The sequence below is a fragment of the Phoxinus phoxinus genome, assembly GCF_949152265.1.
Source record: "Phoxinus phoxinus genome assembly, chromosome: 18".
Lineage (NCBI taxonomy): Eukaryota > Metazoa > Chordata > Actinopteri > Cypriniformes > Leuciscidae > Phoxinus > Phoxinus phoxinus.
Window position 1 is genome coordinate 18,082,742 of NC_136893.1, and position 72,089 is coordinate 18,154,830.

At 39.8% G+C, this 72,089-nt stretch overlaps 1 protein-coding gene across 1 annotated transcript; it reads right to left on the reverse strand.

The window, feature by feature from the left end:
• Window positions 1-21,999: 21,999 nt before the first annotated feature.
• Window positions 22,000-60,606, reverse strand: ntsr1 (neurotensin receptor 1 (high affinity)). Its single transcript, XM_079587444.1, has 4 exons — window positions 59,784-60,606; window positions 41,319-41,520; window positions 31,129-31,213; window positions 22,000-25,999 (listed from the first exon to the last, which is right to left on the reverse strand). The coding sequence occupies exons 1-4, from the start codon at window positions 60,450-60,452 to the stop codon at window positions 25,750-25,752; spliced, it is 1,206 nt and encodes a 401-aa protein (XP_079443570.1). The 5' UTR covers window positions 60,453-60,606; the 3' UTR covers window positions 22,000-25,749.
• Between the last annotated feature and the right edge of the window lie 11,483 nt (window positions 60,607-72,089).

Here is a 72,089-nt window from a genome sequence, read left to right on the forward strand (position 1 = left end):
ACTTGAGCTAATGGTTTGTTTTTGAAAAAGGAGAGCTTTATAAAATTAGCCACATTAGCGACATTAACTCTTGTTTTCTGTAATCTACGGTCACGTTTGCTTTTACGTTCTATTTTTGACTTTTTTGGCGACGATGTTTTTTTCTCCTGTGGCGCGGCATATGTATGGTCCATAATAACAATGCAATCCAGACTTTTAAACTTGCCGGTGCAGTTTCAAGCGCCTCTCACTGCTCTGCACCTGCGTTTCTGCTGGTTTCAGTCACGTCACGTGACTGGCTGGCTCTGAACGAAAACGCATTGTGGAAACGCGTTGGCTTAGTACTTTTTGTCCCTCTCTGCTATTATAGTTTTGCAAGATGGCGGAACTACATGGAAGCCTCCGTGGACCTACCCGTCCCATGTATATAAAGATAATAAATTCTTCATTTATAAGGATAAGTCAGATAATTGGCCGAGGTATTTGTACACCATTGAGGACATATTTATGAATAAAAATATTGATTTTAGATAATAAAATACCTAAAAAGATATATATTGTCCCTTTAAAACACAAGACTAACAAGGGGAACTAATGGGAACAGAGCTGAACTTAATGACTAATCATAATCAGTAACCATAGTAACTAAAGAGTAGTGGGACACTAGAACAAAGGCAACATGTGGCTGAAAATACACAAACTAAATAACGGCAGACGCAGTTTCTTTCAGTTTTCCCCTATGATTGGCATAAAACACTGTGTTCATATTCATTCAGTTTAAAATTGAGAATACAAACACAGACGATTTTTAGATTTTCCATAGTGGTGTTTTCTCCAAATTTAGGATTGTTTGCAACTTTTAGCCACTGTCTACAATACTATGGATCCTGCACTGGAAACCGAAAATAACTTCCTTTCCACACTTGACTAAGCAGCCTCATCGAGTCAGAACACAATTTTAATAATTAAAAATATTAATTGACTGGATTGTATGGTGTAGGTGGTTAATATTTATTTTTTTTTCACAATGTGGCTGCTGTAAATAGGAAGTAATTTACAGTGTCATTAAAAAAAAAAAAAATGATTGAAAGCCCATTTTGCCAGCGGTGAATTGCCCCATTAAGTAACTATTTTGCTCAAGCCGTGTTGTTCTGTGGTTTTCGTAGAGAGTGGAGAATGGACTTCTGAGAAGAGCTCATCAAATGTTGTATTCCCAGAATCAATCTTCCAACACGTACAAATTGTTGTTCTTTTCCACCTATATCTCAGTGCTTTCTAGCTTTGGAACTTTGCATTACAGCTTTTTCTGTTTTACATTTTACTTATGAATAGATTATGTTGAAATAGTGGCTAAATTAACGAGAAATAAAGCTTCAACCCCAGCCGTTTCCAAATAGCAAAGCAGTAATGACTTTATGAACTAATTTACTTACAAGATTGATAATATTAGGGAGTAGGGACAAAATGATAACTATGCAACCGTCTACTAAAGTATCGCATCAGACAGTGTATTGTAGTCTCCCTGAGGAAAAAGTCGATTTATTCATTGCTATAGGAGAGGAAGAATTTTCTAAACTTGTTAAATCATCTAAATCGACAAAATATATGTTAGACCCTATTCCGACTAAGCGATTGAAAGAGAGGTCATAGATCTTCTTCTTAACATCATTCATTAATCTTTGTCAGTAGGATACGTACCAAAAACGTTTAAGCTGTCTATTATTAAACCGCTTGTTAAAAAACTCAACTTGATCCTACAGAATTAGTAAATTACAGGCTGATCTCGAATCTACCTTTTCTGTCAAAGATACTAGAAAAGACAGTATCATCACAACGATGTTCCTTTTTTTTAGAAAGAAATGATATATGAAAGGATTTCCAGTCAGGATTTAGACTGTACAGGATTTAGACTGTACATTAGTCAGTACCACGGGCTGAATCTGTGACACAATCATATTAGCGTAAGCATACTTTGAACTTGAGATTCTGAAACCTGCTGTTTAATTGTCGCAGGTCTAGAATAGGACGCAACCCTTCATCCTCTTTCGGAACAATGAAGTAACGGCCTCGGAGGATCGTATGGGGATGCTGACATCTCGGTGCCCTGAACGGCGAACCGGCAGCGAACAACCGAACTGGCAGCGCTGCGACCCTCCTCAGAGAGTCGCACCCCAGAGGGCGCCGAGGAGAAACGATTTCTCAAAACTGTCCCTGCCCCGAAGGAACCTTCAGATAGCCTCAGCGTCAGATCTTCTTATCTAAGTTTCATTAGAGAATACGACAGTCCTCAGATCTTGCCTACCTCTAACCAGGCCCACCCACAGAAATGACTGGGCCCCTGAAAAGGTCCAGTGAAAGGGCCCTCCCCATATCGGCTAGATCATATCATGCGAGTGCTCTCTCTCTCTCTCTCTCTCTCTCTCTCTCTCTCTCTCTCTCTCTCTCTCTCTCTCTCTCATTAACACATACATTTAACTGAGAGAGACTCAGGGTCGCAACTACCCAGTGTCAGGAGGGTACCCAGTGGCCCCCCCCCCCCTCCCAAAAAAAAAAATTAAAAAAAATAAATAATAATAAGTGTGCCATGTAATGAGCGAGTAGGAACGAGTGAGAGGTTTTTGTGCTTTTTAATGTTAAATTCATCAATCTGGTGCACTTTGAGAGTTCAAAATGAAAAACTCCAAATTCAGTGTGCAAATTAAAAATTAAAACCTCTTTTAGTTACAGTGTCTGTCTACATTACACTACTACATAACAATAGTTATAATATTAATCCCATGATAGTAATAGCCATATATTGTAAAACAAATGCACTGAAAAATAAAGGAAACTTTCATAATTAGTTTTGTAGCCTAATTTCTATACTTGAAAGAGTATAGCCTATTTACTTCACATTAAAGATGTGATTGGGCCAGGCCAGTGACCATCAAGAAAACAACCAATGGGCCGCTGATCTCAATGTTTCATGGGCCGGTGTTTCAGAAAAAAAACTATTGGTCAAACTTTTTTTGACCAATGCATTACACCGGCACCGCCGCCGATTCAGCAAAACAAAACAAATGTACGAGTTTTATGGGCCGTTAAGAAAAAAAGGAAAAAGAAAAAGAGATGTATCGGCCCAAAAAGCACGTCGGCCAACTGGGAATCTCCCAGTAGTCCCGATGGCCAGTAGCCTACATGCCTGGTCGTCACACTTTAAATCCTACCTGTTGCCTTTCACCATCCACTTATTTAGAGCGTCGCATCACTAGACATGCCATCTCCTTTTCCCTTTTTATTTTTTTATTTTTAGCCCCCACCAGCTTTTTTGCTTTATCCATCTTTTTCAACGACAACTCACTACTCGTACTGCTCGCTCAGCGCTCACGGCGCCCGCGCCCACTCGCGATATTAAGTAGCCTACAAAAAATAGCCTACTCAGACCATTTTCAGGAAAGGGGTGTTTGATTATGACACAGGCTACATTTTACTCAAGCAACATTAAATAAAATGCATTTTTTTCTCACTTTCAACAATTAATGGTGCTATTTTTTTTCAAAATAAAATATGGCAACCTTTGCTTATATTTAGGATGAACATAATTATTGCTGGACTGCATGGGCCCCCCCTGGCGGCTGGGCCCCAGAAAACGTTCCCCTTTATCCCCCCTTATGGACGGCCTTGCCTCTAACTAGCTTAGTTCCTACGACCATCCTCGGAGGATCGTTGGAAAAAGCAGGCCGGCGCCCTGAAACGGCGAACCAGCAGGGAAACCGAACTGACTGCTCTACGACCCTCCTCGGAGGATCATTTGGGGACGGTGACACCTCGGTGTCTTGAAATGGAGAACCGGCAGGAAAACCAAACTGGCAGCGTTGCGACCCTCCTCAGAGAGTTCAACCACTCTTAGCAACTTAAACACATGTTTTTTACAGTCTATGGTTTGATCTCATTGATATTGTTCATTGAAGTTATAGTAGAGTATTGTGAGAGATCAAGTAAGCGAGTGTACCTGCATTTACAGTAGACATAGCCTCTCGTACCTTATTGCTTAAATAACACACAGTTCACTGCTTCAATAGATGGGAATTTGTGCTCATAATTGCATAATACAAGTGGTTGAAATAGAAAGGAATAAATTAATCAATTAATTAATTATAGGTAGGCATTAGGTCAGTGTTAGAGTCACATCACAGTTTCATGAATCATTTAATTATCAGTAAACAAATGATGAGATCTGCTATAGAAATGGAATTAACTGCTGTTATTTCAAATAAAAAATGGTGCATTCCGAGATAAATCCATTTCTTTGCTATAGTGTTAAATTAAGAATGTGTGTCGGTCTTGTTGTTGAAGGGCTTTGACAGAACCATTGTGATGCAGGTGGGAAGCTAAGAGCAAATATTGATCCGAGCTGACAGATTTCTTCCTTGTGACACATTGTTGCATCCTATCACCCTTAAGGAGAGGAGTGCGAACACACACACACACACACGCAGGCTAAGACAATGAAATGGCCTGCTTACAGCTCTACATATGGCACACTCTATGAATAGAGTACAAATGAAGGCCTGAAAATCCTTACACTCTCTCTTTCACTTAGGATGAGTGTGTCTGGGTGATTTTAGTACTGCCTCCGAGTATACAATTACTCTGCCTCAGCAGCTGTAAAGTCATTCTATTAAACGATAATGTAGAACTAAAATAATTTAAAAACAGCTCATAATTGACTGAGCAAAAACAAAACAAAACACTCAAACTTTAAACATCAAATAGAAAGAACCACATGTCATTTCTGAAAACAAAATTAAGTCATTAGTATTATGTACATAATTTGTTTTATAAACTAAAATGCACCACACATATTTCTCAACCATGACAAATGCAAACCACACACACACACACACACACACACACACACACACACACACACACACACACACACACACACACACACACACACACACACACACACACACACACACACACACACACACACACACACACACACACACACACACACACACACACACACACACACACACACACACACACACACACACACACACATAACAGAAGAAAGTGGAACAAACCATTTTTCAAAAATACAGTAATACAATCAAAACATACAGTTACTTAAAGCCCAAGTTACACAAAGCCCAGTGTAATCAAATTGTCCACAGAAAAAAAAATATCTCTATACAATAAATCATGACAACAAATTTAATCTTCAATAATAAAATAAGATGTGCACGTGGCATGATAAACAATTAAAATATTAATTATAACGCTAGCAAAAGAATGACTGAATGCATCTTTAAAAATAAACTAAACAAATAAACGTATACCCACATTTATTAAAAGTGTACCCTATATCGTAACTAATCTTAGTTGTCAGTAATGAAAAAGACCAGGGGAAATCTAGATCAAGGTGAGTAGTTTTATATCATCATTCTTCACCAACAGTATTGGAAAATGTAACCTGCTCACTCAGCTTTCAAAAAATAAATAAAAATCCTATGGGATTTGATACAGCAACACACTTCGGTTGTCATCTTCTGGTCATGAATTTGTTATTTATTCATTCATATCCTTTCCCCTCTTTCTCTGTCTTTTTAACCTTTTGGGGATGCCAGCTGGGAGAGTTTGCTGCCAAAGCATCACAATCCCAAAGGAATTAGTGCTCAAGCAAAGCCAGGGTGCATTTTGATTTGACTAGTGTGTGTGCTCAAAATACCAGAAGTCTAGTACACACACACACACACACACACACACGGAAATGCGCAAAATGACATCTGACCTGACAAACTTTATTGAAATACATAAACTGCCATGAAAGAACAACCACAATGAAAAAGGTTAAACCATTGTTTTGCTTAATCGAATCTTTTGCTCAAGGCAGGCTAATATCACTAAAAGTGACTTTGATTCATAGTTTCACACTGAATAATATTTTTTATTTATTTGTTTTAAATATGAGAAATATCATAGTAGTAAAATATCACAATCCACAACATATCTGTGTTAAAAATATATATTATTATATACTATTTTATAGCTTTACTGACAAAAAAACAAAAACAATTATGAAACAAAAAAAACATGGAATATTAAAAAGGTAATCTAATCTCCCCTATTACGTAAAGTTAAGTTCAAAACAATAACATAATACAAAACTGAATAAGACAGCATTTTGCCACATTTCTACAGTAAGATTGTAAGGAAATATATTTAGAATCTAAAAATTCAATGGTATAAAAACAATTGGACCAACCACAGCTGATTCCTATTGTATCTGTATCAGTGGATGGTGTGTAGACAATTATTTGTACTTTGGAATTACTCAGTGCAAAATAAAAAGACATAACTATATAGAGTATTATTGAAGCATTCTGCATCATGTCTGATTCATTTTACAGTAACATATATTGCAGTGGTAGAAGAGGTAGAAGAAAGAAAGCATTTACAGAGGAAAACATTGTATAAAGTTACCTGTTGTTAGTGTTTTTTAGATCATTGTTTTGTGGGTGATAAAGTGTGTTTTTTGGCTGTCAACCTTTGCTAGTGTTATGGAAGAATGTGTTGATTTGAGACATGTATGAAGGGATTTGGTAGTTTTAGTGCATTTTGAATGTGAAATGAACTGCTGTTACCGAGCTGAAAGTTAGTTAGGAGAACTGTGTGAAGAGTTTTGAAAAATGGACCTAAGTATTGAGAAATGTGTCCTACCACCTGTAAAAAACTGTAAGTGTACAGAGAAAGTTGTGTTGAAATGCTTATGAGCAAGCTAGCATTGAATTATTTTTAGATTATAATTGCCTATACCTTACATCCAGTGCACACATTAGTTGCCCATATAAACTCATTAAAGCATTTCCACATTTGCTTTCTGCAAATCTCTCTGGCCGCTTCTTTCGAGATGCTCATTTCCACTTTCCCTTCACGAAGCTGGAAGGGTCACAAGCTCATTGCCCTTACAGAATGTGTAATTAAGCACATGTGCAAAAGTAAAGATATGATGATGGCTTTTTGTTTGGGCAGAGATTGGAAAATGCAGTGGGGTGTGAGTTATCTGCACTGGCCCGCGTTCCCGATAACAATGCATCTTAGCTTTTAAGAGCTTGATCGTGTGATCGTTCGCAACTTTTAACGTGTATTCACCAAAAATGCACTTATCAGAAGGTGAATTTGACATGAATGTGTGAATATGAGATTTAAGTGCTACTTAAGAGTCGCTGTCCGCTCATGAAGAGCTGAAATGTCAATCCATCTGCCTATAGCTTTTTTGCATAATGTTATAAATATTTGTAATTTATTTAATGGGAAAGGTTAAAAGTTATTATTCTTTTTTTATGTCTACCCAATTTTCTACATAAATATCATTTGTTTTTGTTTTGTGAGGAACAATCTATTACTTAGCAGTTTTTTGTCAGTAAAATTTAAGATTTTTATGATTTCATTTCAGGCCTCCAGTTTAAGGGAATGCAAGAGATATAGTCCAGAGTTTTGGATGATCCAAAATACATATTTAGGCTGCATCAAAATAATCCACATGACTCCAGGCGACAAATAATTAAGTCTTCTGAACCCAAACCATTGATCATTTTTAAAAACAAAACAATAGTTATGTGTCTATGTGACGCATGCAGCTTATGTACAGTGCTCCTCTTGTAAACAGGAACTTGCAAAAGTGTAACGTGATGCAATTATGACACGTGGCCGAGTGCATATCACAGAGCGAGGGAAAAAGTGAGCGTTTGTAGTTAAAAACTACACAAGTATTGTTTTGTTTGTAAAAATGATCAATCATTTCAGTTCAGAAGACTTTTATTTGTCGACTGGAGTCGTGTGGATTATTTTGATGCAGCCTAAATATGTATTTTGAACCAGCTAAATTTTTAAGCTGCAGATAAATAGTCACAAATGCACAAATGTTAAAATGTAATTCACAGATATACAATGACAGACACAAACTTGTATTCTTTCATTCACATTCGCAGTACAACCTCAATAAGGCAACTTCTCAAATCTGCCATTTCAAATTGCCCTGCCTTTCTCTCTCACTGTCACTGAGTTTGTAAGTGCACAAGTTAGTTACCCATCTAATATATCGCAAAAATAGTTGCAGAAGTCAATGTGTGAAGATTTGAAATTGCACTGGATGATTTGAGAAGTTGCAAGTGCCTAATTGAGGTTGTACTGCAAATGTAAATGAAAGAATACAAGATTGTGTCTGTCATTGTATTTCTGTGAATGGCTTTAACATGTATCTATCAGCAGCTTAAAATTCAGAATACAGGTTTGTGACTATTTTCTGAAAGAGCTGATCTCAACATTCAACAAGTTTTCACATTGGAGCTGTGAGTGTACATTTTAGCATACAATTACAAATATTTATTGTACAAGTTCTCAAATTCACATCTACATGCTCTCGAGTTTTGCTACTCTTTTACCTTCATAAGATCACGCCTGCATTTGGTGGGAGGAGAGTTGAAGGTCCACCATCTGGTCTCGATACAGACTAGATCCGGCTGACAACAGTAACCTCTGGGATAAGAATGAGACAGAGAGACCAACGTTAGCGTAGATGCCATTGCTCTTACCATGTAACAAGTACATTCAGTGTTATGAGAAGTGTTTCCGGTTCTGATTGAGCTAATTTATGCAGCCTAACAAATCCTTTTTGAATTGTATAGGATTATAGTGATTTGAATGATATAAATGCGTTATGTTTATGCTAGGATAAAGAGGTGTGTTTTTAATAAACTGACAGTGTGTCTGCCTCCTGATCAACACTAGGAAGCAGTGGCGGGCCGTGCATTTCACACCTAGGCCTTCAGTGATGTCCACCCTGAATTAATAACTTTTAATAGTGTAGCAGCGCACGCACATACTCTCTATAATGTGAAATTCCTGTTTTTATTTTGCACCGGCAGTTATAGGGTTAATGCGGTGAGTTCGCGAAAGGCCGGGTAGAGAGAAACGAGCAATTGACTTCGGCTTTTGTGTACAGTGGTTCTTGCGTTCCGATTATAAATTCAGAAACGGATCCTCCCTGTCTTATCCTTCAATGGCTATGGCTACAATAGTATTAATATTTGAAAAAAATAAGTTGTTTCGATCATAAATTTACAAGAAAAATTAGGAAGAAAATCATATTCAGCACGGACAAAAACAGGGGCAAAAAAATGCATTATACTCTCCAAAACTGATTTTTTTTTTTACACAAAATCCATCCTAATTTCTTTCCTCAAAAAGACTTGAATTACTTGGTTGTACAGGTTGCCTGTGCTTTTCAGTCCCAGCAACCTTTTCTATCGCCATCGAGGTTAATGTGCTGAAAGTCGAGTCTGTTCCGTCATATTTCTGGCATAAGTTTCAATTGGCTTTAGTGCTGAGAGTGTCTGCTCGACAGAAGCAGTAACGTTAAACAGGGAAAACACCGCAAAACATGACGATGTGTAACGTTACAGCCACCAGCCACCTCTCACACAGATTTTTGAACGATATCATTGAGATCAGCGGGACTTTTGCCTTCAAAATCAGTCCTGGCATAACTTTACATTGCAGTCAGTTCTGTTTTTACCCGGACAGATCGATAGAGGTCCGTGACTCTGCGTAAGATGGATAAGGGATTTTTTCCGGTAGGTTTGAACCTGCTGGTGGTCGAGGAAGGAAATAAACATTAATTTGTGGGTTGAAAAACTATTAAATCTACAGGTATTTTAGTTTACACAGTTCGCTACTGATGCGGTTAGCTAGCTCTGACTACCAGTAATAATAGTTCACGCTCTGACCATCCAATCAAAGGGCGTGGAAATGCTTACGTTATTGTGTGCCTGCTAGATGGCCCCGGTGCAATCAACTCGATATCTGATTGGCTGATTAAATCTGACCGATTATCTGATTGGTTAAAGCAACAGTTTCATTGCCATTCATTTAAGCTACAGGCGCCCGCACTATCGATTCTGAAGGCCTCGAAGCAGATATATTTGACCCTGGCAACACATGATGACTGAAATATGATTGGCACTAAAATAAATATACACTACTAGAAGCAGCGCAACCAAGAGAAAAGCTATGAAATTATGAGAACGGACTATTGGGAATAATTTAATAGCCTACTCATTCATAAAAAATATATATTAAAGTGCAAGTTAGTGATTCTCATAGTGTTTAGGCCAGCAGAGAAGGCCTTGCTGGCCCTGACGGCCCACCACTGCTAGGAAGACTTACCTTGTGTCTGCCTCTCGGTCTGCTGCCAGTTCATGGACCCTCAATCTCCATTTCAGCGGTATTAGCCATGAGGGTTTCTCTGAACTGCATCTTTTAAATAAAGGAATACATATTGTGAAGTCATTATTAAATCGTAAGCATTAGTTTTTTAAGTGCATATAGGTTTGATAAATGTTGTGGCCAGAGTTCATGCAAAATATATTTTTAAGTTTACAATAAGGTCTCATTTGTTCACATTAGTTAATGCGTTAGCTAATTTTTAACAATACATTTGCTACAGTATTTGTTAACATTAGTTAATAAAATACAACTGTTCAATGTTTGTTCTTGTTAGTGCATAGGCTAACTAATGTTAACAAATATAACTTTTTATTTTAGTAAAAATGGTAAATGTCAAAATGAACTAAGATTAATCAATTCTGAAGTATTATGCATTCTTAGTTTATGTTAACTAATGTTGAAAACGCATATCAACAAATGTAACCTTATTGCAAAGTGTAACGTAGGCTACAAGACTGTAAAAACTTTTGGTGTCAGATTCCAAACAGTGCGTTCAGATGAAACTTCAGTTTATGTTCGCTCATAATCATATAACATCCCCACTGCAGTAAAATGTTAAGTTCTAACATTTTAATGACATTATACAGTTATATATACCCTTTAATATTTTTCTTTCACTCTAAAGTGCACCTGCTCTAAAGTAGACGTTGCATTCAAGAACACAAGACGAGCAAAAGACAACGAATAAGCTGCACTTATCTATAACGCTTTTCTGTTTTGAATCTCCCCACAAGAGTGTTACAACAAAATAAATCTTATTTTTTATTTCAGATTGTACTCATATTGTCCCCACCCCACGGGTGTAATGCAGCAAAACCTGGGGTGCTTCTCAATTCTTATTTGTGCATCTTCGTTTCCTTTCCTCGTGTCTCAGCTCCACCCCCTGGAGGACGTGGGGGAAGGCTGCAAGGAAAGGAAATGAGGATGGAGGAATCGAATGAAAGCTTTTTTATACATTGGAATACTTGATCACTCGAGCGTCACTTTACAGCGTCATCAGCAGCGCTCAAAAGATCTGCCCTTATGTTGTTGAAGTTTGGTTATTTAAGAAATTCATAATAAATAATAATAAAGCAAGATACCCTGTTGAAATATGTGATGTGTGGTTTATATAAACTGCAATAAAATGATATAGCTATAAAATTAGTGTGACCGATGTGCAGGGGGAGGAGAATTTACACGTGCGTCACGTTAAGTCAATAAAACACTTCCGCATAGGATACACCTGTGTATCCTCGCTCATTGCTCCTCTGGAAGCCTCCTCACTCCTCGATCCTCGCCTCCTCGCGGTGCAATTAGAGAATTGAGATGTCCTTCAAGATGGCTGAGCTCGATCGGTTTCCGGGTCATAGGATGGAGGACGGAGGAGCGAGGAGACGAGGAGGGATCAAGGGGGTAATCCATCCGCCGGAAACTGAAGCCTCCACGGGAGCAGCCATTGTAGCAGAACTTCACCTGCTGTTAGCATTCCATTGACTCCCATTCATTTTTGCGTCACTTTGACAGCGAATAACTTTACATCTGAAGCGTCCAAAGACACCATTTGTCCATTATTTATTTCTAAAGAAACACGACAATGTATAAAAGGCTCCATTACTTTGTATCTTACGTTATGGCCCAGTAGAAGCCGTTTTTGTAAAAAATAGGCTAACGATTGCGTCATACCCACGCGACTCTCTGTCGCACTGTAGAGAAATTACCGTATAGACCGCCGGAGAAGCTCGCAAGCAATCAGGGGGACGTGGAGGCATAAAGTCAAGGGAGAAGCCCATAGAGATTCATAAAGTTGCTCCTGCTGCTAGCTCATTGACAACTAATAATCACGCTCTCCGTCTCTGCGAGTTTCGGAAGGGAATGATTCAGATTTCCCTCGGCACAGCTACTAGAAGACCCACGTCACATCTACGTCGTCAAGCTCAGTTTGAGTCTGCGCAGTTCGCCTGGCGATCAGGAAGTGAGGGCTTCAAATGGGCTTTACTTTTCTCCGTTGAAATCTATGGGGTCGCTGTGTCCATCTTATATACTGTCTATGGGAGGGATATTGAGAAGCAACCCCAGTCATGTGGTCATTGTAGTTCGATTCACAAATAAATGACTCTTTTTAAATGTTAGTGAATCAAATCAGAAAGAGTCGCCTGTAGGCTATTGGCGCCGAAAGCGTAGTCGGACTCCTGATCATAATCACTCATTGAAAAAAAAACTAATTGACTCGACTAAATTTTAGCAAACAAAATTAAATATAACTACTAAATATTTCATTAGCCAACATTAGAGTGCACTGGATACAGCTCAGCAGTTTTTCTGATAAAACAAATACACAATCATCTTAAAATTAGACCGTATCTCCGGGACTGAATGGGTAAGTGTTACATTTAGGCCTAACACTAGCAAACCATATTAAAATAACGATAGCCTAGAACTATCTAGACAATTAAAACATCAAATAATAGAACAATAAATAAATTCAATTACCCGTTTTTTCAGCTGAATGATTCCTCTCGAAAACGATGCTCGTCTGGATTCTCCTCAGGATTTAACCGCCAAAATCTTTTTTCAGGCGGCTGAGTTCCTAAATTATAGTGGCCCGCTTGTGACAAAACGAACTCGGACCGAAGGTAAATACACATCTACACCGAGTATGGACCTGACACCAGTACAACTGCTTTCAGTATACAGAAAAAGACATAAAAACCATGTAAAAACTCCACAGAGCTGCCAACTGTGTAGCCTACTTCTTATCTGGGTAAGGCAGTTACTCTCAGCGGAATACGTTTTTTTTTGTTTGTTTTTTTGGGTGTCCTATTACAGCATATAGTTAATAGTCAGTGAGCGATTTACATTACTGTTATTACAGAATTACAATTAAAACAGTATTTTACTGTAAAAAAACACAGTTAAATATTGTGAAAGTCTGGAAATATTTTACAGTGTAATTTTAACGAATTGAAACTCATTGTAAAGTGTTTAAATTGATTGTCAATTTGAACAGTTTAGAAAGAGTCTTTTTTTTACAATTAGGCCTATGTGAACATTTCGAACGTTATCTTCAAATCTGCACTTGAGCAAATTTGATAAACAGATTCGATCTGTAATAATTTTCCATTTATTTCCAATTAAGACTGCTATCAAAAGCTAAGATTCTTATCTTTTCCAGAGTCCGAGAGAGAGTTATCCATGTATTTGTGTCATCACAGCTTGACTGTTGTAATTCTCTCTCTATAGCGATCTTCACCTGTGACGTCACGACGTGGTTACGTGCGTTCTGGTTGGCAGAAGAAAAGTAATGACCGCTTAAAGCGCAGCGCAAACACAGAAGAAAAATGGTTGTATCGTGTTGTGTGATCGGTTGTGTTAACAGGTTTGATAAGAGTAACCCCAAGAGCTTCTACCGCGTACCTAAACAACCTGAATCAAGAAAGAAAGCTTTGAATTTCTGCAATTAGGCATCTATATTACCCAGCGTAAAACGTACTCGGTTACTTACGTAACCTCGGTTCTCTCTAGAAGAGGGAACGAGTACTGCGTACTGAAAGTACGCACCGGGTAAAGTCTCTTTGCTCGAGATATTGAAGCCAAAATTTATCCTTAAATTTCCATATCTTGTAAACGCAGTGCAGCAGCAGTCAGACCTAGAGCGGGCAATCTAGCGCGCTCATTGGCTGCTCCGCGGCAACTGCTGCAGCCTACCACTGAGCCCCTGGCGTGACGTCACGCCCAATGAGGACGCTTCGCGCCCTCACGCGGCCAAGCCCGCCAAAATGGGAGTGGCTTAGCGTATATAAGGGGCAGTTCAGGCTGCTAACACTCGATTTTGATCGCTGAAGCGAAATGAGCTCGAAGCGCGACACGGCAGGGAACGCAGTACTCGTTCCCTCTTCTAGAGAGAACCGAGGTTACGTAAGTAACCGAGTACGTTCTCTTACGAGAGGTTCTCTCGTACTGCGTACTGAAAGTACGCACCGGGAACCCCTTGTAAACGCCGTGTGCGCTTAAGCAGTCACTATATGAATCCCAGGGGGGAACGCCCCGGGGGACATGGATAAGTGAAATTAGGTGGCCAACAGAGTGGGCTCGCACCTGTACATAAGCACTATATGAGGGGATATACATACAGAGCGGCACTGCCGGTCTTATATTTGAACACATCTACCCTTGTAGCGCAGTTCACAAGTGAGTCGCTAGGACTTTTTTTTTTTTTTTTTTCAGACTGAAAGGAGTCTAGCCTGCAAGGCGGGGACTTCTAGGTTGTAGAACCTAACAAATGTAGACGGGGAGGCCCAGCCTGCCGCCGTACAAATGTCATGAATAGAAATCCCGCTGGACCAAGCCCACGACGAGGCCATGCCTCTGGTGGAATGAGCCCTAACGCCCAAGGGGCATTGCAGGTCTTTTGACGCGTAAGCCGCAGCAATAGCGTCCACTATCCATCTGGATAGGCTGTGTTTCGAGGCGGCGAGACCTTTGGTGCGCCCACCGAACGAAACAAAAAGCTGCTCCGAGCGCCTGAAGGCGGCGGAGCGCGTGACGTAAATTCTCAGTGCTCTGACAGGACAAAGGAGGTTCGTATCGACCTCGTTGTCTGATGCCGGCAAAGCTGAGAGCGAAATGATCTGTGCTCTGAACGGGGTACCGATCGCTTTGGGGACATAACCATGTCTCGGTTTAAGGATGACTTTAGAGTCACTAGGTCCAAACTCGAGGCACGTAGCACTCACAGAGAGCGCGTGCAAGTCACCCACACGTTTAACTGATGCAAGAGCGATCAGAAACACGGTTTTGAGCGCGAGGTACCTCAAATCCACAGAGTGAAGCGGTTCGAAGGGATGTGCTTTCAGGGCCTCTAGGACCAGGGAAAGATCCCAGAAAGGAACCGAGGGGGGCCGTGGGGGATTCATCCTCCTGGCTCCTCTAAGGAAGCGGATGATGAGCTCATTGCTTCCTATCGCCTGGCCGAGCGTCGACTCGGCGAACGCTGCGATGGCCGCGACATATACTTTGAGCGTGGAAGGGGACCTGCCCCTTTCCAACATCTCTTGAAGGAAGCAAAGCACCCACGAGACTCCGCACGTTTGAGGCTGTAAGCCCTTGTCCGTGCACCATTTAGTAAACACCGACCATTTAGACGCATAAAGCCGCCTGGTAGAGGGAGCTCTAGATTGCGTGATCGTGTTCACGACCCCTTCTGGCAAAACAACGGGTACCCATTGATTATCCATGCATGCAGAGACCATAGCTCTGGATGAGGATGCCAAATCGATCCGCCGGCTTGGGAAAGGAGGTCTTTCCTCACCGGGATCGGCCATGGGGCTGAGTCTGACAGCCGCACCAACTCCGAGAACCATATCTGGTTCTCCCATCGGGGGGCTATGAGGAGCACCGAGTGACGCATTACCCTGATTCTCTTGATTACTTGTGGTAACAATGAGACCGGAGGGAACGCGTATAACGGGCATCTGGGCCATGTCTGGGCCAGAGCGTCCTCGTTCTTCGAAAAGAACCTTAGGCAATGGGCGTTGTCTGTCGACGCGAATAGGTCGACTTCCGCCTTGCCGAAGCGGTGCCACAATAACTGGACTGACTGAGGGTGCAGGGACCATTCCCCGAGGGGAACGTTGTTCCTGGACAGTCTGTCCGGTCCGTCGTTCAGGCGTCCTGGCACATGCGTGGCTCTGAGCGAGCGCACGTGGTGCTGAGCCCAGACGAGGAGGCGTTCCGCCAGATCGCAGAGTGCCCTGGATCTGACACCGCCCTGGCGGTTCACGTACGATACCACAGACATGTTGTCCGTTCGAACCAGTACGTGGTGGCCCCGCAGAAAAGGGAGGAAGTGTTTCACAGTGTACTCGACCGCTATCATCTCCAGACAGTTTATATGGAGGAGCTTCTCCGTGTCTGACCATAGGCCAAAGACCGGTCTGCCCTCGAATATCCCGCCCCAACCGAGGTTGGAAGCGTCCGTCGAGATAACTTTTCGGTACGAGACAGTTCCCATCATAACTCCCCGCTGATACCAGTCGGTCACAAGCCAGGGCTGCAGAGCTGAAACACAGCTCTGAGTCACTCTGATTCGGTAACCGCCGGAAGCCCACGCTCGGTGGTGTACACGAGCGTTGAGCCATCGTTGCAGGGGGCGCATACGCAATAGACCTAGCCGGAGCACTGCTGCGGCTGAGGCCATAAAGCCCAGCAATCTCTGAAACGTTTTCAGGGGAAACACTTTGTCTTTCTGGAAAAATGCGGCCAAACGCTGAACACGGCGCGCGCGCTGTGTTGACAAGCGAGCCGTCATTGCCACTGAGTCGAGCTGTATTCCCAGAAAGGAAGCTGACTGACGGGGCAGCAGTGAGCTCTTGGTCCAATTGACCGTGAGACCCAGGTTTTCCAGATGACTGAGTAGCACAGCTCTGTGAGACACAAGTTCCGCCTCTGATTGTGCTAAAATCAGCCAATCGTCCAGATAGTTCAATATTCGCATCCCCTGACGCCTCAGGGGAGCGAGCGCCGCGTCCATGCACTTCGTAAATGTACGGGGTGCTAAAGACAGGCCGAACGGCAGGACGGTGTACTGATATACCTGACCGTCGAAGGCGAATCTCAAGAATGGCCTGTGACGGGGTATGATCTGAATCTGAAAGTACGCGTCTTTCAGATCGAGAGAAATGAACCAGTCCCTCGGGCGAATTTGCGCGAGGATTTGTCTGGTCGTGATCATTTTGAACGGTCTTTTCATAAGAGCTTTGTTCAAATGTCTCAGATCTAATATAGGTCTGAGCGCTCCGTCCTTCTTGGGCACGAGAAAATAACGGCTGTAAAAGCCTGACTCGCTCATAGAAGGACGTACCGGCTCTATCGCCCCCTTGCATAACAGTTTTGCTATTTCTGCGCGAAGTAGGTGTGCTACTTCTGGGTTCACGCTCGTCACTGTACGGGCTCCGAAGCGCGGGGGACGGCGAGCGAACTGCAGTGTATAGCCTTGTCTTACAACCTTCAGCACCCATTCTGACACGCCCGGGATAGCTTCCCATGCTTTCGCACGCATAGCTAGGGGCAGAATGGTCTCCGCGTCCTGAGCGCCGCACTGCGCGGGCTCGAGGAACTGAAACGGAGGTATCAGCGCGGCGCGCGCGCCCTCGTTTGCTGAGTAATGCTGCTCGCTGGTTACAGCAGCCTGCCGTTTCGCATTCAGTAACTCGGTCGCTAGGGACGGAGAATAGTCTGTGGCGCGAACAGCGGTGCTTGTGAGCGATATGGGGGGAACAGTGTTCGTCAGTGAGCGCGCGTGCTCGTGAGCACGTGCGGCGCTTATATCTGAAACACGGCCTATTGGCTTTATTAGTTTCGCCCCCCGTGATAACTGTACAGCAGAGCGGACATTTTGTCGGTGTGGGCACTGGGACGTGGGCACAAATCCTACATTTAACACTCGAGCGGCGCGTGCCCGCTTTATATGAGTGGGCTCTGTGACAAACCTGGGGGGCGTGCTTGTGTGTAGGGGTGAACACATTGGAGTGGGCACATTTTCTACACATAGAACACAATCGGCGTGAGCCGTATATACAGACATTACACTCTTTTTGTGATTTATCTGGGTCGCCGTGAAAACGGCGTTTGTGTGCAGGCGAGCGTGTACTGTGAGTGGCTCGTTGGCTGCTAAATACACAACTGCAGTAGCCTTGTTTAAGGGGACTGACAGAGCGGCTAACTTTGATGGCGGTCCGGCGGCGGCGGCGGGACTCGCGCATCTTTTCCTCTTCGCGGTGGCTAGGAGGATTTCGCGGCTTCAGGCTTCAGCACGATCTTCTGTCGCGGTCCCCGGGGGGGAGGCGGTCTGTGACGGCTGTTTGAGCGCGATCGAGGGCGGCCGCCCTGTCGCTGCTGCGAAGCTGATGGAGGCTGCGATGGGCGTTGTTGCGATGAGCTTCGTGCAGGAGGCTGCTGGGAGCGGCCTGCAGCGGAGCTAACGCGTCGTGGGAGGAACAGCTTCATGGCTTGAGACGTTTTCTGTACCTCAGAAAACCTTTCCACGATCCCGGTCACCGCGGGGCCGAAGAGGCCGGCGGGGGAGAGCGGGGCGTTGAGGAACACGGCGCGCTCAGACTCACTCATCTCGGCGAGCGTCAGCCAAAGGTGCCTCTCCGTTACCGTGAGTGAAGCCATGCATCGTCCCATCGCCTGTGCTGCGGATTTCGTGGCGCGGAGGGAAAGATCCGTCGCGCTGCGCAGATCCGTCACGATGTCCTGAACCGGGCGTTTCTCGTCCAAACGGCGGAGGAGTTCAGCCTGGAGGATCTGGAGGACAGCCATAGAATGCAGGGCGGAAGCGGCTTGTCCGGCGGCGGCGAAAGCGCGGCCGACAAGGGCTGAAGTGGTCCTGCAGGCTTTCGACGGGAGGGCAGACTTTGAGCGCCATTTTGGTGATGGCGGGCAAAGATGCACTGCGACCGCCTCTTCCACTGGGGGAATCCGGCTGTAGCCTTTTTCGACGGCTCCGTCCACTTGGGAGAGAGTCGAGGAAGCAGGGGAGCGGAGTCTCGCGGAGAATGGAGCATTCCACGATTTAGAGAGCTCGCTGTGGAGCTCCGGCAGGAAGGGTGCTGACCTAGAGGCAGGCGCTAGGCGGCGGCTAGGTAAAAAGCACCCATCGAGCCTGTTGGGCGCGGGCGCCTCCGGTGGAGACCAGTCCAGGCCCAGTTGGTCGACGGCCATGGTGAGGAGGCGGATGAGTTCGGCGTCCACATTAGACCGGGCCTTGCCAGGTTCCTGCGTCGAAGAGGAGGTGGAGTGTGTAGATCCAGACCACTCTTCACTGTCCGACGCCAGGAGAGAACAGCTGTCGATGGCGTCGTCCCCCGCCTCGTCCCCTGTGTCGACGGCAGTGAGGGCCGAAGCCGTCATCTGCGCGTCGGGAAGGGGGGGCGGTGAAGGGGAACGCGAAGCTCGAGGGGAAGGTTCCGGCGAGCGTTCGCGAGCGACGGGCTCCGGGAGTCTCTGGGCACGGCGCTTCTTCTTCCGCGGGCCACTGGAGAGAGGCGGAGCGACAGCTTCGACGTTGAAGAGGGCGAGTCGAGCCCGCAGGGTCGAAATCGCCATCTCGTCGCACTCGATGCAGCCACCCGTCGAGAGAGCGATGGCTGCGTGGTCTCGGCCCAGGCAGAGAGCGCAGATCACGTGGCGGTCTCCGTCGCTGAGCGCGGTTCGGCACGAACCGCAGGAAAGACGAGGCATTTTTGTACAAACGCCTTTGCTCTTTTAGGACGTGAGTCGCGGCGGCGAGCTCACGGAGAGGTTTAGGAAAAAGGATACTTTGTCGCCGGATAGCGTAGCTGGCACGGACGGCTGAAGGTGGCGAAGACGGCCGGCTTCCTCAGGCGCTGTCCTAAGCTGGCTGGTCGCTGGATTCGACGGCGGCGGCTTCTCTCGGAGGTCAGCGAAGCGTAGAGCGTCGCTGAAGAGATTAAAATCGAGTGTTAGCAGTCTGAACTGCCCCTTATATACGCTAAGCCACTCCCATTTTGGCGGGCTTGGCCGCGTGAGGGCGCGAAGCGTCCTCATTGGGCGTGACGTCACGCCAGGGGCTCAGTGGTAGGCTGCAGCAGTTGCCGCGGAGCAGCCAATGAGCGCGCTAGATTGCCCGCTCTAGGTCTGACTGCTGCTGCACTGCGTTTACAAGATATGGAAATTTAAGGATAAATTTTGGCTTCAATATCTCGAGCAAAGAGACTTTACCCGGTGCGTACTTTCAGTACGCAGTACGAGAGAACCTCTCGTAAGAGAACAATGGTAGCCAGCGGACCACGATCGCGTCTGCTACCTATTTTACGTTAAAAATAAAAACTAATTTTGTAAATAAATGTTACTAGTAGGTTCTATCGCATTGATGGGTTAATTAATGAATGAATAACTGTACAAAATACCTCGGAAGACGTGTCAAAGTGTTTGTTTACATAACTTTTTTGTGTGCATGCTGTGACTGCGCAATGGAAGTATAATACATGGATTTCTCGGCAACGTCATTACTGCTTGCGCACGCATCCAGGAGGCAGAAAAAGACGTCCCAGATAGCAAACTGACATTGAATCAACGTGGAAACGACGTTGACGTGACATCGAAACAACATCGTTTTGCTCATTGAATTAACGTTGAATCAACGTCAGACACGCCATTCAACCGCATTTCAACGCATGACAAAAAAATTAGCATATGCTGACAAAACACAAGTAGACTGCTGCGAGTCTGCGACATGTTTTGGTTCTTTCTGCCAACCAGTTCGCGCCCACGCCCATATCGTGACGTCACATTTGACTCCGGCGAACATCGCTATATTGGAATAAGTCAATCAATTCACCTTTGGCTAAGACCCGCCCCCCTTAGTTACTGTTGCTACCTCCGACAACTTCATCTGGGCTCTGGTTTGGTATCAACATGGCTTATGCTGTGACAGCTCTTCCTGCTGGAATTTTATCAAACTTTTATAAAGCAGCAAATAGTGTCCGATAGAAGTAGGCAAAAGGGGCTGCAGTATGCGTTCGAAGGCTATATTCAAGACATACCGGTGAAACGCAAGCAACAACAAGGCATCCAAAAAGAGGCAAAAGCATAACGGTTACAGTCAAAAAATGACCCACCGCATATCCTAATGGAGACGGAGGCTGGGACTAACAATATCAAGGAGCAACACTGGTAATGCAGAGCTGGGTAGGTCTCTATTCATTTCTATAATCGTTATTACAAAGCAAACGGACTACGCGAGTATAAAGTTGTATTTATTAGCAGCGTGTGCTAGCGTATCAACAATTAGGGTAGAGAACCGAAATCATAACCTAAACCAGCATAAAACTGTCTAACTAGTATAACTTCACAGTAAGGTTAAAACACAAAAGTGAGCTTGTTGATCCTTGAGGGGTTTCGCTGACTGAGGACGTCCACACAGTTTAATCCAAAGACGACACTTGTCAGTATTTTACTTCGGTTTTGGGAAGGGAAAAAACGGACACCCCCCTCCAACCTCTCTGGGAAACGCGTATCTGTGTTACAAATGCCCCAGGCACAACGTTTAACCGTATTTTTTATAAAACCACGACGGTAATAGCCTGCCGAGACCAAAAATATGAGACGCCTGTGTTAAAGTCAATGGAGCGCTGTGAAAAAGTGTCGGACCTCTGTGAGAGCTCGTTCTTGGCTGCGCTGTGATTGGTCAATCTACATTCTAGGGCGTGGCTTAGCCAAAGGCGAATTATAACTCATCTTTACATGGTTCAAAACGCAGCTGACTTCTCACTGGTACCCGGAAATTTTACCATTTCTCCCATGTATGCACAGCACAGTGGTCAACTACTGTTGTTTTTATTGTGCTTTATAAATACATTTTGATTTGATTTGTTTATTTTGATCATGGTTGTGAGGATCCCCCCAGCTTCAGAGTGGGATCTCAGAAGTGATTGAACAGCCAATTATGTTTGACTGCTTCACCACAACAATCACATCCATCACAGACCGTAGACATCCTCCAGACTGGGCAGGGCCTGAAGACAGTCTGATAAGGTCAAACACATTAGCCATTTGTTTGCGTGTTTGTGTGATTTAGGATAGACACCAGTGAATTGCAAAGTGTCGGCATGTCTCATATTTTGTGTATCTGTAATGCCTCTGTAAATAGTTTTAAAAGGAATATTATTTACCCAGAAACACAAATAATACACTGAGATGTATTACTTCCTTTATGAGTAATACAAATTGAGTCACAAGAGAAACATAATTCCATTTTAATTCAATTATTTGCTAAACAAACATTTTAGCAGATTGCCAGAAATCCATCATTAACCATTCACTTGATAAACAATCAAACTGTGATGCAGAAGAAAAGATTTTTGAACAATTTATTATTCAGAATTAGTCCCACATTCAATTTAATACACAATAAAACCTGTGAATTTCTGTCTTAATTTAGGAAATAATAACAAGACACATCAACATCAGAACATTTATACTATTCAAACCCAGTATTAACTACTAACATTAAAAAACACAGAATGTTACATATACCACAAACAGAGTTTACATCAATTGTGGGATTTAGATTGTATTGATTCAGATGGGTTTTGGATTCATTGATTGATGACACTATGAGCATGGAGGCACAGTCTAAAGGCATGTAACCTATCTAAAACATTTTAAAGTTTAGCGCCATAAAAATTAGTTATTGTGTAGCCTTATTTCAGGCTCACAAAGAGAAAGGTATACATTTTGAAGGCAACAACAATAACATTACGATAAAAAAAGTCATAGCGACAAATATCTAGATCATCCAAACAAAATGAGTTAGACATACTGGTCCACATGGCTGTTATTTCCCAGGATACCCCAGAGAGCCAATAAGCAAACATTTTACCCTTTCTTGCTGTGTTGGCCTTGTTTTCTCTACAGCCTCAGCAGGTGGTCTCTCATACCGTTCACTTTCTCATTTCCTTTTTTTTTATGTTGCTCGCTCTGCCCTTACTTCAGATGGCCATCATACCATCATGTTATGCACATTTTCTTCCATTCAGAATTCTTCAACATACCGGTCTACAACTCCGCTCAAGTGCTCAGCTTCCTCCCTGCTGTGATTGGCCCCCCTGTTCTCTAGAATTCACTCACGGTGATTGATGTAGATGGATTTCAACAAGACGGTACCAAAATGTGGTCCATATATATTCACATCAAGAATCCAGTCATCTCAGGAGCTTAACAAAAGCTTTATTTTACATGGAGTGTATTTACTCATGGGGGCAACTGTGTTGAAATCACATGACCAGCTAAAGATCAATATCAATTTTATCTTGGAAAAAGTTATATTATTGGATACTTTTATTTGTGAAATAAACTAATAATTACTGGAAATAGGCCAATGGCATCAACTGGAAATGACTTGCCTACTTTTGCTATAAGTTCAGCACAATATGGGAATTCACAACATAGGAAACAACTCTTCATCATTTTCATCATATATTTATTATAATCTTCTTTTTTTAATATTAAACATCATATTATGGAAAATCAGCTGCCTACACTGCACCATGAACGAGAGAGCTTCCTCCTCTTCCTCGTCCTCGGTTTTAAGGCATAAGACAAAAATGACCTTAAGCTCCACTGATAAGGTCCAGAGGGACGTCAAGCTCCAGTCATTAGCTCTGCAGTGAGTAACCTCTCACATTTCTGCAAAATGATATTACGTTTCTTCTTGCACATTTTGTGGAACTTTCAAAATGAAATGTTGAGTGAGTGGCACTAAAACCATGTTCAATTTTCTCAGATACAAATGAAAATGAATGTGGCAACATTTTATTACATTGATTATTGAATGTATTGTTGCAGTTTAATTATTTTCAACTGTAATAATAATTCGTTACATTTATATAGCGCTTTATCTGAGACCTCAAAGCGCTTTACATAGAAGGGGGGAATCTCCTCAACCACCACCAATGTGCAGCATCCACTTGGATGATGCGACAGCAGCCATATTGCGCCAGAACGCCCACCACACACCAGCTTACTGGTGGAGAGGAGACAGTGATGAAGCCAATCAGTATATGGGGATGATTAGGAGGCCATGATAGACAGAGGCCAAGGGGCAAATTTGGCCAGGATGCCGGAGTTACACCCCTACTCTTTTTCGAAGGACATCCTGGGATTTTTAATGACCACAGAGAGTCAGGACCTCGGTTTAACGTCTCATCCGAAGGACGGCGCTCTTTTGGCAGTATAGTGTCCCCGTCACTACACTGGGGCGTTAGGACCCACACAGACCACAGGGTGAGCGCCCCCTGCTGGCCTCACTAACACCTCTACCAGCAGCAACCTGTTTTTTCCCAGGAGGTCTCCCATCCAGGTACTAACCAGGCTCAGCCCCGTTTAGCTTCAGTGGGAAACCAGTCTTGGGCTACAGGGTGATATGGCCGATTAGTGGTGGTGAAAGGTTAAGGGTCTATCGCGTTTGAAATAATGTACTACCTACACTAATCCAGGGTTGTTAAAAATGCCTGTTCTTTGGTACAAAGTAGATACTTCAATTTAAAAAAATCTTTCTGCAATACTTGTTGTATAGAGTACCGGGTCAATTCGGTACCTGCTTGAAGGGAGCTTTGCTGAGCACTCTGTAAAGAATGTCAAAGGTTTCCATTTACAACGTGTTTTTGCACTGTTAGTTAAGTGAGTGAATTCAATAGCTATTCAGTGGCGTTTAAAGTCGGCATGAAACATAAGTTGCTATAGTCTTTTTTCCTATTGTGATATATAACCGTGTGAAATAAACAAGAAAAAATGTAGGGTGGGGCTTGGTTTTGTACAATTTGTCCAGTGTGATGCTGAAGCACATGTGCCATTTAAGTTTGCTTTTTCAAGTCATTAAGCTCTTTCATCATAACTTGTGTCACATGACTCAATCCAAGTGCTCCACATTGCAAATTGCATTCAACTTAAATTACATTAAACTTGTTGTACCAGGTTGCTGTACCAGATGAGCTACAGAGCAATTTTGCCATGGCTGAAAAGTCATACAAATTATGCAAAAGTAAAAATGTATTAGTTTACAAATTATTTACTATGGCAAACGTTTTTTGAGGTTATAACAATAACCTCAAAGGAACTAAACAGAACTAATAAAGGAACTAAACAAAAAGTATTTATTAATCGACAATCCGCCCTTGTAACAATAATTTGTGTAAAAAGGAATAAAAGTCGTGTTTTACTGCCACAAGTGTTCATTTCAGCTGGAAACTTCAGTAAATTGTATGTATACGTTTTGTATAGCACATTTTCCCCAATGAGCCTATGTTGCATATTCTATCATTGAAGTCTCTCCTCTCTCTCTCTTAGTTACTTTAGAATGAGAGAATCAATTATGCCCGTGATCCTGTAGCATTCTTCAGTTTTCACACAAGAGTACTGCCTTCTTTGTATGTAGACTGTTGCTAAGGCTACGGAATGGTGACACTGTCTTAGTGTGTCGCAAGCAAGAGTCACTTCTTGACAATGCATCAGCCTCCACTTTGAATGTCCCTGTTGTGCGCCAATGAATAAAATAAAATTCTAAATGGTGTATGTCCTTGTGTTCACAGTTATTCCAGTGTTGGTAAATTACATCAGCTGGATATAAATACTCTGTGTACACAACAGCAACTGTCTGCAGTCTGTTCCCTTCATTTACAACATTGTTATATTTCATATTTCGATTGAGAAACAATGTACATCCGGATATACATTTGATATAATATGTTTGTATTTACACTGTTTCAGCTCATTATTCAATGTTTTTGGTGTGTATTTTGTGCTACATACCCTCCCATAAACACGACAAGTGTCTCTGGTGCCAGTTCTGCAATGCACAAAAGCTCCATATGGCGATTCAGTAGCACGAATATAACAAATTCTTGTAATAATAACTCAATATGAAAACATGCTTCGCTTCAGTGGTCTCTCCTTTGCTGGGAGAATGGAATGACAGAATCTTGACAGTGTTTAGTAAATTGTTTCTTTGATGACATTGGTGGAGAAGGTCTGGTTGCTGCAGATGCTGATAGAGTGTCTGGTGAGAATGCGCTTCTGCTTATTATGGCGGCAGGGCAGGATTAGGTAGCGAAGCGTGGAAAAAAAAATTTGCCGGTAGTTTGCAGAGACGAGGTTGTAGAGAATGGGGTTGATGGCCGAGCTGACGTAGAAGAGCACATTGGTGACCATGTAGAAGTAGTGGTAAAAATTGAAGAGAGCACTGTGGAAGATAAAAAATAAGTATACTGAGAGAGATGTTGGTAACCATTGTCATGCATATAGATATTTGCGCTCTTTTTTAAGCCTGAAAGCTCCAGTCAACATTTACAGCAAGTACGTGTAAAGAAAGTTGCCAGTATGAAGGTGAGCAAATGTTCATTATATATGCCATTTATGTCTTGGGTATCTACTGTAGTCTGATTACTGATAAATATAGGGTCTTTTTAAATCACTTTTTGCGGTTATAAACAAACATGATGGTAATGATCTTTATTCAACCAATCTTTTTTGACCTTTATATAAAGTAACACACAGGCACACATGCTATATTGTTGTCACGGTGAGGTGTTGGTTGGAGAAGAGAAAGAGGCCAATGACTCCAATACACACGTTTTACTAATCACTTAGCAAAAACAGGCAGAAGGGTTACAAACACCAAACTCGACGAAACTATGACTCTGATTATGACTATCCATAAACGAGACAGACAAGGACAAACTGAACTGAGGGAACTAAATACAGACACTGATGAACACTAATTACAGAAACACTGGTGGAACAGATAATTAACTAGACACAGGTGACTTAACTGAACTGATAACGATGTAAAAACAAATCCAATGAAGAAACAAACTAAACAGAACCACAACACTGACAATGGTGTGTATAAGTAATTATAATTATTTGTAGATTCAGTTTGCTGCTCAGCTTTCATAAAGAAATCAAAGTACTTAAGCTTTGATTAAAACGGAAGCACTTTTTGCTAGTGAAATTATATATGACTCATGCTTAATTCATATCTATTTCAGATATCCAAATTTAAAAACATGCTTTTTTATTTCTCTCTCAATTTCCCCACGCCGTCAGAAATCCATATTTAGTATACTATTATTTTGAAAGAAATTAATATTTTTATTCAGCAAAGATTCATTAAATTGATCAAAAGTTACAGTAAAGACATTTATAATGTTACAAAATAATTTTATTTCAAATAAATGCTGTTCTTTTGAACTTTTTATTAATAAAAAAATCATATAAAAAATGCCACAGCCACATAAAAATATCATTCAGCACAACATTGATAATAATAATAAATGTTTCTTGAGCAGAAAATCAGCATATGAGAATGATTTCTTAAAGATAATGTGACACTGAAGACTGAATAAAATGGCTGCTGAGAATTCAGCTTTGCCCTCACAGGAATAAATCACATTTTAAAATATATTAAAATACAAAACAGTTATTTAAAATGTAAAACATATTTCACCGTGTCACTGTTTTTACTGTATTTTTGATCAAATAAATGCAGCCTTTGCGAGAATCTGTGTACTGTACATATAGAAAGAGTATGTTTCTAACATCAATACATAACCTAACTGTTTATGTATATGCTATCTATGGCTGATTTAATTTTATATCTGCTTGATTTCGATGACTTTGGTGCACTATATTCAATGATTTGTTGTTCTGAAAGACGGAGCAATTTTTTCCTAGTGTGGGAGAGAGAAAGAGGAATGGTTTTGCATAGTGATTTGAGTGTGTGTTGGTAATATTAATGTCAAATGCTTCAAATGAAGGCTGCGTTTGACCCACCCTGGTGCCATCTCATGAATAATCTTATATCTCTTGGATTCATGTCTCGTCATCGAGAGTGCAAAAAAAAAAAAAAATTAGGTTTTGACTACACAGGGCAAACGTCATACTATTCCACTATCCATTATCCCAGTGATATTTATTTATATATATTTATATTATGTAGCTTGTAGCATATATAACATAATATAATCCACAGAAGACAGAACCAGTATGAATCTCTATCAGCTCAGCAAGAGTATTGACATTCAATGCAATAATCTTTGCACTGTAAAAAAAAAAATTACATCCCCAAGTCAAAATTTTCTAGTGACTTATAACATCTAAATTTTTCACTTAGTCTGACATATTATTTCTCATTGAGCCAATGTTAACAGACTATTGCAACAATTAATTCAATTTATTTCACAGAATTTCACTTGGGACAATTTAAAAATTTAGATCTGACCAGTCACTAAACATTTTTTTACAGTGTGCAAACTATTTCTTCAAGTGCTTATTGTAGCAGCCTGGGAACTTGTAAACAAAACTGTCTCTGGGGACTGATAAAAACCTGTGCACTCTGACTTCCGGAAATTGTGCCAAGCCAGCCAAGATTGGGGCTTGCTGTTTTCAAAAAGCAAAATTTTTGTGTGCAATATACATCAGGCATTTAATAAACTGTCTGTTGCCATTCCATTTGAGGCTGATACAATGCCGTATGCATATTGGTGGCATACCAAAACCTTGAACGCCTTAACATCTCCCCATTCATATGCTAACAAAAAGTACAACCTATATTTCTGAAACCTGCAGAGGACAGAAAAAATACATCAAATACCCATCCACTTTGGAGGCAAATGGCCTAACCATCAGCAAAAAAATACTTGAGACGGATGTCCCACTGCCCCATAGCTCTCCAAATATGTGGCACTTTTATTTCAAATGTAATGCTTTTTTATTATAATATCAGTCCTCATGCTACACTTCTCAAATGTATTTAAAATATATGTATTCTTGATACCTTTAAAGTATGAATAATGAGTATTTGCAATGCATCTTTAAAGAAGCTAATTTTGGTCATCTGGGTGAAGCTTCTAATGTTCTCCCTCAGGCAACATTGATGATGAGCCCTGCATCATAAAAAGCTAAACAGAACTGAGAAAAATCATTAATCTGCCAGACTTTTCTTTTCATTATTTTAATGAATGATTAATTCAGTGGCTGTATAGGCTTTTGTGGAAATTATAGAGCATAACATGATTCTGGCAGCAGTTTAGTCAATCATATTGAAATGTATGCAAGAATCACTTGTCATGAGTCTCCTCTCAGATGAAATGAAAACAACTTTAATCAAATATTTAAGTAAAATGTCAGTTTGGCATTACGAGTCTGGTATTAATCAATATTGTCCCTATTTGTATTTTCGTAAAATCCTTATTTGTCACCATAATGCTTCTTCATCAAAACCTTAATGCCTTTCCATAACATTTCCCTTTCATATGTTCACTCCTCATCTTCTGATTCTTTCTGCTTTACTAAAACATCAAACGTACTACAACATCAAGTACTGCCTCAGCTCACTGGCACATATTAAAGGACTCCTGTATAAAATAAAATAAAAGTAACCATTGCAGGTAAAAAGTACAGATGCATCTCAAACCTATAATCAGCACACCAAACGACTCAGAACACAATATCAACCACATAGCAACACACTAAAAACCACCCTGAATGCCCTGGCAACTGCATAACAACACACAATTACCCACCAGAACAGGATTTCAACCGCATTGCAACACACTAAAAACCACCCTGAATGCCCTGGCAACTGCATAACAACACACAATTACCCACCAGAACAGGATTTCAACCGCATTGCAACACACTAAAACTACCAAAAACACCATAGCAAACTCCTAGAAAGACACAACTCCACTTAGAACACCACATAGCAACACAATAAAACCACCAGCAACACAAAACCACCATTCAGAACTCCATAGCAATAGCTATGGTGTCACAGCTTTAAAAATAGCATAGCAATACACCAAAAACTACCCTGAATACTCAAGCAACACGCACAATCTCTTAGAATATCAAAGCAACCCCATAACAACACGCTTAAAAAAAATCAACAGACAACGACCACTCAGAAGACCATCACAACCATAGATACGTATACGTAGATGCCACATTCGACCGCACCAGACACGTCAAAGCGTGTTTGTCACTTCAAACAGCATGACGCTGTTTATCACTCACACTAACAAATCAATGAATGTTCGTAGATAATGTCACAGGATTGAGTAGCCTTTGACTGTAAAAACCATGGGCTATACATTTCAGACTTAGCGTTTCTAAACTTTTCCATTTTAGGTCTTCGTCTTTGCCGTTTTAGTCTGGACGGGAGGTACAAACGTAGCAAAAGGTCTCCGTTTCTAAACGAAAACGCAGTAGTGTGGATGGGGCCTTACTCTTCCTCATCCTCTTTCTCCTCGTCCACCACCTTTTACACATACTCTTCCTCCTCTCCCTCTCAGATTGTTTCCATCCACTGTTGGTATCAACATTCAGTGCACCTAGTGAAGCCCAAAGTAATTTAACTAGTGAGTCTAACATTGTGAACCTGGGTGCCATACTTGTCCCAATATGGCTCAAACGTATCTAATTTGAATGTGCACTATACAGTATGCTCTCTGAGCTGGCTTATATTTTGTACAGTTCACATCAGTAGAAACAACAACCACTTAGAACACCAAAGCAACTGCATAGAAACACACTGTAGTTTTTATGGGTAAATACCATAATATTTCTAAATCTAGTTGTCATTAATGTCAAAACCAATGCATTTTTGAACCAGGGTTCAAACGTCATGCCATTCTGTAAATTGGAATTCCACTGAGGTGAACTGTGCATTGAATCGTAAAAATGTCCCCATCACTCATCAGCATATGGTTTAGGAAGTTCACGCAAGCTATGCGTGACAACCACAACATAAATCTGTGTGCAGTCAGCCACTGAAAAAAAAATTACATGTACACGCTCACATGTTCAGATTAGTTTGCTCCGTGTATGTGGTGCTCTATATGAATTATAAGCTGAGTGTTAGAGTACGTGTCACAGATTTATCGATTCACCCCTTGAATCATAGAAAAAAACTCCCAGAAATCTCTACCACCACCAGATGCATCATGATTTATGTGCACTGCTGTTGGTGGGCGCTGCCCAGAACAAAGCATTGATTTGTGGAGCTATAATGTGCGGTGAGCTGGCTACAGGCTATAACTTTTCATCTTTTGTGCCTTTGTATGTTATTTATAAGCTACTTTGTATGTTATTAATAAGAAGCTCATGGACTTCAGCAACTCGGTCTCTAAAAAACAGAGGAACATCAGTCGTGAATTGCAGTTACACTTTTGGTGCATCTATACTCTCAGCGTGTGTGCATTGTCCAATAAGAGAGTGCAAATCGAAGAGTTGAGAGAATGTTTTACATTTGAAGTTTCATTTGATTTTTATTGTATTGTGTTGTGATTTTTTGAAACTGAAACTCACTTTGTCCAGTCAGTGACATAGCAGTACATTAGTCTTCGAGCATGGTATGGCAACCAGCACACCACAAAAGCAATGACCACGGCACCTGTGGAGAATAAAATAAAAGAGAGATAATAGGTAAAACATTCATAATAAGGAGCACTTTCACCTTTGTGCAATAATATATGTAAATCAACAGGTTTTAAGAGCACTGGTGGCCTCAGCATGTAATAAGTCACATTTGGTAGAAAAATAATTTGTTTCCTGACAGAAATGAATTTGAACTCTCACTCTTTTCTTTTACCGATCCCATTTCAATCTATCAACCCCTTCAGGTCTGATCCGAGTCAAGCAGGGGTTGATTCACTCATGTCTGTTGTATCTTTCTATGAGGCTCTTGACTAGATCGAGGCACAAGGCTATTGATCTCTCATAGTGTGAGGCAGTGGCAGCGAAAATGTGCTTCTTCCCTCGGTATCAACTTCATGTCCATTTCAAGGCTTATAGATTTTTTTTTTTTTTAAGTTGGCTTCAACATTATGGGACTTATTCATGGAACACATAATGAATTTCTATATAAATACAACCATTTATATGGAAGTGGTCACACTGTCACACAGTTGAATGTGACAATATACACATGACTTCATGAACTGTTTGCATAGCAATTTGTTTTGCTTGTGTTTCATAAATTAAACTTAATGGCAGATTACAAGTCATGCACGTCCAGACATTGAGATGAATATGAATGTTAACTCATAGCTTATAGTATTACAGTTTTTTCAAATTGCTTACACACAATTTCTGAAACTATGGCTCAATTTCTTGAAACTCTACACTACACACACAACCACAAAATACGCATACAACATGCAAAACATCAGACATATCTTGCCAAAGCAAACACATCATTCAAAACTATTTTAACTCTTCCAAAAATTGTGTTTTTGCGTAGAAACTCTACACACAAACATCAGATGATTAGCCACATTCACGCCAAACTACACACGGATGTGAAAAATGTAAAAAAATACTCTATTGTGTCTTTTGCATGTTCAGTGTGCAGTGGAGTGTACAGGAGTTTGTCACACATACATCTGCACTAATACACTGTGTATGCACAATTGATGAATGTACATTCAATATATATATATATACATATACACATATATCAATATATACACATAATTATATAAATACATACATATATATATACACACACACACACACACGTATGTAAATATATATATATATATAGCCTACTTACACTATAAACAGAAGTTCTAAGGGGTAAAAATAATGTCTTTCTTTCTCAAAACTGAGTTTTGATTACTATGTGATCAAACATGATCATTGGGTGTATAGGTATCAGTAAATGAGTGTGGCATGTAGAGAACTGCGTTTAGAGTTTAGAGCAAACAGTTTGTTTTTCGATTTTAAACTGAGTGTAAAGCGTGTAATGTGCTTGCAGTTCCCTATCAAGGGAACTCCCGCTGCGTTTACGCTGTGGTTCACCTCCGAGTGTTGCGTCATGAAGCACATGTATAATCAGTCCAATGAATGAGCAAGACGTCATAGGTGACGTCATAGACCAGGAAACAATAAAGCACCCCTGAACGCAGTGTGTGTCAGCTTCTGTTTCCTTAGCAAAGCGCTCTCTGTATATGTCCTTTGTCTATTTATTGTTGTCTGTCAAAGTTACACTCACCGGGCGTTCTTTGAGGAGGACGGTTCGGTTTGTGCTCCCCGAGGTGCGGGTCCTGCTGCTACCGAGGCACAGCGGCGAAACGTATCTTGGGGTTCGCAGATGGATCTAGCAGCGGGGTTTGAGATGGGCTCCGCCCTATCTCAGCCTTTACCTGCTGGATCCAGTGTCTCTGCCCAGGTGTGGAGAATGTAATTTGAATCCTGTTAACTGCCCGGTTGGTACAGTTCTCGATTTCCTACAAGACCGTTTCTCTGCTGGATTATCTCCTTCCACCTTAAAGGTGTACGTAGCAGCTATATCTGCGTATCACACCCCTCTGGGGGCTTCTTCTCTGGGGAGAGATCCTCTTATTTAACGTTTTCTCCGTGGCACATTGAGGCTTAGGCCTGCACTGCACTCTAGAGCACCGGCTTGGGATTTGGCCATTGTACTTGAGGGTCTGGCCTTGGCTCCCTTCGAGCCTATTGAAGAGGTTTCAGAAAAGTTCCTTACATTAAAAACTTTATTCCTACTTGCTATATCTTCTATTAAGATCATTTGAGATTTGCAAGCCCTGTCGGTTGCTTCTTCATGCCTAGAATTTGCACCTGGTATGGTTAAGGCATTTATTCACCCTAGGCCGGGGTACATTCCTAAGATCCTTACTAATGTTGCAGGCCCAATTGTGCTGCAGGCCTTTTGTCCTCCACCTTTTAATACCCCAGATCAGGAAAGACTCAATCTGTTATGTCCCGTTAGGGCTTTGGATGCATACGTTCACTGCCCTGTGGCGTAAATCAGAGCAGTTATTTGTCTGCTTCGGCTCAACCAAGAAAGGTTGCCCTGCATTGAAACAGGTTATGAGCAAGTGGGTAGTCGAGGCTTCACCTTTGGCTGTCCGGGCCCATTCTACAAGGAGAATGGCTGCCTCTACGGCTTTGATTTCGGGAGTTTCCCTTCACGACGTTTGTGATGCGGCAGGCTGGTCCTCACCGCATACATATGTCAAATTTTATGATTTGGACCTCTCCACTCCTGAGGCGAGGTTGCTCGCTTCTTAGTGTGCGCAGGACTTCACACAGAACAGGCAGTTGTCATTATGTCGTAGTGGGTATAGGGTTCCCACAGCGTAAACGCAGCGGGAGTTCCATTGATAGGGAACGTCTCTGGTTACGTATGTAACCTTAGTTCCCTGCCATACTTCTTGCATGCCCAGATCGACTTGCTTCGGGCTTATCAGAAGCTAACACGCACTGCGTTCAGGGGTGCTTTATAGTTTCCTGGTCTATGACGTCACCTATGACGTCTTGCTCATTCATTGGACTGATTATACACGTGCTTCATGACGCAACACTCGGAGGTGTTCCCACAGCGTAAACGCAGCGTTTCGTTCCCTCTCAGGGAACTAAGGTTACATACGTAACCAGAGACGTTTTGCAGACTTGGTCTGAAGATTAGGTGAGTGAATGGTTTCTCTGAGTGGGCCTCAAGTTCCACGTTTAGTGTGAAAAAAATAACCTGTAATGACCTTGGTCATTCAAGAGGCAGTGTTCTACAAACGTGTGTTAATTAATATATATAATATATATATATTTTTTTTTTTTAATAAAGAGTTTAACTTTGGTTGAGTTTTAGTTGGCCCTACGGTACAATTAAACATTAGTGCAGTGTTGTGGAAGCTACTTTGAAACTATAATGTTTAGTAAAAATTGGGGGATACATTTTTAACCTGTCCATTGACATAAACCTCCTGAACAAACCAATACACGAGAATGAACCGTTTAGGGCAAACTGATCACATGTTTCTGACTTAACGGTATATATGAGCACATTCATGTTACTGAAAATGTTATTAGCGTCAGCATCATTACTTTTACTTCCCAAAACTGGAATTTTGTCTGGAATTTTGACATAATTACTGTACATTCTATTCCATTATTTGGTGCAGCGAAATAGCAAATAATTTGTTCTTACAGTATTTACAAGAACTATGGAGAATATCAGCTTTGTAGGTGATTTCAAATCAGTTTTAAGCAAATCCATTCAGTTCCACGTATTGTTTATCTCTCGGTGCCAAACAGAGAAGTGCTAAAAACACAGCCATAAAAAATTTTCTGGATCAAACTAGTCACCCATTTGTCACACAGATGGTGATTTAAATGGCTGTGTGTGTGTGTGTGTGTGTGTGTGTGTGTGTGTGTGTGTGTGTGTGTGTGTGTGTGTGTGTGTGTGTGTGTGTGTGTGTGTGTGTGTGTGTGTGTGTGTCCCCGAAGGAGAGAGATTTATGGAGGGATTCCTCTTCCCTTTGAAATGCTGACTCATATAACCTCCGCTTTTGTGAATTATATCAACAACAGACCTTCTGTTTTGATCTGCTTTTCTTGAACGATTAAATCTTGCCCATGGTTTTTCTAGTTACCCAAATCGAATTTGTTTTTCCTTATTTGAGACTAGAAGCAATTAAAAGATAAAGCCCCAGAGAGGGAGGCTGGAGACAGATAAATGTTGCATAGTCTCAACTTGTTTCTTTTGAAAATCTGTCTCAGTTATCGGGGGTTTCCACCATCAGCAATCATGGTGTAAGTGTTGCCCTTTCTTTTGATCATTTATTCAGTAACATGAAAATATTGAACAGTATAATAATTACAAGAGCAAAATTTGCTTATCAGAGGTCTCTGCCCCCAGTACATTATAAACTTTTTCTTTTGATAATGTAATATTATTGTAAATGCTCCTCTGCTCATTACAGCCCACTGCACTGCAATGTCGACTGCTCTAGGCATTTTGTCTGTAACACTTTGACTGCGGTTAATTCAAATTCCTCACCGCCACTCTAAATGATCTTGTTTTCTTTGATTAATTTCATTTTCTCCTCATTCCACCTGTCTATCTCCTTATCTTATCACTAATGGAGCAGTAAACGAGTAAGTCACCCTATATCTGAAACATTAATGTGTCAGGACAATGTTGGTGCAGAGCAATTCAATCATGAATACACTTTTGTCTGATTAGCTTTGAAATGAAAAGCTAAATGAAGTCATTTGGGTACACGCATGATATGTGATATATGTTTGTTTTTCAATAGTCAGTCAGTCTTTATTCTCAAAGCCCGGCTGATCCCACTCCTCACAATAGCTTTGGACTTATAAAGAAACATAAATACAGATCAACGACAGATCGCACAGAAGAGGATTAGGCTTCTACACAGCAGCACAAACATGGACTTCTTCAGACAGCGCTGTCGAAATAAATAAATGTGTACAGCATACAAACACATTGGTTGCCAACACAATAATGCTGCATTTTTAGTGTGTCTCAGGAGCCGAGTGAAGAAGAAAAAAAAGCTTAACTCAGCCTGATCTCATGAAAATGTGTCTCTATTGTGTTTATCATGCAATTTATACGCGAAAATGAGTTTTTACGTGCATAATGATACGCAGTTTTCACGTGCATTTGATACGCAATTAATTGCATGTGACACACACGCACCCCACACTACTAATCCTAACCAAATGTTTTATACACACGCACCCCACACCACTACTAAACCTACCCTAAACCTACCCATGCACGTGAAAACTAATTTTCGCGTATAAATTGCACGATAAACACAATGCCTGCTATAGAGACGCATTTAGTGTGACCGGGTTGCTTTACTATCTCATGTCTCTGTATACCAGTAGGCCTATGTGTTGTTTTCATTTGAAATCAGTAGATGCATAAATACATTCACAAATGACAAAAATGTTACCCGGTGCCATGCTAAGACCTAATTAGTTCTATTATTTTAGGTTGTGAATATGGTAATTAGGCAATGCTATTGAGTACTTTGTCCATTAAATTGTGCCCCCAACCCGCTTTAATTCTTTGGTGGGGTCAGTCTCATTTAGAAGATTAAGACTAACAAACTTGAATTATTCATGTAGCTTGTGTATATAATATTTGTGAGAGAAACAGCAAATTATACAAAATGGTGTGTAATATCTTATGCGAAGCAATTATTAGCATTTGAAAAGGACCAGAGATGGTACTTCCTCTTCTCAGTCAGAGCAACACTTCCTGTCACAGGTCTTGCACGGGGTCAAGATGAGCACTAATCACATTGCAAGCCAATGAGAATAGATCTTTTCTCTTTCACTCTCTCTTACAAAAGTGAATCCATACTGTCTGTCTGTCTGTCTTGTTGTTTGACTTCGTCTCTCCTAAATGCTGTCCTACAGTCAGATCCCATCCTTCAGGACATTTGTAATTTTTAAATACAAAGTCACTGAGATGATACGGCAAGAGATGTGCCCTCAGCGGTGAAATTCCCCTAAAAAGTATTGGAAAAAATGCTATATCTTAACAACATTAAACATAACTTGACATCTGTCATGTTCAGTTTAGTTTTGTTCATGGACTTTCATTGTGTTTTCATCTGTCACATGTTTCTTTGTTCATTTTCCTGCTACTTCTCCGTCTCCTTGGTTACCGTCATTATTAGTTCATGTGCATCAGCCGTGTTAAGTAAGTCCTCGTTGTGTTCACTACTTAAGTTGTTCCTTCTCCTGCACTCCTTTGTCCGGTCCCCGTAATACCTACTGTTGTGTTAATGTGAGTTTCCCTGCCTGTTAGCTGATTATTGAGTGTTATTATTAAAGTGTTGTTTGGATTTCATCTTCTGAGTCTTCTGCTTGTTCCTGAGTACACAACACTACAACATCAATAAGAATGAGCCGAAACCAAGCAACTGTATATGTGACACATACTTTTCCATGGTAAGTGACACTTTTAGAACGAATTAGGCAAATAAATATAACAGTAAAACCAGTAGACTCTATTCATAATGAAGACAAAATGTCCAGACCATGACAATAGATGGAAAAGGTAAAATATAAATTACAATTTATATGGCGATATTTTGCTTGATAATTCTCCCCACATTTTATCCACATTTGACTGAGCACCACTGTTATTTTTATATTATTTATATACTATTTTAATATTTATTGACAGTATTTTTTACTTTTATATTTAACTTAAGTATAAGTTAACTTTTATGTGCTTTTTATAATTTGGATGTGCTTTTGACTTTTTTTTTTTTCATTTTTAGTATATTAGTCCTTCAACTTTTATTTATTTTAGTTAGGTTCAAAGACAACATTTATACTTTTTCATCTAATATTTTATTTAATTTGATTTCAGCTTTATTTCAAGAAAAAAGAAAAAAGATTTTTACTAGATATAGTTTCAGTTAACAATAACAACACCGATGAGCACTTATTTTTTGTTGACTACACTAACATGGAGTTTTGTATAGAAGGTGCTGTGGTTGTATGGCCCTAAACCCCACTAGCCTACAAAACAATATCTTTCTCTCTTTCATTATAAAATACAGAACATCACCATAACTTTGAAGAACTTGACTTCTCGAGATGTCTCACTAAGTGCCTGCTTTGGATCCAGTTCAAGAATGAAAGCGAGTAATTCTGTTTCTGAATTTTAACAGCACGAATTCAAATTCAGTTGCCGTAGAAGCGAGTGGAGCCAACGTTAGATAAATTGAGAAGAATGGATAAAAGTGCTGCCAACACTCTCTGACCCTGTATGAACCTGCCGGCCACAAGAAAGTGCCCTCTGCAGATTTGCCTAAATGAGTCTTTTAGTCGGCAATTTGCAGGCTCTTACATCAACCATGGATGACCTCACCCACTCACGCTGTCACAGTGACAGATGAAGTGTTTAATGACAAACTCTGCTAGATCTATCAGTGCATGATCGGAAATGGTGAGGATAGAAGGTGAACAACCAATAATGGTATGTGGAAATGATTGTTTGAAATTAGGTCAAGTGTGACCGAACATGCATTTCAGTTGGGAAAACAAACTCTTAAACGGGTACTATTATGCTTTTCCACTTTGTTTAACTTTAGTTAGTGTGTAATGTTGCTGTTTGAGCAAAAAGAATATCTGCAAGGTTACAAAGCTCAAAGTCCTCTCCAAAGGGATATATTTTATTTAATATATGGTAATCCACTTTTCAAGAACTACAACGACCGTCTCATTTGCACTACAACATGAATGGTGGATAACCTCGTATTTACAACTCTTAAACGTCCTGTGAAATCTGTGCTTGGAAAGTCCATGCTTGAAATCCGTTCTGGATGATCCTCTTGTTTGTTAACAATAACAGTGTCAGGGTCTGAATAAAGCTTGAATTGGTTTGAAATTGCTGCCATCCTTTATTTACACTAGAGTAGAGCTCGGAGTTATGGAGGGGTGGGATATTTCCCGAACACACGCTAAGCGCTGCCAATCACAACCCACTGGGTCAGCTAACCAATCACAGCACATTTCGTATTTCGGAAGGAGAAGCTTCATCGAAAATGACGCGAAAATGACCAGACTGGAGAGAGAAGAGCAGTAATAATGTAAAATAGTTCTGAAATACAAGTTCAGTTTTTTTTATATAATTTTAAGATTTGCACATTCAATACAATTGACACACTTCTTTATCTCAAGGGAAGGAAGGGATGACTATATATTTCATTGACGATATAAAGCCATTTGCTTTTGTCTTTTTGTGTTTGAAATGCATTGCAGTGTAACTGCATTTTGTCATGAAATCCTGCATTTCATGTCGTGTAATTCCCTCAGCCTCAGTCCATTAAATTATTCAGGTTACACTTAGTACCCTTAAGGGGCTTCTGGCAGAAAATCACATCAAACTGTCTCTTATGATGCAGTAAATTAAATGAACGGTAATGATTGTCTCCCCCATGGTGCTGAAAGCTGCTGTGAGAACAGTCAAAAGTCTTACACCGGTACACTGACCCTTTAATGGAGGCTGCAGTCAACTGGCAAAACAACCTAACTCTGGATTCTTCCCCGGTGTACATATCTCAACTGCATCTCTAATGGAAAAATACATGTTCTTCCTGTTTAAGTGACTTAAAGGACTTTGTAAATTAAATTAAATTGCTGTGACTGTACATATTTTTAGATCCCGTCTTTCAAATCATCCCGCCTTGTTAGAGCAGCACGAAACATTTTCTAAATCCAAACAACGGGATAAAAATCACTGAAAGTGCTGTGTGAGCAAACATCATTTTCATTGCACACATTTTCCATTGCCTGTAATTTAAAAAAAAATATATATATACAAGTGTAGAGAAAATAGCTGTTTATAAAAACAAAACAGTGTACTGAGCCCTGCCGTGTATTCTGAGCTTTATAATAGGAGTTGTTTGTGACTCAGCCTTGTCCCTGTATTATATATAAATAAAATGCTTTTCACTGTTTCACTTTGAAGAGTTTATGGTCATATTCAACCAGAGAGACTGCATTGGATTAAATGAGAACCAGACTCTTATTAACATTCTGTTCATTGATCAATACACTCAGTGGGACTCTGCACAACACTTGTCATGATAATAAGCACACACACACACACACACACACACAAACATACATTCTCCTACAGAATGAAACCAGATGGCAAGTGTTTGTTCAAGCCAAGGTTTCAACATAATCTCTATAATAGGGGTAAATTGAAGCTGTAGCTCATAGACAGTGAAGACCTGCAGGTGTGGATGTTTTGTAGTAGTCTGTGGAGGTTTCCAATTTAATTGATTGACAGATTCCCAGCAAAACCACCACCACTAAAACATAGAACGTGGCTAGGCAGGCATAAACTATTTTATTGCACAAAGTGGAGGCAAAGAACTTCCAGATATTGTATTAAACATCATTTTTAACTTTTACTTGTCCAAGCTGTCAAGGGACCATGGTAACAGTTGCTTCATGTCATATTATGTGAAAATAATTGAATGCACACACTTGGATTCTCCCTTATTGGATTGTATTGGAATCCTGCTCAGCCAATTAGATTTAAGTCTGGCTGTTGCACAACTTTAAGATATACAATACTATTCAAAAGTTTGGGGTCGATCAATTTTTCAATTTAAAATAACTGTTTTGTATTTGAATATATTTTAAAATGTAATGTATTCCTGTGATGGCAAAGCTGAACTTTCAGCATCAGTGTCACATGATCTTTTAGAAATCATTCGAATATGCTGATTTGCTGCTCAAGAAACATTTCTTATTATTATCAATTTCTAAAACTGTTGTGCTGCTTGATCGTGAAGCAAACAGTGAATGATGAAAACACATTTAGTAAACACCAGGAACGTTACAGAGAAAAAACAGCACGGAACTTCAACACAAGACCAAGAACAGACAAAGACTGAGGGTTTAAATACACAAGATGATGAGCCACTAATCTATGAAACAATGAGTAACTAAGGAAACATGAACTAAATGCAGAGGAACTGAACACAGCCAAAACAAGATGAAAGAATATCAAAATAAGAGTCCTTATAGGGAATTGTGACAGTACCACTGTTGGAAGTCCACCACCTCAAAAGTTTATCTTATTTAATATATTCCGTGTTTGACTCCTGTATACTACTGATTGTATGCATACATTGTAAATTTATTTATAATATTATATTGTACACTTGAAAAAACATAAAGGTACTCACGCAGCACCATGACTCCATGGCGCATTGATTGGGCACGGTTGGGTTCAACAGCGACACTAAGCATGGTAGCGTTGCCTCCGATGATACAGATGCGATTGTCCTGGGCAGACTCCCGAAACATGCGCAGCAGCTGACTGGCTATGATTCCATTTAATGTGGAGATCAGTGCCATGGGAACCACAAAGGACAAGAAGGCATTCACCTTGAGGAGTTATAGGGAACAAAGGAAAAAGAGGGAATAAGTAGGCTTTGACTTTTATGATGATTTTTTGTTTGACGCAATGACTACCCCTAAACCTAGTTGGGTAAAGTCCCTGAACCTACCCATCACAGAAACCTTTCTGCATTTTATTTATTTATAAAAAATATGCTTTTAAGCCATTTTAATTACAAGTACTCAAGAAATGTCCCAATAAATCACGTTTACATATACCAGTGTAATACGTATGTCATTGTACATATTTGTGTCCTATTAAACCATATAAACAAGCACAAACACACACAGACACGCACAATTATTATTGCAAGGTATGCGGGGCTCTTTTCTTGAACTGGTCACATTCCTAGATCTGTCATTAAACTGGTCTTTTGTTCCTTTCCTTTTTCCTTTTTTTTTTTTTTTTGCTGTTGCCAAAGCAAGTTAATCTCATGTGATCTGACAATCTGCACTGCATGAAAAAAAACGAGATTAAGCCAAGACTATTGAAATACTCCTCAGCACTAATTTAGAAGAACATAGAGTTGGTTTAGGCAGTCATGTTAAATTGGTGTTGAACAGATGACTGGAGTTTAAGAGTCCAGAACTGTTCCTTCCAGACTGAGAAACATAAAAGAGATCAGAAGGAACATATCAAAAAACCATTGAAGGGAAAGAAGATGTGAATATTTAGTCTTTTAATGAGGAAAGTCAGAGATGTTAAAACTGAACATGGGGGGAAAAAAAATATTTTTTTGGCTGGTTACTGCAAGGTTGAACCAGAGCTATTAATTAAATCTAAACAGGACTAAAGCAAACACTTTTTTTTTTTAAACATTACTTTATGAGGTCACTGGTAAGAGGATTTGGGTGCAACATAGCTGTGTGTTGCAAACGAACAGAATTATTATTATTTTTGCACCTGCCTGCATACCTGCCTAAGCATGACTGGTTACATATTTAGTTCCCCTCACTTGAAAGTGCCCTGAAAAGTGGACTTTATTTGGTCATAATTAATATTAGTTCTGGTTTCTACGTTGTTCGCATGGTTTCTATGTTGTGACATGAAAGCCAAGTATGGTAATCAATACTTGGAATTTGTCCTCTGCATTTAACCCACCCACGTTAGTACACACACACATTTGGAGCAGTGAGTGGTGTACACACACACACACACCCGGAGCAGAAAGCAGCCATTTGCTGTGGTTCCCGGGGAGCGATTTAGGTTAGGTGCCTTGCTCAAGGGAACCTCAGTCGTGGGTTTTGAGGGTGGAAGAGATCGCTGTTCATTCACTCCCCCCACCTACATTTTCCTGCCGGTATTAAGAATTGAACCCGCAACCTTCGAGTTACAAGTCTGACTCTAACCATTAGGCCACGACTGCCCCACAGAGGATAGGAATTTCTTGTCTTTAATGAGGAAAGTCAGACATGTTAAAACTGTTAAAGCGTACAAGATGAGACCAGTATAATGCAATTATAATGACAATTGATATAACAGTAGACACATACAGTTCAATATATCCAAAATTAAAGTTAAAGATGCCTACTAATATATATTAGACGAAAAGCAGTACATGAAAAGTATGTCTGATTCATGCTGCATCTTACCTCATCATTTTAAAACACTTTTTATATAAGCATTTTTAAGTTGTGTGGCTTTATGAACCTTAATGGGATAATTATTTATGTATTATGTAACTGCAGGCTGTCTTACTAATCATGTTTGCAAGATCAGTACTCCCACTGAGCAAAAATGAGAATGCAGAGAAGAATCCTTTGTGTGTTTATGAAGACACACAAACAGAAGCAAAAGTATGATTTCGGTCTGCATTATGTAAAGAACCTATGGGTACATTGGCAAACGAATGTCATTTCTTTAGGGATTCTTTGGTTGAGTTCAGTAATATGCAAAGGCCAGATCCAGCATAATTGATCAAGGCAAACATGTATCTAGTAAAACGTTGTGCTTTTATATGGATTGATTTCCCAGCTATCATAGATTAAATGTTATGCTGTGATTGCTCAGACCAATTATTTTAAACTCCCCTGTAAAGACCCTATCTCCATGGAAACCACAGAGGCTATTTCAAAGTTTTCAACCACCTTATAAAATGGCCAAAAGTTTTTTTTTGAGACAGTTCAAATTTATCTGAATGACAGAGTTGGTATAATGGAGTGACACTGACCACATATTTCAGTGCAGGACTCATTTACCTACAGGTATGTGCAAAGTTTTATATGCTTGTTGTTGTGACTCATGTTTAATTATTAATCAAATATGCCCTCATTGTTGACTCAGGTCGGTCTGCTCTGTATATGAATTCAAGCTGTGTCTAGAATGACCAGGAAAATGACATTCCAGTATTATTTCTCCATCAAAGCTTTCCAGCAGGTACATCTCACTTAGGCGCAGTGCATATGCACTCTCGAATAAACAAACAAATCATGTGGCAAATCAAATTCCGCTCAAGTGTCTGCTTGTCAAGGAGCCTGTTCTCAGGTTCCTGCAGTCCTGCGTGGATTATCTACACCTTGACTGAAGATGCTCACTGTGCTTGTATTTCGTCTGGACACTGAAGCAGCAGAACAGCATGATCATGTCTTAAAAAGGGGTGGTATAATGCCCTTTTTACAAGATGTAAAATAAGTATCTGATGTCCCCAGAGTGTGTTTGTGAAGTTTTAGCTCAAAATACCCCACAGATATTTTTATATACAGTAGCATGTTATAGTTGCCACTTTTTGAGGGTGAGCAAAAAACGCACCGTTTTGTGTCTGTTCCTTTAAATGTAAATGAGCTGCTTCTCCCAGCACAGGGGGCGGAGCTTCAAGAGCTTGTGTCATTTTACCTCATACAGACATGCACTGAAAATTTCAATGTTTATATTCAAACCTGAGTCAGACAATAATGGAGAGATTCAAGAAGTGACAACACGTAGAAGCAACAGGACATTTCTGAATGGTTAGTTGATGAATTTATGTAGCTTATGTGTAGTTATTTTCTAGTCCTTGATTAGCATATTCTAGCATCAGCAATAAGTTAATCTCTATAATCTATAAATCACGTTCCTGGGGGCGGGGTTTATGTAAATGTTAGGGTTAGTGATGTCACTAACCCGGGAGGAATGTTGTGTAGTTCCTACCAGCCGTTTGTTGTAGTCCTTAAAGCTAAACTGTGTATTTTTTTAAGTTGATTCTTAGCAAAAACCACTTTGCTCTTTCAAAATGATATGTGCTCATTAATGTATAATTACTTCGACCAACTAATCAAGTATTCTCGTAAGCGTAGAATCTGCCATTTATAATACATACGGGTGAGCTGCTCGAATGGGGGAAGCCATGTTGCACCTCCATCTTGAAAATACATTAGCCAAAGAGGGACATACCTGGAAATTCAAGCTTCGCCTTTCGCGTTTTTACACTCAGTGGCACCGTGACGAATGCGAGGGGGGTATTACTCGCGACTGCCGGCAGATTTGAAATAATACGGCCACCGTAGGAGTTAAAAAGCCCTCGGAATGGGAGGGGCTAGAAAGTAATATTCAGTTAGTCATATACAATTTTACCACTAGATGGGAGTAATTCCTACACAGTGCAGCTTAAAAAAAAAACGATTTCTTTAAAAGCAAATATCTCCCTTTGCTTTGAACTTTGAGCGTCGTAACTTTGCAGATTTTGTTTATGCTCAAACAGCAACATTACACACTAACTAAAGTTAGAAAAGTGACATTTATCAACCACCCCTTTAATGTTCCAAACATAATTGTGTTTCATAAAAACATATTTAGGAAACTAAAATAATTAGGGCTGTAGAACAATAGAAAAAAATATCCAAATAATTTCATGAAACCCTGATAAATTAAATAAACAGCAAATTATGGTATTATTGATGTACATTTTATGAGAAATACACATTATTGTCCAAACACATTATTGTGACGGATAAGTAAAGCAGACATCACAAAAAGTCAAATTTCTAATTCAGTTGTTTTTTCAAAAGGTTGCAAAAGGTTGTTTTTTTTCTCAATAGAGTGTAAAGTACTCAGGGAGAATACAACAAGTTTAACGACTCTTCAAAATCCTAGAGGTTGAGGGCATGGTTGCAGAACTTCACACACTGGATGTTTTAAATAATAAAACATTTCAGGATCCTCCATTATAAATTTATAATGCATTAAAATTGTCCTGAAATCCTTGTTAATGCATATAAAGACTTCATCATAGTTTGTAAGATGTTACAGTCTGTAAACTGTATATTTTAATATTAGAAACTGTACTAGTACTACTATATTATATATATGATAAGGTCATAAATGAACCTTAAAAGAATATATAATATATATAGTCTATATATATTATATATTGTTTTAAGGTTCATTTATGACTCTATTGACTCTGATAATCTGTCTGTTTGTTTGTTTGTTTGTTTGTTTGTTTGTTTGTTTGTTTGTTTTTTAGAACCGAGATTACTGTTCTCCCAAGATTCTGAAAACAAAACATAAGACAACCAAATATAAATGTCTGAAATGTTTTTTTTAATTCAATTTAAATATATTTATTATGTAAAAAATAATTTTGAAAATAATGAATGAAGACTTATTTCGTCCAGTTTTTGAACCAATCTCTTAGAATGAGTGATTCAGTGATAGGCCTATATCAAATACATTTTAACAGTCACTAGTTGCCCCCTACTGGCCGCAACATATCCAGACTATAAACTTTTATTCCAATACTTTCATTATTATTTAATGTTTTCAACACAGAAATAGCAATAGAATACTGTAGCCTAGTTGAAAAAACGGTTTGTGAAGCTGTGTCAAATATAAAGCTTACACGAGTGCTGTTCTCTCTGGCTCAGCGGCAGCGTGAAAGCAGGTTTAAATATTCCACTGTAATCGTAATTTCAAAGGTTTAATAGACATACCGGAATCATTGTCATTTAGGAATAAGATCACGTGTGTGTTTGAATTGAGATTGCAAATGTAAGCCAGTCCCGGGCGCACCACAATCATTTTTCTGCACTACAGAATCTTTGACGACTAAATAAGTGCAATTCACCTTTATTCAACAAGGTGGCAATGTCTGATACACAATGATGATAGTTACAGCAGGCAGAAAACAAAAAATTAGGAAGTAGCTAAACTTGAAATTTCTCGATTTACTGCAGAGCAAGTACTGAACGCAATCATATATTAGTGTCACTGTCACTTGATGGTGGATCTGGTGAAGAAGCTGTCAGCGATCAAAATATTGATTTTGAATGTGTTGAAAATGATAGTTTAGAGAATATGTTTGAAATCGTGAATATGAGCCAGATGCTGAATGTACTGGGGAATGAGCTCTGACGAGGACATTGATGATGGTATAAAACATCTGTTCATAATAAACCCTTTCAAGCTCCAAAAGGTAACAACATATGCTTTCTTTTATTCCTCTGTAATTGTTACTCTAATATCAGGAGAGTTTTATATTATCGCGACGTGTTGCATATGATTGATTGGCGACACATTCATGTATTTAAATGGTCATTTTTAACCACTTGTATTAGTATGGTGGTCATTAGAATTGCATTTAAAACATTTAATTTATTGAGCAGTTTAACTTTACTGATATGGTTCTTAAAAAAGAAAAAAGAAAAAGTGAGACCACATTCGGTGGAATTGATTACAAAAGTTTTGAGAGAGATTATTAGGCAACAATTTATTCAAATTCAGCTAGTCAAACAACATCTAAAAAATTACAGCTATAATGCAGCGCTTCCATTGACTAATAGGCGACTATAATTTTTCTGGAATGTTTTTCCTCCCTTGTTTGTTAGATTAATATTCTGATTAATTAATTCAGATTAGTTATTATTCTGTTAGTTTCTTGTGTCCAATGTGAGACCACCTGAGCAGAACTCATAATCAAATTCTCTCTCTATTCAGCACAGCACTTTTAAAACTGCGGCAAATGCATTTTGAGGTGCTAAACCGACCAGCTCCCAGTTCATTTTTGTTTTTACCATCAATAGTTTTCTAAGCTATACCTCAGTCAACACAGTCTGATCCCAACAGGCGACAACATCAAACTGAAAACACCACAAATGAAAATACTACAGAGAGAGAGGAGAGGTTCTTATAAAACATGATAAATAGACTAATGGAGCAACATGCACAGTGGTGTGTGTTAATAAAACACTAGCACTGTGATAGGTTGGAGTTCAAATGAGCTCTTTGTGCCTTGTGCACATTTGTTCAAGTCGTGCGATGTTTGATTTCACCAATTAATGACCCTTAGAGACTCTAATGAAGTAATTAGCTAAATCTTTGGCCAGTGGTGTGTAGCTGCAACCTGCACGTGTGGTCCTTAAGGGTTATGAGCAATGCTAATTCATATTTGTTCACTTCAGATAGCAGCATGTCCATTGTGTGTTAAGGCTGAGGCTGGATTAGTGAGGTTTCTATGGTTACTAACAGCACACTGTTTAATTATTAGTATTTTGTATGTATGCAAATTTGTCTCAAAGTATTACAATGTTCTTCTCATAATCTTAATTTTCTCTCTTCTCAAATACTTACACTTAATGTCAAAAATGAGCCAGTGTTTCTGCATTTAAAACAGGGCGATTTTACATTAAAGTGACTGAAAACATGTTCAACATGTTTACTGTCTTCTGACATGTCCCTGGTTTTATTGGATTGAACAGTGCATTGCTTCAAAGAAAAACTTTGTCTTTGTAACTTTATAATATAATAACTTCTCTACTCCTCCTCTGAAATGACTTTTGCTGCTGCTGTCATTCAGGCTGTGCCGGCTATTTTTTGTCATCGGTCATGGCATCATACTGTATCTTCACAAGAGTTTTAAAATTGTAGCGTTTCTCAAGCACACTGCGAATTATTACGCCTGTGAATTATTTGGTTCTTCTTGCTATACATCTGGATAGAACAAAGCCAACACAGTTTCCTCTAATTCCGTTAGTGATGAGTAAAACCAAATGCTGAGCCACATTTTAAACAAGATTTCATGGCAGGATTAACAATATTTCCTATATAGTATAGTCAAAATGTGACTTGCAATATATACTGTGGCTCTGGGTAATTTTAATTGTGACAAAAATGAAGAGGCATGAAAAAGACGAGCTTTCAGGCCTTTAAAAACATTCAGGACTAGTGCCCATGATGCAAGGTAAGACAAAGATTAAACTTGTCAACACTTGTCATCTTATTTACTGTCTGAATGTTATCATTTCTCTTCTTTCTTTTGGCCTCAATTCCATCTCTCCTCCACTCTTGTCCTCAAAATCTTGGCTGAGGTTTCTTTTATCTGCCAGACATCTCTCTGCCTGTCAGTATCTGCTGCCCTGACGTCTGTGAAGGTGTCTGGAGTAAAGAGTTGATTGCTTTGAAGTACTTGGACTGTGTAATTCACACTTTGGATAGGATGTTGGTCAAAAGTAACAGCATACCTTGCCACTCAATGCCACTGAGAATTAACTCAAAACGCAACTGGCTGGCATTTTACAGGTTCACTGAAAGTATTGTGTCGCTTTCGCTCCCACCACAAATTCACTTACTGTAAACCACATAAAAAGTTGACACAACTCTAAAAGTGTGAGGTAATCAGTTGTATTATATTATAAGTTAAGAAATTCAAAGTTTAAGTTAGCAGGACTGGTAGAGTTTTATTTTGTACTCATACATTTTACTTGCTCTTAACTTGAAATATTTAAGTTAATTGATACATTTAACTTAAAATGATGTAATCTGGAAACTTGGCTATCTTAAACTAGCTAATTGGTAACACAATGCGTTGGTGTAGCATACCATAGCAATTACTGAATGAGTAAAACATATATCTGTTCTCAAACTAAGCTCATGCTCAGTCGTCACAATGATGTTACGACCCCCCCCCCCCCCCCCCCAAAAAACCCCCCCCCATCATTACAGCAAGACATTACTACTAAACACTAAACACTACTAAATCTCTCACTTAAAGGCCGTGTTGCAGGTTACATTTTTCAACAAATTTGTGCAATTTGCTTGTTGGTAATGAACATTTAAACTGTTATCCATTGTATTTTATATTGTTGGGTATCACAAAACGGAATATAATACGAAAAAGTAGGTACTATCTTACAGCGCCAACGATTCTCCTTTCCGCCACAATGCATTGCATGACGTCACCTTGGGGAGAGAGTTTACCAATCTTACCTTAATCTTGCTCAAAAATATAAGTTAACACATAATTTTAGCCTTTACTCTCCCTTTCGAGTGGCAAAGCATGCTGGGATATAGAAATCCCAGCCCAGTTTCAGTTCAATTTAAGTCTAAATTAAAAGAAACAAATTAATAAAATTCAAAACAATTAAATAAATCAGATTACTTAAAATGTGTCAGTTTTGTGAACTCAAAAGAAAAAAAGTTCAAAACCCCATAAAAGTTAATTTGATTGAACTAATTTATTTAATTTAACTTTACTCAAACCAATACATTATTCTTTTACATTATTGAGCATTATCTCTCAAGCACACAGGCTGCTAAACTCCCTTGCTGTTTCCCTGGCTGACAGGGAAACAGCAGACAGTAAATATCCCTGGCAGATCTATGTGAGGGTCACAGATGCTTCACAACATGTACCGGTAATTATAGCTTCATGAATGAACTGTTGCACAGAGGAAACAGTTATTTACTAAGCGTATTTGTCTTGACCTACACTTGCCTGGAAAGCACATAGCCTACCAAAAAAATCCAAAAAATGCACCAAAGCCCCCATCTTACACAACCGTCTGTCTCTCTCTCTACCCGTCAGTACACTGTGAACCGAGACATCACGTCATCTCTATATTTGCTGATTCCAGAGCTCACTGACATGTGTCATCTTACATTTATTTCCGGTTGTTCTTAAGCGCAAATATATATTTTTGTGTTGTCAGCCTAGTTTTGATATTATGTTTGTTGAGACAGTTGCATCAGACAATTGCATTCATTATCTCAAATATCTCAAATATTCATTGTCTCAAATAAATCCTATTTAAATAACGTTAAATATTTTACAGAGGCTTTCTTAGAACTGAGCAAAATGAAGGGATTGTCAGGATTCCACCTTCACATCACTCTCCATTACCTCCCAGATCATCACTGACTCCTCCCACTCCTTCAATCACCCGTTCACAGTCCCCTGATTACTGATTCCCATCACCTGTGACTCATCACCAGTTCCCTTTATAACCCAGCATTCACCTCACCTCCGTTGTCTGATCTCGTCATTACTTGACCACAGACCCACCGTGAACACTCTCCTATGCTAACCCGCTACTTACCCGAGCTTACCTGCATTCCTCCTCGGATCCCATCGTCTCGTCTCAGTCCAGTCATCAAGGCTCCTTCTCTTCAACTCCCTCTCCTGGATCCACACCTGAATACACATCACGGAATCAATCATTCAGCTAAGACTCTCCATATTTGCCATAGACTGTCTCACTTACCATTCCACTGTGTGTCCGCAACTGCATTGTTCAATAAAAGTGTGTTTACAACTTACGTCATCTCTCTCCGTGTTTCAAACCCTGACAGAAGATCAGACCAACAACATGCAATCGGATACACGAGACGCTGTTCCTCACCCAGTGCCCACCGCATCAGCGTCTGCTTCAACCAGTCCATCCCCGGATCCACTTCCGCATTCACCCGCTGCTTCGTTCACTGCCTCTTCCAGTCCCATGGCCAAACCAGCGCCTTACTCCGGCGAGGCGGAGGATTGCAGTGGGTTCCTCCTCCAGGTATCTTTATATTTCACTATGAATGAACAACAATTCCATAATGACGCCGCCCGCGTGGCTTTCATCATCTCGTTACTCACCGGTTCCGCCCTCCAGTGGGCTCAATCTCTTTGGAATTCCAATTCTCCGACCATTCGTGTATGCAAGGATTTTATTCAACACTTTAGGGATGTGTTTGGACAGTCCGTGGCTTCCCTCTCTATCCACGATCAGCTGTTCCATCTAAAACAAGGCCGTTCTTCGGTGACTGAATATTCCCTTCGATTCAGAACCCTCGCTGCTGCTAGTGGATGGAACGAACCCGCTTTAATTACTGCATATCGTCAAGGATTAACTCCGAAGATCCGTCAGCTGGTCGTGGTTTACGATGACGTCATGGGCATAGAAGCGCTCATTCAGAAAACTATCAGAGTCTCTCAACTACTAACTGCTTGTGACGTCAATATACCCACTGCACTTCCTCCGCCCCCGGCGTCCCAACCTGCTCATCTTACTCCTCCAGCACCTATTCCTATGGAAATTGATTCTTCTCGACTAACCCGTTCTGAACGACAACGAAGAATGCAAGCCCATCTCTGTCTATATTGTGCTTCTGACAAACATCTACTCAACAGCTGCCCCATTCGACCTCCGCGCCTTGCGGTAAGCTCAATCTACCATCCTCCTAGCGTTGAACATCTTATCAAAACTCAAGTCCATCTAATAACCCCTAAATTCTGTTTCCCCGTACAAGCCCTCATTGACTCCGGTTCCGCGGGAAACTTCATCTCCTCCCAATGTCTCCAGAAGATGAATCTGAACAAGAAACGACTTGAGTACGATCTCGCTATTCATACCATCCAAGGTAAACCGCTAGGAAGGGGTCGAATCCGTTACAGTTCTCCCATGTTAACTCTGCAGATTGGATGCTTACACACTGAGGAGATCTCTTTTATGGTGCTGGAGGAGTCTACAGCCGAAATCATCCTGGGACGCCCGTGGTTAATACAACATCAACCCCATCTCCACTGGAAGACCGGTGAAATCCTCCAATGGGGTTCGGACTGTCATTCTTCCTGTCTAGTCACTATCACCAAGGTTACCCCTTCTCCGTCATCCGCTGAAATAGAGAGTCCTTCCTCAGAAATGTCTTCGGATATTATCCCTCCATCCTCGTCTGATGTCTCCGAAGTGTCACTGCATTCCACTTCTGTGGAGAGCCCTGAGACTCAACGTCAGTATGAAATTCCAGTGGAGTACCGGGCGTTCCAGGACGTATTTAGTAAGGCGCTGGCCACCAAATTACCACCACATCGACCATGGGACTGCGCAATCGACTTGCTACCCGATCCAACTCTACCTAAGGGCCGTATCTATCCTTTGTCCATCCCGGAACAGAAGGCCATGGAGGAGTACGTAGAAGAGGCATTACAGCAAGAGTTCATCCGACCATCTATCTCCCCTGCCGCTTCGAGCTTCTTCTTCGTGGCCAAGAAGGACGGAGGCTTACGGCCGTGCATCGATTACCGTCAGCTTAACTCTCAGACAGTGAAGTTTCGGTATCCTCTTCCTCTGGTCCCGGCTGCTCTGGAACAGCTCCGAGGCGCCCAAGTCTTCTCCAAGTTAGACCTTCGAAGCGCCTATAACCTCATCCGTATCCGCCACGGAGATGAATGGAAGACCGCCTTCGTGACTCCCTCCGGTCACTATGAATATCAGGTGATGCCCTTCGGACTGTCAAATGCTCCAGCAGTATTCCAGGGGTATATGAATGAGATCCTTCGCCCCTTCCTCAATCGCTTCGTGATCGTCTACATCGACGATATACTTATATACTCATCTTCCCAGGCTGAACATCATCATCATGTCGTTCAAGTGCTCCAGAAACTACGCGAGCATCAGCTTTTCCTCAAACTGGAGAAGTGTGAGTTTAACATCACTACTGTTCATTTCCTCGGTTATATCATCAGCCAAGATGGAATCCAGATGGACCAGAGGAAGGTGGAGACCATTCTAAACTGGCCCTTACCATCTACTGTAAAGGAACTCCAGCGCTTCCTAGGATTTGCCAACTTCTATCGACGTTTCATTCAAGATTACAGTCAACTCAGCTCTCCACTTACCACTGCTCTGAAGGGTCGGCCCAAGTCTCTGTCCTTATCACCTGCGGCTCTACAGGCCTTTCAGTCGCTCAAGGAAGCCTTCTCTTCTGCTCCAATACTCACTCACCCTAATCCTGATCTACCATTCATCGTGGAAGTCGATGCTTCATCCTCAGGAGTGGGGGCCGTTTTGTCTCAGCGGCAGGGGGATCTCTCCGTACTCCATCCATGTGCCTTCTTCTCCAAAAAGCTTGCCCCGGCGGAGTTAAACTACGATATCGGGAATCGTGAGCTACTGGCTATTAAGTTAGCCCTGGAGGAATGGAGACACTGGCTGGAGGGAGCTAACCATCCGTTTGAGGTCATCACGGATCATCGAAACCTGGAGTATCTACGAGAAGCTCGTAGACTAAATCCGAGACAAGCCCGTTGGGCCCTCTTCTTCACTCGATTCGACTTCAAGGTGTCATATCGTCCAGGCAGCAGGAATTGTAGAGCTGATGCTCTTTCCAGAATTCATCAAGTCCCTCACGAAGATAGTGAACCTGTGCCTATCCTCCCTCCAGCCTTATTTCTCAGTCCGATTGTGTGGGACATTGACAATCAGATCCACCAAGAAAACCGTCTCCATCCTGCTCCGCCGGGAGGTCCAGAAGGGAGTATCTTTGTACCGGAACATCTAAGAACTCCTCTTCTGGACTCAGCTCACTCCGTACCGGGCTCTGGACATCCGGGTAGCAAGCGTACCCTCTCGCTTCTCAGTCAACGGTACTGGTGGCCAACCATCTCCGAGGATGTAACGAGGTTCGTCAAGGGTTGTTCAGTCTGCGCCATTGTCAACACCCCGAGGAGACTGCCAGAGGGTAAATTGGTGCCCCTTCCGATTCCTCAGCGTCCTTGGTCCCATATCGGTATCGACTTCATGACCGACCTTCCTCCATCTGATGGTTTCACCACGGTACTTGTAGTCGTTGATCGTTTCTCTAAGGGCTGTAAATTAATCCCTCTACCAGGACTGCCGACTGCTCTGGAAACCGCCGAAGCCCTCTTCCAGGGAGTCTTTCGTAACTTCGGAATCCCGGAGGACATCGTCTCTGACAGAGGTCCCCAATTCATCTCCAGAGTTTGGCGTGCCTTCTTTCAGCTCCTCGGGGTCACTGTCAGTCTCTCTTCCGGATACCATCCTCAGACCAATGGCCAGACTGAGCGCAAGATCCAGGAAATCGGTCGCTTCCTAAGGACCTACTGCCACCAGTACCAGGACAGCTGGAACCGTTATCTTCCCTGGGCTGAGTATGCTCAAAACTCTCTCCGACAAAGCACCACTGGTCTTACTCCCTTCCAATGCATTCTCGGTTACCAACCTCCTCTGTTCCCCTGGTCTGGGGAGTTATCTGAGGTTCCAGCTGTCGACTTCTGGTTCCAGCAGAGCGAGGGGGTATGGGACTCAGCTCACGTTCATCTCCAACAGGCAATAAGGAGACACAAGACCCAGGCTGATCGTCGAAGACTACCAACTCCCTCTTATCAGCCTGGGCAGAAGGTGTGGTTGTCCACCAGGGACATTCGTCTCAAGTTGCCATGTCGTAAGCTGAGTCCTCGATTCATTGGACCTTTCCCCATCGAGAGGCAGTTGAACGAGGTCACCTACAGACTTACACTCCCAAGGCAGTATCGCATCTCACCATCCTTCCATGTGTCATTGTTAAAACCTTACGTTGACCCTGTCCTTCCTATTCCTTCAGATACACCTGCCATTGACGTACCTCCTCCTCCTCCGGTGCCTGTGGAGGATGAGCCCATCTATAGGATCCGTTCCATCTTGGACTCCAGGCGGCGAGGTCCCCGTCTCGAGTACCTCATTGACTGGGAGGATTACGGGCCGGAGGAACGTTCTTGGGTGCTGCGCGACGACGTAATGGATCCCACTCTCCTTTCCCAGTTTCACGAGGAACATCCCAATCGACCAGCACCCAGAGGTCGGGGTAGACCTCGCCGCCGACAGCATCCTTCACAGGCGTCAAGAGCCGCTTCGGGAGGGGGGGGTACTGTCAGGATTCCACCTTCACATCACTCTCCATTACCTCCCAGATCATCACTGACTCCTCCCACTCCTTCAATCACCCGTTCACAGTCCCCTGATTACTGATTCCCATCACCTGTGACTCATCACCAGTTCCCTTTATAACCCAGCATTCACCTCACCTCCGTTGTCTGATCTCGTCATTACTTGACCACAGACCCACCGTGAACACTCTCCTATGCTAACCCGCTACTTACCCGAGCTTACCTGCATTCCTCCTCGGATCCCATCGTCTCGTCTCAGTCCAGTCATCAAGGCTCCTTCTCTTCAACTCCCTCTCCTGGATCCACACCTGAATACACATCACGGAATCAATCATTCAGCTAAGACTCTCCATATTTGCCATAGACTGTCTCACTTACCATTCCACTGTGTGTCCGCAACTGCATTGTTCAATAAAAGTGTGTTTACAACTTACGTCATCTCTCTCCGTGTTTCAAACCCTGACAGGGATGAAGGGTTTCCTGCTGAAAAATCCAGCGTCCAGGTATATGTTTTGCTGGTTGCTGATTTGCTACACCAGCTCAGTTTGAGAACAGCATGTTGGTCCACCAGCTACAGTATACCAGCACTATACTAGTATAAACCAGCCTGGACCAACATGCTGGTTTATGATGTATATTTCAGCAGGGTTGCAAGAAAAAAAGATAATATTTTATTTTAATAACACGCATTTGTTTTTGTTTATTTCTTACTGTTAAACACTAAGGACTCTCAATAGAATAATGACATCTGGCCAGCGTTTAGAAAGCAGAACAAAAGAATACAACAATATGTAAAGTCAGTAAATGTTTTAAAACGTATTATATTAAACGTTTTTAATTAATATGTCAAGTTAATGCATTGACTTGACAGACCTAAAATAACTAAGGTAAAAAAATACAAAAAAAAATTTGTTTTATTTTTATTTTATCTTTATTTTAATTTTTTTTGCATCATTACTCCAGTCTTCAGTGTCACATGATCCTTCAAAAATAATTCTAACATGCTGATTTGTTGCTCAAGAAACATTTCTTATTATTATCAATAAAACATATTTTTAGGTGAAAACTGATACTTTTTTGTTCGTTTTTACATTTACAATAAATTTGTTTGTGAAAAGCGTTTCAGCAGAGCATAGCTAAGTATTATCTACCAAATTGAATCTCCCTCTCAGAAGTGAAATCTATCTAAAACAAAGTTTTTTTTTTTTTTCAGGTGTTTTGTTGAACCCAGAAAGCTGTGCTTTATGAATGGTGTTGTACTGTTGAATGAAGGGGTGAAATGTCAGAATATGAAAATTTCAACTCAACAGTCCATCTCTCCCTCTCTTTATGGCTAGAAGAGCTCTAAACAGCTGCCAGAACAAAGTGGCAGTCCAATATCTACTATCAGCCAGTTATCCTTGCCAACATCATGTTCTGCCTGCTGCTATGACAGTCTCACTTTATTTGTATACACATAATTTCAAGTGCAGTACTGGATTATTTTCAGGTGTAGACTGCAATAGAAAGATCAGAATAACAAACAGAAGTGGATGAACCATTAAAAAGGCACCATGCTCTTATTCAAGAAACCATTACTGAACCGAAAGACGAAGTAACATACATATTTATGTCAGTTTACACTTTATGTGGCAAGGTTATATCACATCACAAAAAGCAATAAAAGACCATTTTTGTTTTCTTTCTGCAATCATTTTGTGTCCCACAGAGCACTATTTTTTGTATTTTTGTATAATACTGTATTGTATTTCATATTGTGAAACCTTCTGTATATGAAAGAGGACATCTAGGGGTTTTCTGTGGTATCCAATTTGCCAAGACTGAAACATGATACACCGTTTGTCCTGTAGCAATATAAGCTGCTATTGCAACTATCATTCTTTTGACTGGAGAATCTCAGGATGATACACACACTCTGCACCGACTGATGGAATTTGTCAGAACCGATTCATCTCGTATTCATACGCTCTTTATTCTCTCTCTCCAGTTTTTCTGCAGCTTTGCCTCTGTTTCGGTGTGCATTCATATTCTCCTTTTCTCGTTTTGCCGTGTGATTCAGATTGTGACTCACTGACTGTTTCCGCCGTGAGTTCCAATTATCCACAGGCCTTTCAAGTACTGAATGCTGTAATACGCCATTTAAAATTAAGGATAATTTTAATACATTATTTGGCCTCATATGCTACTCCACAGGTGTTCTCGTTTTCAGTCTCACTCTGTGGTTGTTGTTTTTTCAAATGTAGAAAGATGGAAAGCTGAGTGTTACAAGCAGGAGACCTCCTGTCCTTGTAAATGGATTGTGTTCCAGACTAAATTAGATTCACTGGTGTAATAGAAAAGAATAAGGCAGGCACAAGGTTAAGGTCTACAAGAACAATTTTCCAAGAATCAAAGCATAATGTCTCCATTTCCAGGCAATTAGGATTTACTTTAGTGAACGGTCAAGTGCATTCCATTTTCATAAGATAGCAAATCCTTATTTTGAAGCAAATCCTACTTGTTACAAAAAAATCCCTTAAGAGTCATATTGGTTGTAAAAACTGAGTAGTTCAATTCATTAAAATCACTGATTTATTTTGACTTTCATGACCATCAGTGCTCACAACAGAAGCAATAGAGACCCTGCTGCTCTTCATTTTAATGTGTTTGACTAATAAAGACATCAACATTTAATTTGCAATTCCAACAGAATCAAAGGGGCATAATACATATTAATGTATTTACCCACTGCTCTTGTGGTTTAGAATAAAATACACAGCAAATTGTTTTCAATTCAACTGAATTAATCCACTGCATTAGTTTAAACCAGCAAACGTTATTTTTTAGGATCAGATCCTTATTTACGCAGAAATAGGTAAAATTAACACATTTAAAAGTGTGCTTGGTTTTTGTTTGTTTGCCTTTTTTTTTCCTTTTTTTTTTTTGGAGTTCAGGACTGCATGTTTAGACATTTTTATTTTTCCACTCATTCTGTTTGGACTGGTGATAGTGAATCAACATGTTTGGACTTGCTGACATTTTGTCAACTTGGAGTCAAATTTTACGTTTGACTCCTTGTTTGAACATTTTATTTTCATCTCACACTCATTCGATTTGAAGTGTCTGGCACTGGTTCATGTTAGTAAAATAAGTTGACATAGTTAGCGGGGGACAGTAACAAAGTACATTTACTCGAGTAGTACACTTTTTGAGTATCTGTACTTTACATAATTTCACATTTCTACTACATAAATGACCCATTTTAAATACAAATTCATCTTTCCAGAGGTGAAGTATCCCTTTAACAAAGTTACCTAAAGTTAGGTATCATCATTATTAGTATCATCATTTTTATCTCACAATTCTAACTTTTTTCTCGCAATTCCAAATTTACATCTCACAATTCTGAAAATGTTCTCAAAATTACGTGATATAAACTTGCAATTGCAGGTTCTAAATTCAGAATTGCGTGATATCAATTACGAGTTAATTTTTTTTCTCAGAATAGTGACAGAAATAGTCTTCCATAGAAAAGCAATAGGCCTATATAAAGTAAAAGTTATTATTATTAGTATCATCATCCTTTTTTTATAAAGTAAAAGTTATTATTATTAGTATCATCATTCTTTTTTTTATATATAAAGTAAAAGTTATTATTATTAGTATCATCATCCTTTTTTTTTTTTTGTAGCTGTGATGCTGCGGGTCACGTGATCTTACCCATGAGGGAGCAACCCGCTCCATAAAGAATAAGATTTGTATTGTTATTCATATTTTTAAACTGATATGAATGAAGTCTTCATCTCACGTGAGTCTATTGCTTAAAAAAAATCTGAATGCTCACTTTTTACAATGTTCAACTGCTGCCAGTTAAATCAGCCTAATATTTCTAGTAGAAATTCGTGTTGGATATTGAACATTTTCGTTTAAAGTGGACCATCGAAATAAAGTGATACTTTGTGCAGTAAATTGCATTGATACCTTTCTGAAAGCACTATAAAGTAAACGCCTAGTCTGTGAGGCTGCTGGTCACGTGATCTTGCCCATGAGGGAGGGACACTCTCCATAAAGAATAAAACAAGTAATAACGAGTATTTTTTTTATTAGCAAAAAAGAAAAGAAAAACTAAGCCCACACTATTTACAATGTTGAAATTCGTGTTGGATGTTGACAATTTTCCTTTCAAAATTATTAGGTAGGCTATAACCAGCGGCGCTACCCAACAGGTTGTTCCTTATGATAAGACACTTTTGCTTGTAGTAGCTATTATAAGAAGAAGAAAAAACATCCAACGCAATACAAACTATAACCAAATCAATACAGAAATAAGGAAATAATCCACTCGTGAGGCAAGGAAAGAGATCTGTGCGCGCTCACCTGTATAACGGTGTTAGCAGTTATCGGGGACGCGATTGTGGTGCATATAAATTCATCATTCGCCGGTCGCAGTCCCATGGTGAAAATCATCGGAGTAGCCAGGAGAAAAGACGCGATCCAAATGGCGCTGATGAGTTTCTTGGTGCGGCTCCGCGACATGATGCTCTTCGCCTTGAACGGGTGGCAGATGGCCATGAAGCGCTCCACGCTCAGGCTGGCGATATTGAACGCCGTCGCATACGAGCAGCCGTCCCGCAGAAAGTAGTACCCTTTACACACAGCCTCCCCAAAAGCCCACGGGTGATGAACCCAGATGAAGTTGTATAACTCGATGGGCATGCAGAGGATCAAGATGAGCAGGTCGGATATGGCCAGACTCGCCAGGTGATAATGCACCGTACTCTGGAGGTTTTGGAGAGATTTTTTCGTGAGAAGTGTGTACAGGGTGATCGAGTTCCCCAAACATCCGATTACAAACAATAGCACATATATCACAGTGACGAAAACTTTAGAATAGATGTTTGTATTCACGTCCAAATCCTCTTCGGAGACGTGCTCCGTTTCATTGTCCAGAAATGACAGAGACCGGTTCGCCGAAGAGAGAAGTTTCTGCGTTAAGATGCGCAAGTCTATGAAGTTGCGCCCTGGTAGCGTAGTATTAACCTCCATGGTAGTCGTTAAATATCAACACATAATAAAAACGAATGTCAAATGAATAGCGCGTTCCTTGCAAAATGTTTCACATTTGTACATTTGAGGAGCTATGCGTAAAGCAGGTGAAACCTGCTCTAAACTTACTCTCACAGGTCTGTGGAAGCGAGACACCCAGACGCTTTTATATGATGAGGAGGCGTACAAACGCAAACCTTGAGCAATGACGCAGTGCCGTTTAACGATTGGTTTATTTCTGTGAGGCTGAGCTACCTTGAACACATAGTCTCAGTTCTGATTGCTTTATTGAAATATCCTGAATTTAAGCATAACCAACTGGTTTTAAAATATGTTGGATGCTGATTTTACATTTTCCTTGGCTACAGTGTAAAATATTGTATTGATTATTTTCTAGCATTTTTGTTTCCATTTTTCCATCCAATTTGTAAATATAATTACTGTAATTTGCACTCCACTGGAATATTTAGTGTTTTCTTAATTTGTAACTGAATTATAAATTATTAAAAAAAAAAAATTATGTACCTACTCATTAATGGTTGTCCCTTTTGCTCCACTTTAATTGTGGCTATTTAAAAATTAAAGTATCAGGCTTGAGTAGATTGAAAAAATGGCTGTGTCCGAAATCACATACTCTCTTGAGTAGGTAATTATATGGAAAAAGTACTTAATTCACGACTGCTAAATAATAATATTCTATGTATGAGTGTGTGTAGTATGAATGTAATCTAGACGTACAACATTCGCCATGCTGTTATTATCACCAGTGTCAGTTACATCACTTCACTGCCATTCACAAATCCTCTCCCGTGGCCTCATGGGATGGTAAAGTGCCCATCCAACCTGATCTCACGGCAATTCGTACGAATTTTACAAGGTGGCTAATTCGTACCAATTCATACGAGCTCACTCTTACGAATTTGTAAGATTTTTGCTAAATCGTACATATTTTACAAGTTTCCAAATTCGTATGAATTCGTACGAATGACCTACCCCTGCCTGACCCAGCCCCTAAACCTATACCCATCACGTGGGTTTAGATAAATCGTACAAATTCGTACAAATTGGTCGTGAGATAGCGTTGGCCCATCATATGCAGGCTTCAGAATCTCACCGGAAGAAGTAGGCTATCCGGGTACTTTTTGCCTACTCTTTTATGAGTACTGTGAATTCGGACATACTACTTTTGTCACACTGATTTTTGTCTACTATAGTAGGGAAGTATGCGATTCTGATGCAGCCATAGTCAAAATTATGACTATGAACATTATGACTAGAAAAAGTCTGAAAATTAGTAATAATAAGTTTTTATAGAGATTATTATTAGCTCATTGATGAGGCAGTAGAAAGACAAAACAGGGGCCCAGCAAGGTTTCCTGGATGATTGGTCAAGTGTAATAATTTAGAAACATTTTTCTGCTAAATGTCGTGGTTGACCAATCAGAAGAGGAATAAGTGGGCAGTGCAGCATCTGAGGGCCTCCAGATTGTAGTTGTACAGATTGTGTTCTGACTGTGTGACTGGTGTGTTTGTATGTCTAGAATAGATCATATTTGAATATTATTTGGATATAAATATTGAAGGCATTATTCATTTATTAATTTTACTTATGTCATTGTTAAGACAATGTTTTATTAGTCAAGGCTGTCATGCTGGGAATAAGCAGGTATTTGCCATCAGACTGTTCGAAGTGTTGTGATCTCTTTCGCCAGCTCTGTCTCTTGTCTCCAGAATAATGGTCTCTGAATGTCCTTTGATTAAAAAATCTCTTCACCACCTGCCCCTAATTCTGGCTGACACAAGGAGGATGAAGATTAGTCCCTTCCTGATCCCATCTTCATTAGTTGACATTATGTAAATCATATTGTTATGTATTGCCAATTTTCAAAATGGTCTAGCACACCACATCAGTTTGTTGGAAATTATTTTAATTGAATACTTCACTTATAGCATATAAAACATATGAGTTAAAAATATGTCTTAATGCACATTAATATTACATAATGACAAATCTGAAAATAGCATCAGTAAGTTAATATTATCTATGCTTGTCCCAGTTGTACTTATAAGAAAAGTATTATGACTTAATGGAAACACTCCAGGTGAATGGGGTGAAAAGAAATTAACTAACAAATATCACCATACTTCCCCCATTGATTGATATCATAAAGAAGTACAAACATTAGGGATGCACCGAACATTTTGGCAGATACTACAACCAATAATTATTTATATTTGAAAGCCGATAACCGATATATTGGCCAATAAATCTAAATCCAAAAATTTTATATAATTTTTCCTGATTACAAAAACAAAAGTCTCACCATGATGATGAGAATGATGTGAATATCCCATCAATGTTTAAACGGTTGAAAAACAAAAATGTTTAATCCAGATTAAGACTAATAAACAGCCTCTCTGAAAAATGGCTTGCCAAATGTTTTTTTGTTTTATTTTGTGCTTTCTTTCGTTATGGCTTTTACATAAAACCATGACTCCTAGGGTTAGCACTCTCCTCCCTCTCCTCTTTGGTAATAACTTTTTTTGTTTCCACACAATCATAAATCATGCAGAAGCAAACAGAAGAAGAAGAAGAAACAAACCAAACCAAAAATATTTCAAAAATAGACGAGATAATAAAAACAGATGAGATGTGTCTCAGTACAGATGTGTCTATATCAGACTGCCTATGAGACGGTCTATAGCACTTTCAGTTCACTAAATGTATCCAGATGCTTTAGGCAGTTTATTTAGCTACACTTTGTGGTTTGGTTCAGTTCTGTGTAGATTAATTACCATTTGGATGTAAATGTAACCCCCTTTCTCATGTTAATTAGATTTCACAGTGATCAAGTTTGTAATAATTCTCAATGGCCCATCCTGATAACCATTTTATAATTTATGGCTGTTATTAAAAGTAGAGTAATCACTTGATTTTCTGTATAGAGCCTGAGTTTTGTTACACAGGAGAAACTTTGCCTGCTGTTGTAGTTAATGCCAGTTCTGGCATGAAACTCTAGATGGTGCAGGCTGATCTTTAACTCATTCGGTAGCAGTCACGTCATTATCTATAGCACAGCTGATTCATTGTCGTGGAATCAGCGTCCAATGAGCTGCGGCTCAACATTCAAACAAATACAGATAGTGTTGCTGTCAGCAGTCTGTAGCTGGCTTTAAGAAACCCTCCACCATCCCCAGCTCCACCTGTATAGATCTGCTACGGGGGTTATTTCATGTATATTACATATGAAGCAGCAGCAGCATGGCTTACATGCTCACAGCAATGTCTGTGAATTTATTGCCAAGGGCAAGTTTCGATACTTGCTCTACAGCAGCAGCGTGGCAGATCTTTTCAGCCAAGACCAAATACATTAACATTGCTGTGTCTATTACCATGCCAAACTCTATTACCATACCAATCTCCAGAGAGTTGTCATAACAGAAATATGGCTTTGCTCATTCACTGCTTTTACATGTGATTGGTTTTACATGTATGAATTGTTTTTAAAACATCATTATTACATCCTATTATGAATCAAATACAATCTACTCAACTTCACATACAGTAAGTGCTGCTGCTTTCCCTTTTGGCATGGATGGGAAAACATAGGTGTGAAACATATTTTCATAATTAGGCAGAACTCAAAAAGAACAAAAGTGTTTCTCAATTTAAAAGTAAAGTGTTCTCAGGATAGGTCCCATTATTAAGATTCAAATTTCTTCAAAACATCCGTCTCAGTCTTTGAGAATGGTTGATTTCTTGAACATTTGTCCCTGTGTCGCCAACATGTAATTTTATTGTTCATAACTGAGTTGAAAGGTAGGTTCCCAATGGGAGCTCTGTAATTTCCTCCTGAAGTGTCATGCACTATTGAAATGTTTTCTGAGACTAACGTGGCAGGCATAGGCTATTGGATTATATTGCTGATCTGTGGATAAGTGTGATATGCAATGTATGACCGTTCTCATGCACTGCATCTCATATATATGTTTACCTGCTCGTAGCCTTTTAATATTGTAGCAAGGGACATCATGGTGGCTTTCACCATATATAAAAGTCAATTTCATCAAAAACCCTTTCAATAATTGAGCACTGCACTGGTAAGACATCAGCAAAAATATAATTTGCAATTTATATGTGCAGGACCATTAGTAGCCCAACAACACAGTGCAATCATTTGTTCTCATCCTTAAAGAGGATTTTCTCTGGTCAGCGAAGAAGCATGTTGCACTCAAGAAAGGCCCACTTGATAAAACTTGTTTTTGAGAAGTCTTGACAAAGAAATGCAGAAATGAGTGGAAAGAATGAATTCAGTGAAATGCAGACGTCTCCAACTCTATTGACTGTAGAGGTTTACTGTTTTTATCATAGGGGTATATCGCTGTGCTGCTTTTTCTGCGCATGTTGTCGATTTCATAAATGTGCAGTGCATACCAATTATTTCCAGAATTAAATACATGTGGGAATTTGACCATATTTATAGTGTTTATAAATGGCCTGTCACTTCCTGAGTTTGTGTTTTCTATTGTTTTCTCCACCTGGCCAGTGAGCCTTGACCTCCTGGTTTGTACTAAACGTTACTGCCAAAAATAAATCTAATTTAAGAGATTTAAGAGAAGGGTCATTGAGATAAAAAAAAAAAAAAGCCTGTATCTGTGGGTCATTCATCCATAGCTATAAAAGTAATTGCCATAAGATAAGAAACATGTAAAGCACTTATTTTGTGCTATAAATATCTTGTTCTCTTTTAAACAGTCTTTGAACAGGAAATTAACAAGAAATTTGTTATCAGGGAAGTCAAATTATCTGCCATTTGTGAATTATGAATTTCTACATGCATTCAGAATTTTCATTGCCACAAAAATCTCATTGATTCTCACAGAGTCTTGAAACCACTCACAAAGCAAAAGTACAAAAACACATTAATATCAATTAGTTATTAATTTACAATGCTTTCTAAACTACATTACCTTGCACATGTACCACAGTACTGTGCAAAAGTCTTAGGCAAGTTAGTATTTTCACCCCTCAAATAAGGTTTTAAGCCAGTTATCTTTTGTTGTAGTGTCAGTAGGAAACATCATACATTTCCAAACATTCCTTTTTCCATTTATTGTAATAATCTAGTGAGATTTTTATATGGAGTCTGACAACAGCCAGTGCTCCACACGGAGATCTGATCTCACCATCATTGAGTCTGTCTGTGATTACATGAAGAAATAACGCTTGAAGAAACATTCCTACAAAGCTATAGTACTGTGAAACCTTTTAGGCACTTACTGTAGTTAAAAATGCTGTAAAGTGAGGATGCTTTCAAAAATAATGTCATAAATAGATTTTATTTATCAATTAATTTCTATTAACTAAATCAAATCAATATTTGGTGTCACCACCTAAGTGCTGTTAGGGTTAGTGAACTAAGTTAACATGTTGATGCAAAGTTTCTTAGCCAGTAGAATGTTGGAGAACCAAAACAAAGTGTTATTTGTATGAGGGTTAGTTGACTTGTGGTTGCAGAGTTACTTTTAGTCAGTAGAATGTCTAAAGTGGACCACCGAAATAAAGTGATACCCGTTTTAGAGTTCCTCAAAATGAGCAAGCCTAGAGAATGTACCACAGATGAAAATAATTTATTAAGAAATGTTTTCAGAAAGTAATTATTGTTTTGTCTTGTTAAATTGTTAATTAATTAAATCAATTAGAAAATGAATGAAATTAAATCAATAGGCAGTGTCTGTGGCTGCAATGAATCATTCGATTTTATAATAATGAATTCACCCTTCGGATCAGAATGACTAACACTGGCTCTATCCTCTGTTTTCATGGTCACATTAAATGGTACAACATAAAGGACTATAAATATAAACACTTTTGTCTGTCTCTCCTTGTTCTCTGTCCCGTCCGCTGAATGAATGAACAAATCTCCCTCAGACAGACATTAGCTTAGGTTTGCCTTTGCTCTTTGACTCCTTTTGTCTGAATGCTTGCATGATGGCATTTGGCATTTCCTCCCCGAGTGGTTTACGGGTGGCATGAATAATTCATTTTGGTTACATTTGGTGGACTGGTTATTTCTTTTTCACTTGCCCACACAACTGAACTGTTGAGATGTGAGATGCAGCACTGCATTACCCTTTAAACTACTTTACTCTAAATCAACCAAAGATCATACAGGAGATGATAGAGAGGTAGTGATTTAGATGTTAAAAGCCAACAGTCTACCCCTATACTTGCTCTATGAGTAATATATTAGTGACATGTATTCACTTGGTGAAATGTTTCACATTTCTGTAGCTGATCATTTCTTCTTTCCTGAGGTCTTTAGGTTTAATGCTGCATCTAATTCCTAATGTTTGACATTTAAAGGGCACATCACTTCTGGAAACAGGTCTTCCCTTCAATTACTCTGCAGGTGACAAGTAAAAGAAGAAATGCTGCAGGTTTGCAGGTGTTGACATCTGTCTCCAACACGCCTTTTGTTTTTGTCATTGTTCAGTGGGGAAAAAAAAATAAGGCAGCTGTGATCGTATCATGAAAGGAACATTCAAATTGGAGTACTGTAATTTGGCCTATTAGATCAAAAACATCTGATAAGATTATCTTTAATCCAACCACAGTTAATTTGTTTTTTATGTTTACAGTTTGGCAGCAAAAGCCTGGCAATTTCACCTCTAAAATGCTTCTCAGTGTTTACTGCTTTCATTTGGAGCAAGAGATACAGGGGGAGTGACTTCATTACACCAGATATATTGCTTACCCAGAATAAAACCCGATGTTACCGTGGTGATGGCCACGCTTAAATGCATTTTAAACCTTAAAAAAAACAGAATATGGTAAATCTAAAATCAAACTTACCTAATTAGCCCCTGAAACCGTCTTAATGAAATAGGTCAATGATGTGCTTGTGTGCTTGAAATCAGTGTGGTGAATTCAGATTGAATAAAATATTGCAATATTGCAGATAGAATAAAAGGCATTTTCAATGTCATTTCATAGCAAACATTTACAATACATATTATTTTCATCTTATTCTTGTGATTGATTGATTGATTGATTGATTTGATTGATTGATTGGCCAATTTGATTGATTGATTGGTCGATTTGATTGATTGATTGATTGATTGATTGATTGATTTATTGATTGATTGGCTGATTGATTGATTGATTGATTGGCTGATTGATCGATTGATTGGACAATTGGTCGATTGATTGATCAATGTTGCGATTATTTTCCCCCCACCAGCATTTAAATGCATTAGATGCTCTGGATGAGAATCTCATTTGCTAACTGCAGCTTCAAAACACTTCCCTTCCCTTATAGTGTGCTATAGTGCACCTGTTCAGAAATCAGAAACAAACAGCATCTTTCCTTTGAGCTGCAGAGCACCCTCTCCATTATTACAGCTACATCACTCATCATGCTAATATCAGATCTGCAACTGGCCTTTGTGTGGACTGCTAAAATACAAACCATCAAATTAATAAAACACGTGTAACTTCTGGCCATAAATCATTTGTTTGAATTAGAAAACTCATTAGACAGATAGATCACAAAATGTGTAGCCCTACCACTGTTGTTATAAGACAGCGATAATCTATTTTAGTAGGAAGTATTTTGTGGCAGCATTTTGTATGCGATTTGGAATGGTATGCAAAAAAAAAATCCTACTCTCTGAAAGAAATTACACAAATAAAAAGATTTGTTTGTTTAGTAAATCAAAAGTAAAGCTTGTGGGGGACTTTCTTCCTAACAATTATTTTATGGCAATTATCACAGCGGAAAATCTATATATGTGACCCTGGACCACAAAACCGAGATTTGAGATTTATACATTAATAAATAAGCTTTCCATTGATGCATGGCTTGTCAGGATAGGACATTTGGCAGAGATACAACTATTTGAAAATCCTTATTGAAAAATCGAAACATTGAGAAAATCACCTTTAGTCCATTTATGTTCGCGATTTTGCTGCATCCACTCACAACAATATATTTATTTATATATTTACGGTAGGAAATGTACAAAATATCTTCATGGAACATGATCTAATATCCTTATGATTTTTGTCATAAAAGAAAAATCGATAAATTTTTACCTATATAATGTATTGTTGGCTATTGCCACAAATATAACCATGTGACATGTGACTGGTTTTGTGGTCCAGGGTCACATATGGCAAGCCGGAAACAGAACATGAACTTGAAGCAGTTTTTTACAACATCCTAAAAGGAAGAAAGAGGATAAAGAGACCAGAAAATTAAAAGTCAAGAGAGGTCAGAAGCAAGAGATTAAACTTTGATTTCATCGCTGGTGGGAGCTGAGAACATCAAAGGGCTTGGAAACAACTGGTGACATACCATATGATACTAGTACTACATACTATATGTATGTGTATGTGTGAATATGTTCCACAACGAAAAGAAAGTTGTGCAGATTTGGAATGAGATGAGGATGAGTATTTGATGACAGATGATTGTTCCTTTAAATCTGATGGAAGTTCTCAAATGGCACATGTCATATTTTTTATCACAACAATCCACTCAAATTGTTATGCTGGTACTGCAAGTTGTAAAAAAAACCAAAAACCTTTCTATTAAATTACTAAATACAAAATAGAATAACTTTTACACAGCTCTCTCCCTCTTATGTAAATTGCAAATTTTGCTCTGCTACTATGTCAAAACTATATTCATTTCTCAGAATGCTCTTTCATGTCCCTTTATCCCATCATGCATTATCTTTGAATGAGTATTGAATGTTAAGAAGACAGCGCATAGAATATTGACTGGTGTGTTGTGATATAAGTATTTGCATGTAATGACAAATGAAATGAGGTGGTCTTTAAAGATAAAACCAAATAACTGTAATATAAATATTTGTGGCTTAAGATAAGATAATATGCAAACATCACAGAAGTTTGCTTTTAACAGCAGAAATCTGTAAGGCTGGAGAAACTGGTTAGAGAGATAGACTGGTCTGGACAAAGGACCTTGCTGGAAATTACCATCTGACCTCCCCCATACAGTTTCACTCCCTCTCACACCAAAGACTCACACAAGAATATATATGTGGTTTAATGTGAATGATTATTATGTTTAGTATCATTTAAAATGTCTCAGAGTGAGTGGTACAAATGTCTCATTTCCAACTAGATTAAACAAAAAGAAATCAGGTTTTGAGAAGTTTAGAGAAACTGACACACAAAGGAAGGTTGTCTCTGGCAAATGGTCTCCTACCCCCAAAAGGTGTCAACTCTGAATGTAAATTCCCATTGTTAACATATGAAAGAGGTTTTGGCTATTTAATGGAATGCAGCAGGAGAATCTGGGCTTTTCTGTATCTAGACTGGCCCGTGATGGCTGGAAGTGACCGAGACTTCCAGCCTCATGTAATTTGCATCAGGTTGGGTTCGCATCTCTTCTTTTTATTCATGCTTTATATTGATTATCTTTGAATTGATTATACAATTGACCTGATACCTGATTTAATAAATTGTTACATTTGATTATTCAAACTGATTTTGACCTTGTTCATTTAATAAGTCTAAAAGTAATAATCAAACATTCGCTCACTTTTAGTGATGCATAGATATTATCAAAACCTTTCATTTATGGAGTCAGATGAAATAACGAGTAAATACATATGAGAAATGTATTGCATTTAACCCAAATTACTTTGAGATGCTGGAAAGACGGAACGCGCAATAAACCTTCCCGTGTTATTGGAAACCCTCATTGGACCAATATAGCGCGGCTCTTACAAATTGGTGACCCCGAGACGTGATCTCGCAACAAATGGATTTCGCGAGCAAAGTCTTTTCCAGAAAAGTTTTGGGAATCTAAAATCAACACAGAGGTTTGAACATCTTCTCTTTCTTCCACCGCTGTGGTAAGTCAACTTTTTCTGCCCTTTTTAGAAGTGTTTGAGAAAATGTTTGCATTGTTACAGGTCGGAAGGTTCTTTGTCTAGAAACACGTGTGAGGACGTGATTAGATTAGCAGCGCAGATGAAGAATGAAAACACTTGAATAGATTTTAAAGATCTCCTTGTTTGCCTAAGCAACAAGAAACAAAACCTAAAATTGGAATAACATCTTCCAAATAATGAATAACTCGACGAAGAACCGAAAAAATAAAGCCTAAACGTTTTAAAACCAGCCGCATGTTTTTTGCCATTGTTGCATTGGCTTGTAAACAAACCAGCAACACAGAGAATGAGCAAACAACAGAAATAAAAATCTAAGTTTATAAACGATCGAAAAACGCGTTTTATAAATAAAAAGGCAGGTCGATTAATCGTTTATGAAAAGCAAAGAAGTTTGGAAAAAATAGGATGACATGATTTTCAGGCTAAAAATCAGTTTTAGGCTAAGCTAAATATGTCCATGCTGCTTCCAAACGCTTAACCCTTTGTGTTGCCGGCCCACCGGTTTAGGCCCAAAGTCACATTGAAAGCATTAATATCCTATACTAAACCTAAACTAATCTTGATAAACTACATTTGAAAGCTTGAACTTTAACACATATGAGATTAAAAAGCATGCAATAATTCTGTTAATTTTCAAATTGGAAATTGTATGAACGCATTATGCTCATAGAACACAATTTAGTCGTTTGTACAACAATGTGCATAGGCTAAATTTAAGTTTATTCTTTAAACACGGGATTGCTTTACTGTAAGTGTACTTGAAACACTTAGGTAAAGGCTGTAGATATCCTCTAGGCCATGTGTCCTGTGTTGAACTGAATTAAACACGTGTGTCTATGCCATGCTATGATGTAATTCGCAATGAATTTGAAAATCAGAAACAACGAACGCGCATCTTATTAATCCTGAAACAACAAAACTCTCATATTCAAAGTTCCAGAGAACGTTGCGCATTAGGGTTCAGTAACTCTGAATCTTGAACAAAATTTATGCATTGTTACGTTTGAATTCATTCTAAATGACTCTGAGGTTGTTTTTTCCTAAATATATTATTGGATTCGTATATTTCCACAATTCTGCGACCAGATCAGCAACAGGCTGAGACCTGGCATCATTGCAAGTATACTTGAATGCAGGAGCGGGTTAATTTCCGTTTAGAAATAGCAAAAGCTATTTGATCAATCTAAATATGGGTATGCTCATACCTCTGTTCTTAGTTTAATGTTACTTTAGATAATTGTCTACTAAAGTAAATGATTGGATTAAGTTCCTGAGGGGGCATTCAAGAAGGTTATGAAAAAGTATCTTTTATTGTGTACGTGTGAATTACGGCAAATCCTAGATATATAACCAATTACCTCTGATTGATGACCAGGACTGGCGAGTTTGTGTCGAGAGACCTGCGAAAGACCAGGACCTCTAAGTGATATAGTCTCCTAAATCTAAGCGGATAAAATATTATTAAAGAGTCAAAAGAGAATAATTAAACATTAAAATTATAATTTTACCTACACGTAGTCTTTAAAGAGACTAAAAATGAAAGAATAGGCATTTCAAATCTAAAAAGAGAAACCGCGAACGCGCATCTCATTAATTCTATAACGAAAAACCCTTTCCATCATTGTGAAATTAAGCAAATATAAATTAGAACATGGATAATGATCATGTCCTGTTTAAACTATGGGCCGAAAAGGTCGAGCCTACACT

What these genes read in the sequence shown, in the direction of transcription:
- ntsr1 (XM_079587444.1), bottom strand. Translation starts at nt 60,452, where the DNA reads ATGGAGGTTAATACTACGCTACCAGGGCGCAACTTCATAGACTTGCGC. An exon ending in CTGCTAACACCGTTATACAG is followed by an intron (nt 41,521 to 59,783) that starts GTGAGCGCGCAC and finishes TAACTCCTCAAG; the next exon opens with GTGAATGCCTTCTTGTCCTT. An exon ending in CCATGGAGTCATGGTGCTGC is followed by an intron (nt 31,214 to 41,318) that starts GTGAGTACCTTT and finishes TATTCTCCACAG; the next exon opens with GTGCCGTGGTCATTGCTTTT.